A 72,089-nucleotide genomic window follows, 5' to 3' on the forward strand; every position below is an offset into this window, starting at 1 on the left:
ACAAGGTTGGTGGTGTCTGTAAGACACCGCCAGCCATATTACAATGGGCTGTGAGGCAATGCCGCCATGGAAAGGCAGGCGGTCTTCACTCTGGGGGGCCCCTGTGGGCCCCCAGAGTGAAGGACAGTAGGGGGGTGCACACAGGGGGTACCTGTGGTACCCCCCTGCATTTGCTTAATGAAAGCGTCAAGCACCGCGCGGTGCCTGCCGCTTGCATTATGCAAATGGGGAAAAGCATTTTCAGCATTTTTCTGCAATGCTGTAAATACAGGATGTGCCCGCCACTGTGGCGGGCACATCCTAATCTCACCCCCGAGACCCCCGCCCTTATGGTGGGCGGTCCTATTCCCCACTATGCTGACTGGCGAACAAGGTCCACCCGTCATCATAATGACCCCCTTAATATGAGAAACTGGTTTAAACTGATGGATAACCCTGTATTGTCAAATGTCATCCAATTATGATTACACAAGGGATCTTTTATTTGTCAATTATGGATATGCTGGAAAGGTCATATATGTTATGTTACAGGTGTACTTATCCAATCGTTGCATTTAAAACATGCAAATAAAAATATGTTTAAAAAAGAAAAAGGATGGCTGAAGAATATCTCAATTTCATTGTAAGGTCAAACATACCTGCATGTCTGTCTGTGGAGTAAATCATTGCTGCCACTAATGAGGACAAACACATGGCCATAGTCAAAGAACTCGTTAAGACACAATCATGGAGACGAAGAGGATCACTGACATAATATCGACAACCAAAATATTGTATGGACAAAATATCATCACCATAATATCGACTACAATAATATCAAATACCAATACTTATTTAAAAAAATTTAAAAATATTGAGTACACAATATCGTGTATAAAAAATGTCGTACACCACAATATCGAAATGTAAAATATTGTTAAAAAAATATCAATTAATTTAAAAACACATACAAAATTTCAAAAATGTAGAATACCAAAATATAGATATGAATATTAACGACTTTTTAACAATATCGACTATTAAAAGAAGGTACATTAAATATATATTTAGCACCACATATAAGTTGACATAATAAAACAATACAAAACACTTAAATAACATAAAATAATTGTTTACAAACACATCAACATGTAAAACGGAAACTTTTTTGAAAAATTACAATGATCATAATAAAATAAAAGCTTTAAAACAATAAAATACTTGCATTACATTACATTCAAAAACAATCTTTAATACATTTTAAAAAGAAAATCGCGAAAATAATCACTTTCTACTAACAACTTCTTAATGAGCGTTTCCCTTATATGAAACAAACAGCTAAAACAATAAAAACAATTTGCTGGAACAAATCAAATGTTCCCATTTTAAAATACACCAATGACATAAAACAACCAATTAAATAAACACTATGGGCCCATTAGGCAGCAAAGACTCCCCGCCATATTACTATCGCTGGGGGGTCCGCGGTGGATGGAAAGACCGCCCGCCGCTTTTCCGCCCGGTCGACAAGTCGACCGGGCGGAAAAGGTTTCAATTTGGTGGCGGTGTCTGTCAGACCACCAGCCATATTACAATGTGGACGGAATCATGCCTTTTCGTGGCAGCATTGCGGCCACGGAAAGGCATGCAGACTTTGCTTACGGGGGCCCGTTGCGGGACCCCAGTGACTCTATATATAAGCATGATTTGTTTGCATCTCTCAAACACTTCTAACCTACAATAAAGAAGAAGGTGAAACTCTGCCCGACTGTTTCCTGACTGAAAAAATTAATTACTGAAGAAATCTTTAAAACTGCACTAAGTAAGTAAATCTGTATTTAAAATATAACACGACTACTAGCCTTCAAACTAAGGGACAGATTAGCATGGTGAACGGACTTTGTCCGCCCTCCATAGAAATGGGACTGCCCGCAATGGATGCAGCGGTCTCGCACATACAATTAGGATTCACCACCCATCCTGGTGGGCGCATCCCGCATTTTTAACATTGCGGCCGGTGGTGCTGTAAGCACTGCCCGCTGCAATGCCAAAAATGCAAGATATGCATTTGAAGGTACAACAGGACAGGCACCGCGCTGTGCCTGCCACGTTGCACATGCAAATGCAGGGGGGTACCATAGGTACCCCCCATGTGGACCCCCAAAATGCCTGGGGAATCGTTATGGGCCCCCAATGCTTAGGACTGCATGTCTTTCCGTGGCGGCAAAACCCCGCATGTATCTAAATATAGATGGTGGTGTCTACCAGACACCGCCCCATATTAAAACCTTTTCTGCCTGGTTGACTCATCGAAACCGGAGGACGGTCTTTCTGTCTGCCGGGGTCCCCCCACCATAGTAATATGGTAGGGGAAAATTGGGTGGTGGGCGGTGGTTTATGGCAGGAGGATCGGCACCGCCATGCAGGCGGTGGCGATCTGCCCGACATTGTAATTGACCCCTTAGTCAGGGAAGGTGCTGGACACTAAACATTTTTAATTAACTATTCCCACTTCAGTTAGGATAAAGTCAGGGAAGGTGCTGGACATTAACCATATATAAATTATTATTCCTACTCCAGTTAGAATAAAGTCAGGGAAGGTGCTAGACACTAAACATTTTTCATTTGCTATTGCCTTTCCAGTTAGGATAAAGTCAGGGAAGGTGGTGGACAATAACCATAAATAATGTACTATTCCCACTCCAGTTAGGATAAAGTCAGGGAAGGTGCCGGACATTAACCACATATAATTTACTTATCCCACTCCAGTTAGGATTAAGTCAGGGAAGGTGCTGTATATTAACCATATATAATTTACTAGTCCCACTCCACTTAGGATAAAGTCAAGGAAGGTGCTGGACATTAACCATATATAACGTACTATTCCCACTCCAGTAAGGATTAGGTCAGGGAAGGTGCAGGACATTAACCGTGTATAATTTAATATTCCCACTCCAGTCAAAAATAATTTTTGTAAGTGTCTGACCAGTAAACATATATTAATAACTATTCAAATTCCAATAATCATGAATTCTGTAAAAATGCTGGACACTAAACATTTGTTATATAATATTTTAACTACCTCACAATTTTCCTGCAATAAAACATCATTCTAGAACTATGTATTTGGTTAATTTTATTTAATAATTATTACTGTTAATTATTTTTCAAATAAAATCACCACTCTTATCCCCTAATAACTCATCTTTATACTCCTAAATGAAAACATTAATTTTGTTTTTAAATTATAATTACATAATTTAAATGAACATATTATTTCACAAATTTATTTTTAGATGTTAATACATACTTTATTTTTATAAATCCCCACCCTTATCCCCTAATAATTCAACATCTTAATACTAAAAGAAATAAGATATAATTTTGAATTTAAATTTAAAAATCAAATTGTTTATTAATTTAAAATGTATTTCATTTATTAATTTAAAATTTATTTAATTTAATGTGTGATTTTATACTAATATTCTTAAAACACTCCCCACCCTTATCCCCTAATAACCAAACATCCCACTCCTAAAACCAAAATATAATTTCTAATTTAAAATTATTTTAAAATTTCAACATTTTAAATTAATTTCTAATTGTATAATAATATTTTTAAAACACTCCCCGCCCTTATCCCCTAATAACCCAACATCCCACTCCTAAAACAAAAGTATAATTTCTTAATTAAAAAGACATTTCTTATTTTAAATTCATTTAATTTTTCTAAATTTGTATTTAATTTGTAATATTGTACAAATATTTTTTTAACGCTCCCCCCCTTATTCCCTAATAACCCAACGTTCCGCTCCAAAAACAAAAATATAACTTCAAAATTGAATTTCAAATTCTAATTTCTAATTAATTTCAAATTTCACATTTTTAATTAAATGTGTGATTTTATACTAATATTTTTAAAATACTCCCCACCCTTACCCCTAATAACTCAACATCTCACTCCTAAACATATCTTACAAAAATGATTTTTATAAGGCTATTAATACAATTAAACTAATAATACATTAGTCAATAATCAATAAATAATATTTCGATATTTACAAAAACAATATTCTATACATGCTATATTTATTCGATATTTAATTTTGTACTTCGATATTTTTAAAACAAAAAAAAACAATATTTATTACATCGATATTATTAACTTCGATGTAATTGTAATGTCGATATAAAAACTTCGATATTAATGCAATTCGATATTTATAATTCGATATTATGTCCATTTACCAGACGTAGAACCCCGTATTTGGCCGCTAACACTGAATTCCAAATAATCAAAAATGTACAGGGTAAATTAGCAGTCACTCAAGCAGGAATAATACTGTGAGGCTTGAGAATCACCATACCTGAAAGCCTGAGACAATGGATCATAGAACTGGCAATGGAGGACTCGTGGTATTGTAGCCAAAAAAAGAGAACTACAAGAAAGGGTGTTGTCCCCTCTACTAGATGAGTCAGTAGAAAATGAGTTGAAGGCCAGCCATGTCCTGCAAGGTGACTCAGCATCCAGTGACAATGTCTGATATCCATGCCCATGCTTGAAAGAGAGTTGCTGTTGACTTCTTTGGACCATTAGGAGATGGAGAGCATCTCATGGTAGTTATAGACACATATTTGTGTTTCCTCTTGGTAGAGAGACATTTTTCAATGACTCATGACAACGTTATAGAAAGGCTTGATGACATCTTTGCATCCTGGGGGGTCCTAGAGATCCTCAAGTCAGACATCTGCCCACTATTCAATAGTGAAAATGTAAAGAGTTCCTTACACATCTTGACGTCAAACACCAAAAGAGTAGACATCTCTGGCTTCAAGCAAATGGTGTGGTCGAAAGATTTATGGGCACAATTAGAGGGGGAATTCAGAGAGCCTCCATGGAAGGGATCAACTAGAACCAAGCACTGTGCCAGCTCCTCTGTGCTTATCAATCAATCCCTCACTCCACAATGTTGAGAATCCAGTAACATCATTGTTTGAAGAGCAATCAGAAAAAAACTATTTCAATGAACCGCAGATCGGCCAGTGAACACTAACAAACTTCATGACATGGACGCTGCTCATGGGAGTAAAATGAAAGTGTATGCTGATCAGTGCTAACATGCCCAGTAAACATTCTTCGACAAAGGTGATTAAATACTGGTAAAAAAGAGACAAAAAAATGAAAGACTGACACCTCATTCACTACGGATCCTTTACAGGTGGTGGCGTGCAGAGGACACATGGTGACAGCACATCATCTAGGGAAATCCATCACTCAGGACATTTCGCCCATTAAACACCTACCACATTACTCACCAGCTCATGAAACTGACTCGAAAGTAAACACAACTTCATGTCCAGCTCCCTAGCCTGACCCTATGCCCCTTTTGCCCGATGAGGGTGGACTGCAGCTGCTCTGGATCAACCGAGCTGGCAGACCAGTGAGAATACCTCAGAGACTGATTGAGGAGATATGATTTAATTAATGCCTGCTGCTTTTTGTTTAACTATGGGGGAGGTGTAGCATATTGATACAATGCACACTAGGACCCTGGTGGTTCTATGCAGATTTTGAGATAGGAACTCCTTAAGATGTGGGGGAGGTGTTAGGGTGTGGTCTAGAAAGTATGACGTAATGATCAGAGTGTGATGAATGTCTAAGAATAAAGATAAGTTCTCAATTACAGCACCTGGGTGTGGCATACAACTACAGACCATGTATATGGAGACAGGCATGCATTCTCCAGATTGACTCAACCTGCATCTTCCAATTTTAGCTAACTAAACCAGATCTTAAATCTGCAGTCACATCTTAAACTGTGTGGTCCTGCAAACCAACAACTGGGATGTGCAACACCTAGGAATATTGCTGGCTTGTCATGTGCCTGGTGCGTTATGCATTGCATTGTCTCAATAGTTTAATACATAAACATGTGGCACCCTTTTTGTTAATTGCTGCACAAATTTCTATGAGTGTACTGTAGTTACCTAGTGTATGCCATCAAGGAAATGATAAGAACTTGTTCCTTAAATGCTACATAATTGCACCATAAATGTTCAACGATGATCACTTTGGACTCAACGGCCGAAAGTATTGGAACCACACAAAGGGGTCCATTAGGATGGCGGGCGGACTTTGTCCGCCCGCCACCCTAACGGAGATCGGGACCGCCCGCCATAAGGGCGGGGATCCCGTTGGGGGTATTAGGATGTGCTCTGCACCGCCCGCCACAATGTAAAACATAAGTTGACGCATTCACACATGCAAAGCGGCAGGCACCTCCCATGTGCCCCCCCGACAGTGGCGCCAACCTGGGGGCCCTGCAGGGGGCCCCTGCAGCAATCTCCGCATGCCTTTCCGTGGCGGCATTGCCGCCGCAGAAAGGCCCACACATTTTGCCATCGTAATATGGCTGGCGGTGTCGGACACCGCCACCATATTAATCTACCGCGGCGGTAAAGCGGCGGACGGTCTTTCTGTCCACCGCTGTCCCCTCCGCCATCCTAATCTGGCGGAGGGGAAAGCGAGAGTGGTTGTCGGGTGGATTGCCTCCGCCAGGGTGGCGGTGGCCACCGCCACCCTGGCGGAGGCCATCCGCTCGATATCCTAATGGACCCCAAAGTGTTAGGTTTTGGTCATTGGAAAGAATATCCTACGCCTTCTTTCAGAGTTCAGCTCCTTAACAAATGTCTGTTTTCAGTATTACAATATGGCCACCTAGGGCCCGAAGTAGGTTATAGGGAAATACCGATTCCTAAATACCGAATTTTAACGATTCGCTATTTAGAAATCGGTATTTCAGATGTAGATGAGAATTCGGTAAAAAATACTGAATTCCTAATATTCGTTATTACCGAATCGGTAATTGAGAGTCAGTAATAACGAATACCTACCCATTCATTTCTATGGGCTTGAAGGCCCATAGGAATGACTATGAAGACATTCGGTATTACCGAATAGGTAATACCGGGAGGTATTTCAAGGGTGCCAGGGTGTCCAAAGGACACCCTGTTGCACCCCTGAAATGTGCATGTGTGCACATGTGGCATATATGCATGCCCTAAGGGTATGGCTGTGTGCCACATGGCACATTTCAAAAAGCAAAAAAGTGCTTTTTGAAAGGAAATCGCTACTTACCACCAACTTGAAGTTGGTGGTAAATAGCGTTTACTTAAGGCTGAGGTGTACTGTTTTTAGTGTTACCTACATTGCATTTAAGGAATCAGTTTTACAGATTCCTTAAATGCAAGGCCAATAAGGAATTGGTATTAAGGAATCGGTATTTACCGATTCCTTATTACTGATTCCTTCCCTACATCCCACATGGCTAAATACCGGTCTGTAACAGTGAAATTTAATGAATTTCACTGTTACCGACCGGTATTTGCCCACCTACATCTGGCCCCTAATTCACCTAGAGGCATTTGCATCCAAATTGGGCCCCAAGAAATGGCTTTCTACTCAGCTATTGTAGTTTTTCAAGCACGATGGCAGCAGTGTTGCTGCTTTCCCCTGGCTACCTGTCCTGCAGCACACAAGCATCAGGGCTTCATGAAGGGTTATATAGGGGACTTGATTGAGCCCATAAATGCACTTGTTTCAGAGCACTCAGTGAAAGAGCAAAATGCAGTTACTCGCAGTGTGGAAGCCCCATGTCCAAAGTAGGCTGACCCCATTGTCCATGTTTTATGAATCAGTGGGTGGGAGCAAAAATGTGAATGGCACTTGAACAGCCAGTGGGTGAAGAGGGATGGCCCACAGATCCCATGTATGTATATATGTATGTATTTTTATATGTGTCTTTTTAGTACATAAGGCTCAAGAAACAGCTAAAGCTATTTCTTCACCAGACCTGAAAAGGCAGGATTTGAAAAATTGTGATTATACCACAAACCTCCAAAATAAATCTTGTCACCCCAACGTTTATTGATTTAAACAGGATTTCGCAGGTTTTTCTATTCTTCTTTGATGACGAATCAAAGAATGTCAGCATGTGGCTGAGACACACCATGCTGACATTTTAAATATTTATTTGTTTGTTTGTTTACTTAGGAAGTTTAATGTAGTGCACACATTACCCAAAGGTATTAGAGTGCCTTACTGGGGACGCTGCTATCCTTCTTTCCTTTTTTCCTTACCGGACTGGTGAAGCTTCCAGAAAGGGGAACGCTGTTAGCTTGTGGCCGCTGCTGCTCCCAAAGCCAAAGACGCCAACAACACTGAGGGGACTACAATACCCAGAAGCCCCTAGTGGTGCTGCCTGAGCACGTCACTACCGAGCGCCAGGAGGTGCTCAAAACTGAGGGAGGCCCCACGCTGCGCAGGCCGCTGCTATCCTTCTTTCCTTTTTTCCTTACCGGACAGCTGAAGCTGCCAGAAAGGGGAACGCTGTTAGCTTGTGGCCGCTGCTGTTCACAAAGCCAAAGACGCCAACAACACTGAGGGGACTACAATACCCAGAAGCCCCTAGTGGCGCAGCCGGAGGGCGTCACTACCGAGCGCCAGGAGGTGCTCAAAACAGAGGGAGGCCCCACGCAGCGTGGGACGCACGCGGGCGTGCCCAGGCCAAGGGCGGGCCTGTCCCACTCCCGTCAAAGCCAGGAGGAGGCAGGGCAGGGCCATCCCTCTTCCATTGGCAAATCGGAGTTGTCAAGGACTTGGTCAGTGAGAATACTAAAATTACGTTGGACTCTTTATTTTGGAGTAATTGTAATCATTGTTTTCTCTCTGTTTGTGCTATTTAAATTTAAAACAATTCAGCATGAGCAAAGGAAATCGTAAGAGGACAGGTGTTCCCGGGGTTGTGGGCACCTTAGACGCCTTTATCCTGCGGGCTAAGTCTGTTCTCAACCATGAAATACAGTTCACCCAAAGGAGTCTTTCCATGGAACCTCGTTTTGCTTTGATTGAAGATCCCTTAGTTGGCCCCCAGCCCCTTACTGATCCAACCTCTGATTGTTTATTGCATGTCTCCCCTAGGTCGCCACAATTGCAAGAAGACATCTCATTGCCCGCAGTCACTATTTCAAACACACCTATTACACCTACTCCCATCCCTCCTCCAGCAGGGCAGGTTCGCACACCCAAGCAACACTTAGTGCAGGAAAAAGGGAGGGAGGGTGTTACTCTAGCTACTAAGGCCAAAAAAGGAAAGTGGGCACTATACCTCTATCTTTACATCAAGCAAATAAAATAGCAAAAACAAGAGGAGTGGCTAGAGGGAAATAAACAGTTCCTTGATGGCAACAGAGGTAGGCTCCTCTGGTCCATTAGGAAATTGTGTTCAGGTACCTCCATGTCAGACAGTGACTGCTATTGAAGACTGTATTTTAGCAATACTGGTGGGAAAGATTGCGGCAATGCTCAAACCTGTACTAACTAAACTGACAGATATTGATGCAAGGCCGAATAAAATAGAGAAATATCTCTGTCCTTTGAAACCGAGCACAAGTAATGATAGCACTAGTGGCTCAAAGGAGCTTGGGTCAGTAACAGTGCAAGCTAAATTGACATCTTTTGCTGATGCTGTAGCTAGTACCAGCAAAATAGTGTGTGCCCCCCCTGAAAATATTCTTAACGCACAAGCCGCAACAGTTAGGGTGGGGACCCCTTTGGAGTTGACCGAGGGTAATAATTCAGGAAAGATTAGGGGTGATTTGCCCTATGCTAAGGACTTTCTTAAACTACCACCAGAATCTACGCCCTATACTGTTATATTCACCAATGTTCCACCACTTCACTCTATTTCTGAGGAACACTGGTCAGTGCTTAGAAATAAGGCCCTTCATTTATTAAATAGTAGAACAGGACTGGGTAGTCACCTCTTCCAGGAATTCAAAATGATCCGTAGAACTCCCTGAGTTGGGTCCTCCCCAAAAGTAGGCAGTGGCGATTGAGTGGTTTTGTATTTCAGGTCTCCGAAATTTGTAAAAACTATTTTAGAAAGGGCAGGTGCAACATATCGAAGTAGGGATGGCATTTGCATATTGCCACTTGTGTTCTTTTATCGCAATACAATTCCACATATTTCCAGAAGGGATTGCTGTAGGGATGGGCCTCAGCTGCAGAATCCCTATGAATACAAGTTTGGAGGAAATAGATTGACTGAGTTGTATACCACCAACTCTGGCGATGCCATCCAAACAACAAGTTTTATATTCCAGTATTCAGACTAATACTGCTTCTCGCAGATCGAATACCTTAGAGATTACTACAAATTCTAGCTCACATGTTTCACATACTGTACTGGATCACCATCCAGAGCTTCAGACCTTTGACCCAAATATAAGATTAGCAGATGTTGATTTGGCCCAGCATACTGTTATGGAGAATGGATTAGAAACCTCAGGGATTGAATCTGATGCTTTTTTGGGGCAGAATGTCTCAGATCGTAATCACCTAGACACAATGAATGAAGAAATATGGAATACTTTATTTTGGAATGTAGTGGGTCTGCGATAAAAATTTAGTAATGATATATGGTTCGCTTTTGTTGGTAAATTTCAGGTGCCCTGCTTACAAAAGAGATGGGCCACTACAACAATCCATATTGAGGGGGACAAGACTTATTTTTCCCCTGCCATTCCTTCGACCTTTGGTAGGGCTAAAGGAGGTTTGATAGTTTATATTTCGAACCTTTTGGGGTCTAAGCCAATAACTTTTACTAAATAAGATCTAAACAACCAAATTATAACTATTAACATGAATAAGCAAGAAAAGTTAGTTTTGATTAATTTCTATAACAATATGCATAAGGAACAGTTGATTTTAACCCTAAAAGAAATTTGCTTCACCCTTCTGGAGATTCAGAGTAGTTCTAATCCACCTTTTGTGATACGGGGGGGCGATTTTAATTTATCGCCACGTAACCAAAGCAGCAACCTAACATTTGGCTTATCTGATGAAAACAGTGTAAACTTAACTCATTTCCCGCACACTATAAGTGGTGAATGCCTAAATGAGACATTATTTTTACTGGAACTGGGATTTGCTAATGAATTAATCTCACCACCAATTCCTTTTTCGCAAACATTTAATGGCAGAGGCACTAGTACCGTTATAGATTTTATTTTTATAACGAGTAGGGCTGCCCCCGTCTGATGAATTTTAAGAAGACCCACAAAAATGCAACTAGTGACCACTTCCCAAATAGCATTTCAATCTCCTGTCCCCCTATTCCGGGCAGTAATAAATCGGAAAGAAAGTTAAGGCAGGAAAATCTGTCTATTGATAGAACAAACGGATATTCCCTCAGATGGGCTAAAGTTGACCCACAACAAACTACGAAAGCGGTAGTAGCAAATTCCTTTGACTCGATATTAAATGTTTAGATCCCTCATCTTTACATCAGGAGGTTCTAAGCAACTTCTTGGAAATTACTAAGGAGATAAATAAAACACTGATTGTTCAACAAAAAAACAATAAAGGTAAGAGCAAAGGTTGGTTCAATAAGACCTGCACAAAGGCATATCGCGAGCTAAAAACTGCTCTACACGCAGAGGAGAGGGATAGAAATAGCATTGTACAGCTAAGAAAAGCATACAATCAGGCTATAAAACTAAGAAAATCTGAGTTGAAAAAAGAACTCTGGGAAGAACTTCATAAAAGCTGTAGAAACAAGGACAGTGTTGCCTTCTGGAGAGTTCTTAAAACCCCATTTCTTTCCGAAGGTGGACAAGGGCCGACAGTTGAAATTGCGTTGATGAAAATCACTGGATAGAACATTTTTCCAAAATCTTTAGCTCAAATATGGATGTAAACTCTGTGACAGATGATAACTCTATGACAAGTTGACTTTCTAGTCCGGTATCTTTCCCTATAGATCTTGATATCAATTTATCGGATGTTGAACATGCTCTAAAGGCCAGTAAAGGGGGAAAGGCTCCGGGCCCTGATGGGGTTCCAGTGGATCTTTTCAAATTTATTATGGACTTATGGTCACCTATACTGACAAGAGTGTTACACGCTACTTGTTCAGTAGGGCCTATTGATTCATGGTCAAACTCAATCCTAGTCCCAATCTTTAAGAAGGGAGATCGACAGAACCCGGCCTGTTATCGTCCTATATCCTTATTGGATTCTTTGGTCAAGGTGGCAGGCCGTATCGTTCTTGAACGCCTACAGCAATGGGCAGAAGATAGCAAAGTATTGTCTGATCTCCAATTTGGGTTTAGGGAAGGCTTGGGCACTTTGGAACAAGGCCTTAATCTGTCACTTCTAATGGGAAAAATGTGAAAGTGAAGGGGGGAAGGCTATATATGGCCTACGTAGATCTGACCGCCGCCTTCGATTGTGTTAGTCACGCCAAACTTTGGAGTATTTTGGTAGAAATGGGTGTGGATATCTCCATAGTTAATTTTTTAGAATATCTTACACAAATGCTACAGCCAGGGTGCAGTTTGGTGCAGGCGGGGAGCTCACGGCACTGTTCAAAGTAGAGAGGGGGGTCAGGCAGGGTTGTGTCCTGGCTCCTTTCCTTTTTACACTCTATACTAATGGTCTTGAACAAGCTATGTTGGAGGGGAGTCAGGACCTGCCGCTGCAACGGAAGCCCCCAAAACCCGCCCTACTCTACGCGGACGATGCCGTGATTTTAGCACGAACTTCCCTAGAACTACAACGCGCCCTCAACAGGTACTATATATTTATGGCAAATTTAGAATTAAAAATCAACATAAAAAAGACATTTGTAATGAGCTGTGGGGTTGGGCGAAAAAAGCAGAAGGACATCTTTATAGAAAATGTGAAATTAGAATCAGCCGTTACATACCCTTACTTAGGTTTTTTAATTGACAACAAGGGTTCCTGGACACAAACAATAAATGCAAGGAAACTCCTCTTCGTGAGGGCAACCACGTCGTTGGTTAATTTCGCACAGAGGCTAGGCAAGAGGTCCCCGGTAGAAATGCTCCAGATATACCAAGCCAAATGCATGATTACGGCAACATATGGGGCTGGAATCTGGTGATTCTGTGGGGTAGATGCCATACAGAAAGTAGAAAATGCTTTTTGAGGTATTTGCTGGCAGTTCCCTGAGGCACATCAACGTATAATTGCCATGTGGAACTAGGAATACCTTATATTACTGATATAATAAAAGCACAACCAGTCCTATTATGGCATTGTATCTGGTCATCCCCAAAAACAGTATTTAATCGGGAGATATTTAAGGATTGCCTCGCCTTTGATAATGTTGATAAGATTGGGAGGCTCATGTATGTCAAAAAGTTTCTATCTGACCTGGGTCTCTTAACGTACTATCATAATCCAGCGTTGATAGCCAAGATCCCAAGGAAATCGTTTAAAAAACAGTGCATGTGCCATCTGGAGGGGCTCAGATTACTTACCGAAGTAAATAAGCATTCGGTACAGCATAACCTAATGATTCAAACCACTCTAAAGATACAACCTTACCGTACCTATACTTTCAATGGTTATGAGAGGTTAGTTCTAATACGGTTTGGGTTGAACACATCCCATCATCTGACAACCTTCCATAAAAATGAACGACTGGACAAAGGTTTTGTCATATTGCCCCTGCGAGGACGTATCTGTCCAGTCGACAATGCACGTGGTTTTGTTTTGTAAATTCTATAAAGAGTGGAGGGGAAGATGAATAAAACCAATTTTAAGAATCTTCGGTCTGAGATCATGCCGCCCAGCATTTGTTACCCTACAATGTCTGGATACAGAGTGTTTTGCGAAAAATATTGCACAATTCCTGAAAATCTGTATTAGGCATAGGAAAAACTTAGAATAGAAATTTACACCTTATATTCTGAATGTGATTAAGGTTATTTTTATATATCTTTAAATTAGCTGTCACATGCTCTCAATTACTGATTTCTTAACTCTGTTTTTATCTTCTTAATGTTATAATGTACTTCAATTCCTGAATGAGTAGACATTTTAAATTATTTATTGTAAATAGTGAATGAAGTGTAAATTTGAAATGTAATTTGTATTTTTGATTGTACTTTTATGGGTTTCTATATTTCATGAAAACCGAATAAAGGAATTGAATTGAGTGCCTTACACAAAAAATATACAATACATAAAAAAACAGAAATTACAATAGTCATAAATATTGAGTAATAGGATGTAAACAGGCTCAATAAAGTATTAAACGATATTGAAATACAGAGGTAAGCTTCCACGTAAGAGTGCTAAGAGAAGAGTAGAAGTGAAATTAATAAAACTGTTTTTCAAAAAGAAGGACTTTCAGTTCAGATTTAATAATTGTCAGCGAGGTAATGGTGCATAAGCGCAGAGGAAATTAATTCCAGAGTCTGGTAGCACTGCCTGAGAAGGATTGATCCTTTTTAAAGGTTTGGGATTCAAGAAGCAGAGATACAGTGTTTCCTGCTGGACTAGACACTCCACAACTATCCATCATTAAACTGGCAGTGGTGAACGGGATGAGGAGAAGAGGAGAAATTATGTTAGATTGATACAAATGTAAATGATGGGGAATGATCTATTTGTAAGCCATGGTTAGAGTGTTGGCAAGATGTGAAATATGTAATTTGGCCAAGAGACCTTTAGATAGAGTTGGTTATCATCAGCATAGTAATGATAAAGGATCCCTGAGTTCCTCTGTAAGACAGTAATGGGTTTGATGTACGAATTAGATTTTGACGTGGTTAGGATATATCCCTGAGGAAACCCTTGTGTAAGGTCAACTAGTTTTGAGAGATGTGAATCATTTTTAGCCACTGTGACGTGTCCATGAGCTATGATTTGTACTATTTGAGGACCGCTCCATCTAAGCCCATCTGATTTTTGAAACTATTAAGAAGCAAGCAGTGGTTTACTCTATTAAAGGCTGTCAATAGCTCAAGCAGGATCAAGAGGTAGGAGTTGCATCAGTCCAAGATGAGAAGCACTTTATCGACAATCAGGAGCAGTGCAAATTTGGTGCTGCAGCCTCAAATGAATTTTGACTATTCCTTTAAGAGGTCATTGGATTGCATGTGTTGGGTAAGTTGCCTTGCGACACAGCTTTTGACGCTTATGCTGGAACTAGAATATTATGAAGCAAGGTGAAAGTTGTGATTTGTCACATCTCCAGATGGTTGTTTGAGAAGTAGGGGCATTCATCGACTCTTAAGGCTACCAGAAATCAATCCTGGGCTGAGGGAGAGGTTCAATAGTCCTTAAAAAGTCTTCCGCAATATTGCTGTGAATTGGTTCTAAAAAAATGTTGGAGGGTTTGGTCTTAGTAAATAGTTTTGAGGAAATCATCCTACCCACTTATCTTAGAAAGATTCCATGTGTTTTTAAATTTGAAAGCAGTGATTCTATTGAGATGGTGATCAGGCCAGATTACTGGGATAAGCAGTCATAGAGCACACCTAAGCTCACTTAATAGACAATTGCAAACTGACAGCTCCATATGACATTGAATTGCACAAACTAATCACCGGTTGCCAAAGAGAGTCCTGAGTGTCAGTATCTATTTTACAGGAAGGGAACCTTTTTGACGTGCTGTAAACTATGGCAGCCAAAATCTTAGTTTTATGCTAAGGTTATTTTTTTCAAAGCATAGCATTCCAGAAGCATTAGGTCCCATTGCAGACCATTAGGGAGTGTCTGATCTTCCAAAACACATAATGGGCATAAATCAGAGAATCAATGCTCTTGTCACCCACCCTACCTCAGAGGGAATCTTTCACATTTCTCTTCAATAGCAAAAGACTTTTGGTTAACTTTAAACAGTAGGGGAGGAAGGCGCACAATCTTTTTCAACATCTAGATGACTAAAATTGGAATTGAGTGGAAACTGAAACTGAATCTGACATAGTAGATACGGTCTTTGTACATTTTCAGCACAGCTGGAGGAGGAAGCAGCTAAAAACTTGATGGAGCTTCACTGGCACACACCAAGACGAGGCACTGCAGTCATTTTTTCACCTATTGCGACAGCTAGAGCCACCATTTTGAGGTGAGTGCACACTCTTGCTTCCCTGAACCCCTGATGTAATTAAATAAGGATGCAGCGTGGATGCAGCATGGCTGCAGCGCGAACGCGGGCAGCGAGTGCGCCGCCGGTGCACCAAATGCGAGCCCATCTGCGCCTCTCAGAATCCCAGAAGCATCCAGCGCCAGCCACTATATTGGTCTGAATTCTAAAGGTACTCCACTCTATTCCTAAGGCTCCTCTCAACTTTGCGATCCTGCCCTAATTAAAACTTGTACACCTCTCTGTCTGGAAACATCAGTCTGTACAAAGAAAGATCAAGTGCACGCTAAGTGGTTTTCACACAAATTTAAGGGACCAAAAAGTCTTGAAACAGTGAGGGCAGGTCCCTAACTTCATGGCAGCTTTGATTAATTCACGGTCTTTTCCTATACATGCAGATAACGTCTACGACCTGCTCTATGAGGAGGACCTAGATGCTCTATTCATTACGGAAACATGGCTCACAACCTCCTCTGTCCCAGACGTTTGTTCAGCAGTCCACAATGGATTTAAAATTAGCAGGAAGGATTGGCATAAGGGCAGAGGAAGGGAGTAGCTATTATTTACAGGGACAATTTTTACCCTTGCCTCCCTCCCCATAACAGAGCTGAAAGGAGCACAGGCTATGGGTTTTTGACTCTCTCACAATCAATCGATATGTGGTGCATTAATATATAGACCTCCTGGTCCAACGGGAGGGTTTATATCCTCTCTATGCAAGGCTCTTGCTCCCTTATTTCTTAGATATGCCCACATTATCCTTAAAGGGGATTTTAACTTTCACATGGAGCTTGCCAAAGAGAAAAAAATAGCTGCCCTTTAGGAGAATATGGTGACAATAGACTTGACCCAGACAATATTCTCTCCCACACACCTAGCTGGAAACACATTAGACTAGATCTTCTCTAATCTACCTCTTGAAGCAAATGTTCTTATCCCCATAGTCTGGTCATACCGCTACATGATAAGATTCAGATGGGCTATGGTAATGAGATCCTCTACCAATATAGGCTACTTATCCACAATGGTAAGAGCCTTCCACAATGTCCAATCTGAGGCCCTTTGATAGGAGGTTAGAGAAGGAAAAGCCCTCTTTTACCGGTGAGGTTGACCAGGATGTCAGTCTTATAGATAGTTGGAATAAGTCCTCCAACTGAGCCTTAGCCCCAGAATGGAAACAACAACTATGCTACATTAAGGCACCCAGTCCATGGTATGCCCACTCCCTCAAAAAGAACAAACTAGAGTGCAAGCACTGGGAGAGACAATGGAGGGTGGCATACTGCCCTATCATCAAAACTGAATATAAAGCTGCAATAAGAAAATATTACAAAGAAATTAAGATGGCAAAGTAAACTTTATTTTGAGTCAGAATTTTAAATGCCAGAAATCAATCTAAAGAGAACCTCAAAATTGTCAAATAATTCACCGCCCCTGAAGCCTGTACAGACCAAAAACTACCAACAATGGAATGGTGTGAAAAATTGGCTCTCTTCTTTCATGAGAGAATTGCTACAATTCAAGCCAGTCTATCCCTCCCCAGTGGGGAGGGCAAAGACTCGGGCACTAGTAGGGCTGTGACAATTCCTGACAGCAGTAGGGAAGGGGACAATCCTGTAACAATTCAGTAAGACACTCATACCTATGACAAGACTACTTCTTTAGAGACAGTTCCTCCAACCCCTCTGGAGAACTCTCTATTAGCTTTAGGGAGATTTAAATCAGGCGCACCATCTGATCTGCGCCCTGCTAACCTTCTACCCCGGGCTGCAGAGGCCATCAACCCGCTCGTAAACCAACTTTCAATACCTCCCTCTCATTGACAACTGTTCCCAACATATGGAAACAGGATAAAATTGTGCAACTTCTAAAGGCCAACCCCACAGGCCCAGTCAGTTATAGACCCATCTTGCTACTTCTGGTTCTTTCAAAGGTCCTCAAAAAACACGAAAACAAGCAGCTTTCCTCATATCTTGAAACAACAACCTGTTACACACTAGTTAATCCAGGTTTTGCCCCAACTGCAGCACTGAGACAGCTTTGTTAGAGGTGGTTGATTTAATCTGATTTAGCCTTGATGCAGGAGGCGGGCACTACTGGTCATGTTGGATCTATCTGCAGCGTTCAATGCGGTACCACATCACATCCTACTGACACATCTTAGGTCGGTCGGAATTAAAGGACAGGCCTGAAATTGGCTAGCATCCTTTCTCAATGAGAGAGGATAAGAGGTCTGGTGTCCTCCCTTCTTGTTGAACCCCGAAAGCTCTGCCTTGAGCCCTACACTGTTTAATGGGTATCTTATTTTTCTGGCAGGTATGGCAAAATCACTTGGGGTCCAGGTTGTGTCATACGCCAATGACACCCAATTACTGTTTTCCTGGAAGAGAAATTAGGCATTTCCAGTTGAGAAAAATAGAAACTATCTTACTATAGTTTTCCATTGGCTCTCTACCAATCAACTGAAATGCAATGCCGGGGAGACTGAGCTCCTCTTCTTTGCCTAGGAGCAGACAAAACGTGGAAGACCTTTTGGCCAAAAGATGACCCTCTACCACTTACCCATGCTACGTCAGTCAAAAACTTAGGAATCAAGTTTGATGGACAATTATTATTTTGATCAGAAGTCAATGAAGTGGTGGGAACCTGTTTTGCCTTACTGCATATGCTGAAAAAGTTCCTGTATCTCCTGTCTCTGCCGGCAAGATAACAGATGGTCCAGGCTCTGATTAAAACAAGACTGGATATACTGTAATTCACTGTATCCGGGCCTGTGTGACTACCTGATCGATAAGCTGCAGATGGTTCAGAACACAGCCACTCTTACAATATTCTGTCTGCTAGTAATACTCACGTAACTCGACTTCTTGGTGATCTGCATTGGCTTCTGATCAGGAAGAGTATAATTTTCAAGATCCTACTCCTCATTCATAAAGCCTTAAATGTGACAGGCCCTGGTTACCAATGAGCAAGAATTGGGATCTACACACCCCTAGTAATTTTACTCAGCAAACCTCTGTCTTGCCACAATTCTGCAGCTCAATAAGGGAAGGACCAGGGGCAGATCCTTTTCCTTCCTAGACCCCTTTCTATGGAATAACCTTCCCCTGGAACTTAGACACATCAAAGCTACATTTCTATTCTGGAAAACAGCTAATAACATGGCTTTTCCCATAAAAACAAACCTAATTTCCCTATTCCCCCTCGCTAGTCCTTTTCTACATTAGCGCCAGGACAATCCATAGAGTAGCAGTTTGCGCTTTAGAAAAATGTTCACATTGCTGCTTGTTCAGTGTTCTCAAGCAACCACTGGTGTTGGGAGATTTAGAGTTCTTGAGGCCCAGAAATATCAATTGCTCTCGTGCTGAAAAGACATTTTCTAATACAGAACACCATATTCTTCACACAGTTTGTTAATATTAGGTTGACTAGTGTTTTTACCACACTTTTACACAAATAATGCTATGTCATTAGGATTTAAGCTAAGTGCTCCTTTGAGTACGACAAACAATTGCAAATTGATCTGAAGTATTTTACTATGTAGGTGATTTGCATGGCTTGTCCTTCAACTCTGCTTTCCCTATTTGTCTCCATTTTACATACAATCCACCATGTCACATGGGGCTTATTTGTAGAATTCTGCGAGCAGTAACCGAGTAGTTCAAATATGTGTCATACAAATTTTCATGAGGTTGTGAATTATGCACAATTTAAATGTTTGAGAATTAAGGCATTTTCCATTAGTCAGGCAAGTTCTTCTGCACCTGTGTGACTGGAGAATGGTTGGGCAATCTTTGTGAAAATTATTTTAGCTGACAATGGCAACTCTGGCACCTGGCACTACCATGAGGTCATCGGCTAGCCCCTCATCTTAATGATTTGATGTTCAATTGTTAGCGAACTCGAACAGACAAGTCTCCCTCTTGTATGGTAGATGTGGGAGTAGAATACTTAGGTCAGCTGTCTCATGTATCTTTCACAAAAAATATATTAACTGAGTGGTATTGTTCTTTTAAAAAAAGACATACAACTTCATGTACTGTTAGGTACCTCGTGGGCACAGGCCTACCCCTGGATCCCCAGACAATAATGGACGCACACACGGAGTGAGGTAGTGTGGGTGAAATATGCCAAGTTGTCTCTCCCTGTTTATTTATCTCCTCGGGCGAGTCAGCCCTTAGGAATGCTAAAACTGCCACAAAGTACAGAAGAGCATGGATGGCTCTCTACATCTCTCCTTTTCTTTAGCAGCTACCAGTCACATTGATATCATTATCGAGGTAGGGCACACAAAGTCTCTGAGCCAATGGCTGGGTGCAGGGTTCGGCTGGAGACCGTACTTCTGGCTCTGGGAGCTGGAGTTGGACCCTGCTTCGACTGGGCTGCAGGTCAAAGGCACACTCATGACACATGGGCATGGTGAAACAGTCTCCTGGGTTGCTCCTTCAGCTCTTGCAAACCCTTGGCTTCTTCTGGGTGTTTGTGGGGGCAGTACACAGTCTGCCAGGGTGTCTGCTTCCTCTTTAGGGTCAGTGTCTCCACCCTGGTTGGGGTGAGGTCCGGGCACCTATTTGAACCCGAATATGTTTCTGGTCACGATTCTCGTGCCCCTTTGCACAGAGACCATGATCCCCTGATGTTGATGACTATCCACACCTCAGGTTCATAGGGTGTCGGGAACTTCTACCCCGGGGGCCTGTTTTTTACCACCACATCGTCGCCCATATATAGGGATGGTGACTCTGCGCCTCGGGTAAGGCTCGCCATCCAGTTGCTGTTTTCCCTCCGGGCCTGCACAGCTGTGCTGTCCTTTCTGCGGGGTGCAAAGAGGAGACTGTCGAGATGCTCTCCTGCATGGCGCGCCTGAAAAGTTAATGGGACGGAGAGCATTGGGTGGTGCTGTGTGGGGTCTGTCAGTATGTGTCTAGGAATTGGTGGAGTGATCTCTCTGCATTCTCTCCTCTTTCTACTCCAATTCGCAATGCCCAGTTGAGTGTCCTCATAAAGCTTTCGACCTCTCCATTCGTCTTAGGTCATTGTGGCATGATTTTCCTGTGTCGAATTGCTTTTCTGGCCAGGTACTCCTGAAATTCCCGGCCCTGTAACCGAGGTTCATTGTCTGACTTGACTTCATCTGGGAGGCCCATCATTGCAAAAAGTTTTGTCAAGGGCAGCTTGGACCTGCGGGACTGCAGTGGAGGAGATCACTCCAACAAAGGGAAATTTGAAGTGTGAGTCCATCAGAAACAGAGTGCTGCAGCCATCGGGGAAGCTTCCGAAGTCGATGCCCACTTTGGACCAGGGTGTTTCAATGGGCTCCACTGTGATGACTGGGACTGATTCCCCCCAGGGATTGTGCATGAATGGCAATTTCGGATTTTCTCCATCTGGGAACCACACCTTGCTGCATAGGGGTGCTCTATTTTTTGCCATTCCTTGGTGTCCGACATGTGTCAAGTCACCGACTTGAGCCTGCAGTTTCTTCAGGACTACAATGGCGTGGCTGCGCAGTATGATTCCTTGTTCACCTTCTCTGAGTTCACTGAGGACCCTCCATAGTTGCTGTCTTGCATGGTGATTCAGGGAGTTAGCCCCCTCCAAAGAGTGTTTACATCCTCTTGCGAGCAGGGGTTCCTTGACTCTTGTTAGGTTTTCATCCAGAGTCATTGCTATTGCGATTTCCTCCAGTGTCAGTGCCTCAGGGCATGCCTCTTAGGTTATCATCCTGATGAGTGCTTCTGTGTGTTCCCCCCCTGCCTATGGCTGTCGCATGTCAGTCATGATGGAGTGAAGCGACAGGTAGTCAGCCTATTGTTGGCCCCAGGGCAAAACGTGACCTTGAACTGGAATGCTTGTAGCTGTACCACACACTGTTCTATCATGGGTGGAGCCAAACTTGATGATCCTGCAAGCAGGAGAATCATCATCTTGTGGTCTGTCATCACCCAAAACTTGTGCCCATAGAGGTACAAATGGAAGTGCTGGCATGCCCATTTGATGGCGAGGCCTTCCCTCTCGAGGTGGGCGTATCTCGTCTTGGTGTCTGACAGGGCCCGACTGGCATATGCAATGGGGACCCACTCTTTGCTGTTGATCTCCTGGAGGAGCACAGCCCCCAGGTCGACTGGACTTGCATCAATGACTAGTTTGGTGCACCTCCCAGGGTGAAAAGACACCATGACTGTTTTGTCCAGCAGGGCAGCCTTGATGGCCTGGAAATCTGCATTTGCTTTCGGGGTCCACTCCCAGGCTGCACCACTGCATGTGATGGCTCGGAGCGGTTCTGACAGGGAGGCAGGGTTGGTATAAACCAGTCACAGTACGTGGCCATCCCTAAGAATCTGTGGACCTCCTTCGACGTGGTGAGAGTTGGGGCTGTTTGGATGGCTGTAGCTTTCTTCAGATCTACCTTTAGCCCTTCCCTCAAGAAGATGTACCCGAAGAAGTCGACCGATTCTGATAGAAACATAATTTTGCCTTTTGTAGGGTCAGGCAACTGGTCATCAACCACTGGAGAGTGTCTCACAGGTGTGTGTGTGATGCTCTTCCAGAGCATTTGAGGACACTAAGATGTCGTCACTAAGGTTGATGACTCCATGCAGACCAGATAAAATCTCTCGGACGGCATTCTGGAATACCTCAGTGGCCGATCAGTTGGGGTGCGAGCTCCAACTGATCATATCCAGCATTTAGGTTGAGCTTGAAGAACCACTTCACCCCGTTAAGGTCAGCCATGATTTCATCCAAGGTGAGCGTTAGCTGTCGTTCCCTCTTTACAGCCTGATTGGGGAGGCACCTGTCGACACACAACCGGATGGCCTCGGGAATGCTTGGGCTTTGGCACAATGACTATAGGCGACTCCCTCAAGGTGGGGCCAGATAAACGCTCGATGATGCCCAGCTCTTCGAGTTTTCTCAACTCTTCTTCCACCTGCAGATGCAAGTTGAAGAGTGCTCTCCTGTGTCTCAATGCCGTTGGCCTTATTGAGGAGTTGATGTGAAGTTTGAACTGCTTGCCCTTGAGTTTGGCCAGTTTTGCAATGTGTTAGGCGTTCATATTGCTCTGAGTCTATGACATTTACTGATGCCCCAATGTCAATCAGTGCTTGTATTGTGGAGCTGTTCACTTGAATGGCGCTCATGGGCAGTGGTTGCCATCGCTTTTCTGCACTGCCTGTGAAGGATGTGATAAACACGTTGGATAACAATATTTGAGTCATTATGATCGCTATACATGACTTTTATGAATAAATATATGATGAACTGATTTGATTCCCTGAACTTGATTACAAACGACTAAACCAGAGGCTATTTGCCTCCACAGGAGCTTCCACAGGATCCAGTGTGGGAACCTCCCACACTCGCCCGACATTTATAAACACGTTGTTGTCATCTTCCTGCGTGTCGAACCCAGCCCTGGGTGGTGTATCTTCTCCTTGGGTGAGGTGAGCGTCAATCAAGAGCGGTCTGATGTAGGGTGTGAGACCACGGGGTCGTGAGAAGGCCGAGTGTGACTTTCCGCTCCTGCACGCAATCGGGAAGTGATTCTGCTTTCCACGCCAGGAGCAGACCTTTCCTTTTGCCTAGCAAGGACCCGTTGTAGGGTGTTTGGCTCTACAGTTCCCACAGGGCCCACCTGTCTGGGCTCTTATTTCTTCCCTTTGATCCGAAAGTGTGCACATGGTCGCTAATTGCCTCATTTGGGCAGAGAACATGTTGATTGACTCTGTGTCGGATTGTTTGGCCAGCCACAACTTGAAATGTTCAAAGTCTGGGTTAAATTGGGGATCGCATTGTTGGTCTAGAGCTGCCACAGCAGCCTTGAAGTCCTTGTCATCCCCTGTGTCTGGAAGTGTATGGAAGAGGTTGAAGAGTTCTCCACCCCCATAGTGCATGAGCAGTGATTGCTGGACTGCCCTGTCCGTCTCCCTTGTACCCCCAAAGCAGTGGTTGAGGTGCCCTATCCAGGACATCCAGTGGGGGTAGGCCCTTGCGGGGTCCACAAGCTCGCTGAATAGAGAAAGCGGTGTCATCGCAGCATAACTGTGGTGTTGGGGGTGGGGTGGCAGGACCTGCTTGAGGGCGATCTGCACCTGCTTGAGGTGGCATGCACATCTTAGCTGGCTATTGCGTGATGATCTGCTTTCCTCCCTTTTGTGCTTGGCCTGTCTTGCCTTTCTGACTTTTGTACAGCCCGTCCAGGCGCCTCTACTTCCGCCGGGCTTCGTGAAAGATCGCCTTTTTTTCGCAGGGTGCTTGACATTGGTGGGCATTTCTAAGATGAGTGGTAGCTCTCTGGTACCTAGATTCCTAGATATATGGCAGACACCTCTCTTATGTGACTGTCTCTATGAGTTATAAGGGATTGTGATAACTTTTTTTTGTTTGTTTCTTCACTTGCTTTGCAAATGCTGTGTGAGGCTGGCACCTTCCTGTTTGCTGTCACTCTGTGTTATTTATGCGGCAGCGCTTGCCTGCAGGCAGTCTCCCCTCCTAGGGCCATGTGGGGCCCAGCGCGCTCACCACCTGTGCCAGCGAAGATATTCAGTGCTGCTGTGCCTTGCTCTATAGGCCTCTCGCGGCCCGCTCTGTGCACGCGGCAGGCAGGGCATGGCCAGCGCTCGCCAACAAAGGACCAGCAGCGCGGTGTTGAGAAAACTGCAGGCGGTCCCTGCATGGGTCAGCATGCGACACGGTCATCGCAGCAGGCAGGGACTCATGGCCATTGAGGCAACAGGAACACGGCAGCCCAGGAAGCGTCCCACCTCACAGCATTGCAGACCTGTGGGGGGTTCAACAGCAGGTGAGCGGTGAGGCGCAGGTTCGTTACTGGCCAGTGGAGAGGGCACACCTCATGGGCACAGGCCTACCCCAGGCTCCCCAGGCAATAATAAACATACACACTGAGGGGCATATTACCAAGCTATAGCGATAATTATCGCCTGGACGCCTCAGGGCAATTGTTGCACTTTATAAATATTATTTTCATTTCATTTCATTTCATAAGCTTGATTAGCGGGCAAAATCATAACGCCGCGCTCCGACGATTTTTATCGCTTAGGAGCCTTGATATTATCAAGGTTTATCTCCTAAGCGACAAAAATCGGCCGAAATGCATGAATATCGCTGAAAAGTCCGCGATATTCATGCATTAGCGAGGAAATGCTCTTAGCCATGTTATCCACCTACCATTGGATAACATGGCTAAGAACTGCTCTGGGCAGGCGTTAGCTTTTGGAGATAATCGCGCTTAGGGGGATTATTTCCAAAAGTTGGTAATAGGGGATCGCGATGTTAGCGACTGTTTTCAGTCGCTAACATCTTGGCACGCCCACTTTGCATGTCATTAGCGATAATTATCACTGACATGCAAAGTGGGCCCCTAAATGCCCGCTATCGCCTATTAGCTGTCGCTAACTGGTGTTAGCGACAGCTAGGTAATAGGGCGATTAAATTATCGCTGCTTTAGCGGGAAAAATTCCCACTAAAGCGGCGATAAGGCCCTTGGTAATATGCCCCTGAGTGAGGTAGTGTGAGTGAAAGACCCCGAGTTGTCTTTCCCCGTTTAATTATCTCCTTGGGTGAGCCCGATCTGAGGAGTGCTATAACTGTAACAAAGTATAGAAAAGGTTTGGAGGGCTCTCTACATTAAGGAGGCGCAATTGATGACGGACATTTCCTGTGCGCTCGATGAACACACTTATGCAAAGAGACACACTGGCCTCTCGCGGAGAGCTGTGGACTGTCACAGTTGCTATTAGCTTCAATATAATGAGCACGGATACACCTGAGTGTCCCACAGGGAGTTGCATTTGTGGTTGGCAGTGAACGTCGACCTCCGGTTATGGAACTCATGATTCTGAAGCTCATCACAAAACCGCTTACGAGTACTGAATGAAGGAAAAGCAGATTTTCCATATGTTGGGCAGTCTACCTTCTCTGTTCTTTCATGATGTAATACATTAGTCTTTCTTCAGACCCGATGGTACACTCCTTTCTCATCCAAGGAAGCCAGACAAGATTCTGCCTCAGGTCTGATTGGGAATGATAGGGTGGTGGAATAGAGGTGTCACGTCCTTGCAATTCTCACTGGCATGGGTTATTTCCAAATATTGTCCTATGGAGCTAGGATGAGCCACATTCGCGGAGAGTGTTTGGAATGCTATGTTTTAAAGTGTATCTAGAATGGTTATTGTGATGTTACTTGGAATGGATATTGTTATGTTAAGGCCTCCGCACAAAGAATTGTAGATTCGGTTTTTACTAATTTGCATGAAAAATAAATTTTGAGTTGTAAATATTTCATATTATCTGGCTTTACGTATCTTTAGTGTTGAATGAAAGAGCCACTGGAATTTGTTTTAGAGGATATGATGAATAGTATAGATTCTACTTACTTACTTAAAAGTTAAAAGTAAGGTAACATGTACAAAGATTTAATTCAATGGACGTGAGCAGGTATTCTCGAACATGTTATCCTAGGTTGGATAAGTTATTTTTATAAATATGCCTATCATTGTCTAATACATTTCAAATCACAATTGAACAGCATCATTTCCATGTTCTGGCTTTTTCACATTTTTAATATTTTTTTCCTTTTTATATTCATAATTCTTTACATAGAGAAACAAATTGTTTCCTTTTGAATAACAGTGTCCATTTCTTTTTTATTTCATGTACCTCCGTTTTATTTTATGTCCAGAAAATTGCTTTTTTCAAGAGAAAAAATGAATTCGGTAAAATGCATCTGCCCTTTTCTAAGTTGTAATGCCTTTAAGTAATTCCCAGAATCACATATGCTTTAATGAGCAATTCATGTTTAACTTCGTGTACCACAGTGTTCTTTCACTCGAGGAAAATATATATGTTTTTCCGATTTAATTTTAGCCCTTGGAAATTGCAAGGCGCTTTTCCAAGTTTAAGTACCTTTAGAAACCAACACATTGCACTCTAGGCGCGGTAACCTATGAGCTTTCCCAAGGTCGATCCTTCTCCCTTCGTTCTCTTTTGATCAGCAAATGTATAATACAAATCATTCAGTTTCCTTATGTTCTCATCGAGGTCGATTTCCACGGCAGTTGGTAAACTGACAGAATGACCTGTTTGTAACGTAAGTAAACTGTTTGTTTGTTACATGGTCATTGGCAGGCCTTGAATGTACTAATTTACGAATCCAGGCATTGTAGATTTTGGATGAAATCGCTCCCCTCGCCTTCTTCACTATGGCAGCTAATGTGGTAAGTGTCAACGGAGACAAACAGTAGGACTTTTGCTTTCTTTTAACTGATTTCTGTTGCAGCTATAAGAAACTGAACACTAAAGATGAAGTAGCACTAGTGAAGAAACAGTGGAACACAACACAGAGCCATACCCGCTGGCCTGCTGCTACTAGTACCCCATGCACCAGTGCACAAACAGATTGACTTTTATCATGCAAATCCTTGCACCTCGGCACAAACAGAATGTGCTCAGTCCAGCATGGCACGTTTATTCAAAGCATACCTCTCCAGCAGGGGCGGCTGGTGTCATTTGACAGTGGTGAGCCGTAAGCTAATTTGCCATTACAACGCAGCGCGATGCCAACTTTCGAACGGGCAGGAAAGAAAGAGGAATAACATAACGCATACTTGGAAGTGCTGTACCAGAGCAAATCATGGTATTAATTGATATGGGTGAAACTGCACTTTTAAAGTTATCTTGTAGAGCACGATGATGTGTTCCATTCCTGCCGGCACCGCCTCTCATCAGAGGTAGAGGCTGACTTTTCATCGACCGACTGGGTACACTCAGATCTTTGCGGCAGGCACTCAGCCCACTGATTCAGCCCACAGAATTGCCAACAGAAAAAGGAAAATAATAACGTACGATTATGTTGAACATTTGCTTCAACTATAGGGTTCCAATGTCCTGCAGAACACGGTATGCTCTCAAGTAAGCAGACGTAGTGTTTCTGCATTGAACCCTGTCTTGTATGTTCTAACGAATAACTCAAAGAAAAAAAGAAGGACAAGGTGGTGCACTGCTAGCGTAATCTCTTGTCTGTATGGGTAAAAGGTGTGGGTGCACTCCAGGGTAGCGTTACCGTCAACGCTTTAACAAATCCGAACTAGTAGTGTCTGCATGGAACATGCAGGAACATCCCCTGATGAGGCACTCCAAAAAAGGATCAAATGAATGATTCCAAAGTTTCTTAGAAGGTTTGTAAAGTTTTAATGTTCAAAAAGTAATGTGGTCGCGGTTTCTCAATGATATCAAGTCATATCAATGGTAGTAGTTAGATGCATACATATCGATATCGTTTGGACACGAACTCCAATGCATTTCGGGCGTTAACGCCCTTTGTCAAGGAGAGCTGGAAGAATGAAAACGAGCCCGGATTAGGGGAAGGAAAAACGAATAAGCTAAAATGATAAATAGAACACAAGTGAGGGGGGTGATTAAAAAACGAGTGATTAAAAAACGAGTGTGCTAGGGTAACACAGTGCGGAAATGAATGTGAAATAAAATTAAGTGGTTATATGTGAGTCGGATTATAAGTGCAAGACTAAAGGAAGTGCAGCGTAAATAAAAGTAGAGGTGCGGGAGGTGGAAGACGTTAACTACCGTGTCGTGACGGGCAGGTGCGAGCATGAGTAAAAATAGCGTGATGCATGCACGCTAGATCAAACGAAATAAAATTCAGTGCGGTCGTGCAGCAGAAAATTAGCGGAATGGTAGGTGAAGGGAGTGTGAGGCATTGGCTGCCGCATCGTGGCAAGCAGGTACTAGAGACGCGTTAACGAAGCGTGGTGCTCAAAACGCTAAACAGGCAAGACTTACTGCAGCGGAGTCGCGAGGGCGCTCGCTGTTCCAATCTGTCGTTCTGAAGTTGTCAAAGGGAATACACCCTTGTGATTAAACGCGTGAGTGACATAAACGGAGTGAAAAGGAGGGTAAACATAAAGAAAGGTACAGCGTAATTAGGTCTACAGGGGCGGCATAGAAAGAGGACTATTTACAGGGTGAAAAAGATCTGAAGGTGGGAAAAGTGTGGAGGACATCTTGAAGAGGTGAAATGCCACAATGACATAAAGAAAGGACTGCTGAGGGAGAGTTAAGAAAAAGGGGGACATGTTGGAACGGTGAAATGAAGGATAAAAGAAAAAAGTAAAAAAGAGATTTAAGAAAAGAGCAAAGAGTTGGCAGTTGCGCAATTAACAACATATACATAACAGTTATTTATAGGTAACAGCTGTATTCAAACGATCGTTTAACCCATGTGGCTTCAGAGTCTGTAAGCGGTAAATCCATTCAAGTTCCCTTTTGAGGAGAAACTTGCGATTGTCTATGCCTTCTTTGTTGTTGATAAGTTCAAGTACTATGAATCTGAGTTGTGCAACGGTATGATGACACTCGTGAAAATGCATAGCTACCCTACCCTTGCAGACTACACACATTACTCGGGCCAGCATAACATCTGGACGAGAATAGATTTTTGGCTGATTTCCCCAGATGTTTCTGGCTGGTTCAGCTCACTGGAGACACTCCCTTGGACATACTCCGATCACTCCCTGGTCCTGCTACACCTGAAAGTCCACTGCCTCGAGGGATTTGAACGACAGTGACGCTTCCCGAGCCGCGTCCTTAATGATGACCTGTTTAAGGCGGAAATACGCGAGGGTATTGAGGACTACTTTGCCATTAACACCGGCTTTGTAGACTCATGGGCAGTCCTATGGGAGGGTTTTAAAGCAGTTAACAGAGGAGCTTGTATTACCAAACATGCCGGGTACTCAAAGAACTCTGAAACACGTTACTGTGCATTGAACGCAAACTTGCGGTCATAGATTGGGCTTCTGGCTGAATACAGGGAAACAGCAGATTGGGAAATATTGTACCTGGGCAAATACCAGACAGCTCAGCAATACGGGGAAGGTGAAAGGCCTGGTAGAGTACTGGCGCAGATGAGGCCACCGTACAACAAGGCCTACATAACCGAGGTGCACTCAGTTGTTAATCATACTATCACCTCTATATCGGAAATTCAAAAGGAATTCCTGGACTATTTCTCAGTGCTATACACTACTAAATTAGGGAGCGACCACGCGGCACAGGAAGACAACCTGGCCGAGATCGCACTAGTATACCTCGAAAAACACATGTAAGTTTTTTTTAGCAGAACCCATTTCAGTCGCAGACGCGCTTGGAACCATCGACACCCCACGTGGCTCTTCCACCCCTGGGTTAGATGGCTTCACGGGAGACTTTTATAAGGAGTACGAGGAGCTGCTCGCACCGCGGCTGATCGAGGAATATGCGGAGGCCCTAGAGAAACAACCGCTTCTCCCTATACTTCAAGAGGCTGATATAATCCTAATCCACAAACCTGGTACGGATCTCATGTTGTGTGGCTCGTACAGACCTCTGTCTCTCCTAAATCTGGACTACAAAATCTTAGCCAAGATCATCGCCAATTGCCTGTCCCAATTAATGGAGTTTATTATATCCCCAGCCCAGTCTGGATTGGCCCCGCAGCGGTTCACCTCGCTTAATCTTAGGACACTCTTTGCAGTATTACATAGGATTAATCCTGATGTCCCAGCAGCGGCAATCCTTCTAGAAGTGGAGAAGGCATTTGACTCCTTGGAGTGGCCCTTCTTTATTTCAGTAATGCGCCGAATGGGCATGCCTATGGGATATATTGCTACTACCGCATTGTTATACTGCAAGCCCACGGTAAGACTTCCCTTTGAATGGCACACAACCCCGGCCTTTTCGCCCCCCCATGGCACCTTCCAGGGATGCCCCCTGTCCCCTCTATTGCTCATTCTTGCCATGGATCCGATCCGCTTATACACCATTTTCGGGAGCGACACTTGCAGCGGGGGCTACAATTCAATATCAGCCCTCTCCTGGTCTCGCTTTACGCGGATTACACAATCCTGTTTGTTAGGGAACCCCAGGTAAATTTAGAACCATTAATCAGAAAAATTCTCAGATTCGGGTGATCCTCTTGCCTCGGCATTAAAAGGCATGATTCAGTAATATTTCCTTTAACCTCGAGCACAAAGCCATGGGAGTGTGAATTCCCTCTGGAATGGTGCGCTGACTCGGTCAAGTATCTGGGGATCCATATATACCTAGACGCTGCACAGATCATCCGCTTAAATTATGGGCAGGCTATTGGCACACTAGCAGCTCAGGTGGGAAAGTGGCTGTCATTGCCTTTATTGCTTGCGGGCCGAGTGGAGATCCTGAAGTTGGTGGTACTTCCCAAATTATTATACCTTTTTAACAATATCCCCATACCCCTCACTAACAATTTCTTTCGGACATTACGCACACTCCTTACACTTCTGGTCTGGGGAGGGAAACAGGCACGTGTATGGTGGTCGGTGCTCACACTACCATATGACAGAGGGTTGTACGGTGTCCCAGATCTACAAGTGTACTATTTAGTGGCCCAATGCTGTTACGCTCATGCCTGGTTTCATCCAGATGCCAGGACACAGTATCTCTGACCTGAAGCAGTCTTTGTTCATCCTGAGAGGCTCTCCACTGTCCTACCCAAGGGCATCCCTAGGAACCACCATGACATCCAAACCGTCTCAACTACTAGTGGGTGTGGGATAAACTGAGACTATTGACCGGCGCCACAAGGTTATACTCATCTGCCTTACCCATCCCAAACGCTCGCTGGTTACCGATCTCAGGTGAACGTGTGGTGCAGCACACTCTGACAACATTAGAAATCTCCACGGTGGGCGAGTTATATCCCGGGCGTCACATCTTCTCACATGGGGACGATGCCAGCTTCCAAGACCGTGGTTTTATGGATTTGTCCTAGGCCGCATCCTGTCTGCCTTACACGCGACTCTGCCTAACTTCCCGATTGAACCTGAATTGTTCCCCCCTCGCACAATGATAATAGAGAGGACAAATTATATAAAACATGTGCATTTGTTATTCCTTCTCTTGCTGGTCAGTGGAGGTTGCTGAAGGGGACCGCTGTTTGTTCGTGACTGCTGTCGGTGTCTGAGCCCATATCGCCACGCACAACGACCAAAAACTACATTACCCAGAAGCCCGTGGCCTGTGGCGCCACCTTACCGCGTCACTACTGAGAGCCAGGAGGTGCTTAAATTCGAGGAAAGCCCCATGCAGCGCGGGACGTGCGCGGGCATGCCCTGCTACGCCCGGGCGAAGGGCGGGCCCTTCCGCGCCTATCTGCGGCTGGCTGAGGCTGGGCTGGGCCTAATCTCTTGGTTTTGCTGTCGAGAATGGGACAACATTGGGGCGTGGCTTGGACGCGAGGCGGAATGGCTGCTTGAAACCGCAGCTCCGCCGACCGAGCCCATAAATCCGATATAAATCCGACAAACTGATGCGCTGACCCGACCGACTTTCCCCTACGGTGAACGGCAGCCTGCTGGAGAAGTTTGCTGGCGTACAAAATCTGCCCAGACGGAAAGTTCGCCATTAATCGGCGGCGGCCTGGCTGAGGGCGGAGCCGCGGCCTGGAGGCGAGACAGACGCCGGGACCTCGCGTGAGTCCGGGCCCGGGAGAGGGCTGCGAGCCGCGCGGAAACAACAACGTGCTGGGCGCCGGAGGTCGGAGCGGGAGCTCTGAGTTCGCCGCCCGGAATAAGAGAGGAGCGGAGGACCGGCGCTGGATGCTACGCTGCTGCGGTGAGGAGATTCGGAGCGGACTGGGGCGAAAGGAGTGCCGCATAGCGAAGGTGAGCGGCCGCGGAAGAGCCCCCGACAGCCCACTGAGCAGCCTGCTCGACGTGTCCCACTGCGGGACGGCCCGGGGGAGACTCGGGAGCCCACTGAGCCCATGGGACAGCGCAGGCTGCGCGACCTGAGTGCGAGGCCCGTCTCACTGGCGACCGACATCACTGCCTGGCCCTCACATTCTTAAAGACCCTTCCACTGGCCCTGTGGGGACGCGGATCGCCCGAGGCGGCGGATATCCTACAGGTACCACGACCTGGCCCTGAACGCTACGTGCGGATTGGTGGGTCGGGCCACTGCGAGGTGGAGCAGGACGCCATTTTGAGCTACGAAGGCCCGGGCCTGGTGCCCCGTGATCCCTGCCTGCCCACGAGTGCTTCAACTTGGAACACTGCTACACTTCACTGCAGAAGGCACTGACGCCACCTGGAGGGGCCACCTTACGGCGAGGAGGACGACGGCTGGCCTGAAGTGAATCCCTGCCTACTGCCCTTCCGACGGTGGTGACCTGCACTAACACCTGCGCCTGCACCGTCGTGATTGCTAGACACGATGGGCAAGCCTGACACGCGGCAACCGAAGATAACATTCGATAAGACAAAGCAGAAGGCGGCGAGCCAGGAGCAATCGGAGGAGGAGGCCGCGGGGGGCGATTCTGGAGCCGCGCAGGCGAGCGAAATAAAATCCATGTTTCAAGAACTTAAAACGAGTCTACAAGGGATCGACCAGAAGATGGATGACTTGGCGGCTCGCATGGACAGCCTGACCAGGCGGATGGGCAAACAGGATGGTCGGGTGGATGTGCTCGAGACGCGTGTGACTGAAACTGAGGAGGGTCACACCGCCATGGACAAGAAACTACGCGGCATGGACAAGATCCTATCGCTGATCCAGCAAAAGAACGAGGATTTGGAGGCCCGCTCCAGACGTAACAACGTCCGCATCACGGGAGTGGCGGAAACGACCAACGTTGGGAAAATGGAGGTGTATGTGGAGACCATGATGTCGGAACTTTTTGGGACGGGACTCTCTCAAATGTTCCTAGTAGAAAGAGCGCACAGGACACTGGGCCCCCAGCCCCAGCCGGGAGCCCCGCCAAGAGCAATAATAGCACGCATCCTGAACTACAGGGACCGGGATACTATTCTCCGCATGGCGAGAGAGGTAAAGGACCTTCAATATCAGGGCAATCACATTTCCATTTTCCCGGATTTCACCATGCAAGTTCAGGCTGCGCGGCGAGAATTTGTCCCGGCTAAGAAGATTTTCCAGCAAATTGGAACCAAATATTCACTCATCTACCCTGCCAAGCTGAGGGTTCAGGGCCCAGGCAAACCTTCCTTTTTCGTGGAGGCTAAGGCAGCGCTGAAATATGCGAAGCAGTTATCTCGGGACCAGAAGAATCAGACACCGCCGGATGCCCCGGAGGTGCAAGCTGCGCTGAGTGACATTGAATGATGGCGTGTCGAAATTGGTATGTACTGAGTAGTTCACATAGACGTGGCAGCCAGAGGGACTAGTTGCTGAACTGAGGCGCTGCTGAACCGCCCTACACAGTTAAGTTGACCTATGGGTTCGCAGCTGATATTCGGGGGGAGGCTCTGGGGGGGGCATCGACGGGCTGGTGCTGGGTCGCCCTGGCAGCAGCGCAAGATTGGTGTGCATGCAACCTTGTTCCCCCGAGAGTGGATTCCCATTAGACTGGTTCCATTGAGATGCTTTCAGGGGCGTCTGGACATCGAACCGCCATTGATATCGCTTCACGAGGCGAAGGTTGGAAGGGCCTACCGATAGCGTGGGTCACTGCTACTTCTCCTGATTGAGATAACTTGGCCTTTTATTACTATGAATAGAAGGTGGGGGATAGTCCACACGGGAGCGCTGTCAGGCTGGCGCTCGGTCGCCCTGGCAAAAGTACAGGGTAAGAGTGTGTACGACCCGCGTTCCCCGAGGGATGATTCCCATGTACTTCGAACTGTTGCGATGCTCTACGGGGTGTTTGATTGTTGGGCGGGAAGGGAGGGACAGAATAGCACGACCTGATTGGGGGGTTGGAGCGGGTGGGGGTTGGGTGGGTTTGGGACTGCAAAGCACAGTTGCTTATTGTTTACTTGAGAGACCACTGTCACAGGCAATGTATACACACATGGCTGAACGAGATGGGCCCCAGAGTCCAACTGACATCCAAAGCTGCATGGTTACCACTCATGGTAGGCTATGCTATGCCCTGATGCGAACGCTGCAGCGGGGCACCACTACGCACTCACTAATTAGACCATGACACATATTAAACTGTTAACCTGGAATGTGCGTGGCTTGAATGATAGGCGCAAGGCCCGGCTGGTACAGGCCTACTTGCAGCGGAAAGATGTGGACATATGTTTTCTGCAGGAGACCCACCTAACCGCCAATGCCACTACACTGCTTCGCAGCCACAGATGGGGTGAAACTTTGCATGCTCAGTACTCTAACTACTCCCGGGGGGTAGCAGTACTGATTAGGAGGGGCCTTCACTGGACAACGTCAGAGGTGACCCTGGATACGGAGGGGAGGTACATAATAGTGGTGGGGAATCTGTGTGGAATGAGGTTGATTCTGGTGAATGTGTATGGTCCCAATGATGACAACCCTGAGTTCTATAATGACCTTTGGTACAAGGTGCAGGCTCGCGGGCAAGCAGCGATTTTATGGGGGGGTGATTACAATGTGGTGATCTCAGACACAATGGACAGGCAGGGTATGGCTAGAGAGCACCACCCCAAGGCGGCTGCCGCACTCGGAGATATCATAACTGAGGCTCGATTAATAGACTCCTGGAGGGTACTGCACCCGGGAGCCCGAGAAGGCACGTGTCTAACAATGCACAGGGCTGCATGGTCAAGGCTGGACTACTGGCTGCTGTCTGGGGATGTTCATACACTTGCGACTGACGTAACACACCTACCACGCTCACTATCTGACCATGCACCAGTCTGCCTTACACTGGCCACCCCGGCGCCATACATCCAGCCATTCAGCTGGAGGTTCCCTTCCAGGGCGCTCAGAGACCAGGTATTTAGCCAAGAACTGCGGGACAAACTGGGGGACTATTTTGAGCTAAACGAGGGGTCGGTGGATTCACCGGGTACGCTGTGTGAGGCATGTAAGGCGGTGATAAGGGGATGCTGCATGTCACTGAAGACAGGGATACTCCGCTCCATCAGAGGCACCCTGCAGACGCTAGAAACTGAACTGGCAGCCCTTGAGGCACAGCTTCGAGAAGCACCCACAGACAGTGCGAGGGCTGCTTTTCGTACGAAACTCACGCAATACCAGGAAGAGGCAGACATGGAGGTGTCATTCCTTGCGAAAGACGGGCAGGCCCGACGATACGGGGAGGGGGACAGGGCGGGCAGGACACTGGCCAATATGCTACGGGCTCCCAGAGCTGCGTCCTATGTACTGGAGATCAGAGACGAGGGGGGAGACGTGGTGAGGGACCCCAAGGCCATCCTCGAGGTCATGACTGACTACTACCGCACACTGTACACGTCAAGGATTACTCCAGACGACCAAACTATCACTGACTATCTGGACACGATAGCCCTGGCCTGGTTTAACAACGGGGCCAGACAGTACATGGATTTGCCTTTCTCGCAGGAAGACATACGGGCAATAATAATGAGCTTGCCGCCTGGCAAGGCACCGGGACCAGACGGTCTAACGTCTGAATTTTATAAGGAGTATTCGGACATTCTGGTACCCAAACTATACAGAGTCTTCGAGGAAGCGGTTGAATCAGGGATACTACCGCAGTCAATGCGAGAGGCGCTGATCGTCACACTACTAAAACCCGGTAAAGACCCTCTAGAGCCTGAATCTTACCGCCCCCTCTCACTCATTAATATCGACGCTAAGATCTATGCGAAACTGCTGGCTGAGAGACTTAAATACATGCTACCACAAATTGCCCTGTCCGACCAGTCAGGATTCGTCATGGAAAGGTCCACATCTCACAACCTGAGAGTTCTGTTTGGGTTACTCCACTATCTGGACCCCAAGTCGAAGGCTGCGGCCGCGCTCCTCGATGCGACCAAGGCGTTCGACTCCCTAGAGTGGAAATTTCTTCACTCACTCTTCAAGAGAATGGGTTTCAGCCCGCTGTTTGCCAGACGCATTGGCGTGCTGTATAACCACCCGACGGCAAGGGTACGTGTGAATGGGCAGACCTCGGACTCGATACAGATCACGAGAGGGACGAGGCAGGGATGCCCGCTCTCACCCTTGTTGTTTGCCATAGCCACAGAGCCGCTAGCCGCACGTATGCGACAACACCACACTCAGAGGAGCATTGGCTTCACGTCGCGCGGCCTGCTCATCTCCCTCTACGCGGACGACATTACGATCTACATGATGGACCCCGAATCCAATTTCGATCCGCTGATGCGCGAGATGATCAGATATAGCGGCCTCACCGGGATCAATATCAATTGGGCAAAGTCGACCATGCTGCCACTAACGGATAGCACGGTGAAGTGTCACACTGAATATCAGATCGACTGGGCTGAGGAGGAAGTTAAGTACTTGGGCATTCAAGTGAGTCGCACAGTTCAGGACATCTGGCTCTCCAATTTTGGAGTGGCAATGGAATGGCTGGAGGGTAAAGTTAAGAAGTGGAAGTCGCTCCCGTTATCACTGATGGGACGCATTGCCCTTGCAAAAATGGTGGTGGTTCCCAAATTCCTGTATTTATTCATAAACGTACCTCTGCCGTTAACAAAAGCATTTTTTAGCAGGCTCAAATCTGCGGCAATTGAATTAGTCTGGGCGGGTCGGCAACCGAGAGTGGCCTGGAACCTCCTCACTCTCCCGTTCCGACAGGGTGGACTGGCTGCGCCAGATTTTGAGCTATATGCGTACAGTGCACAAGCTCAGTACCTTTACTACTGGCACCACCCGATCCCGTACCAACCTCACGTAGCTATAGAAATGGATGTTGCGTCCCCATGCCCCGTCAAGACGGCGGTGTACAAAAAGTATAAGAGATCGCATGAGGACATTAACACGGTGGAGATGGTGCGTTGGGCGTGGGCGGGCATAGCCAAACGGGCGGGCGTGGGTGACATGTACGCCCCAAGCATGCCGCTGGACGGTAACCCTCTGCTGGAGCCACTCTCGGATGCTGCAGTGGTACGCAGAGCGAGCGAGAGAGGCCTGAAGGTGGCCGGGGACCTGTACCCGGACGACAACTTTATAGAACTACAGGACATGACTAACTCTACGACCCCTACGGCCTCGGAGCTCTTATTGTATTACCAGCTGCGAGCTGCGTGCAAGAGTAGATACCCGGGCTTCCCGGAGGCACCGCCGACACTAGCGGCATTGGAGGATGTTCTCTCAAATGCCTCCTCCCACAAATTAATTACGAGGATCTATCGAGCCACACAGAACTCAACTCCACTCCCACACACTGACTCGAGGATGGCCTGGGTGAGGGAGGCGGATATACAAATATCAGACAAACAATGGACGTTTTGTTGCATGCAACTAGAACACCTTTCCCCGAATTACAGACTAAGGCTCATACACTTCAACTATCTCCACAGAACGTACCGTACACCCTTGCAGCTTGTGAGAATGGGACTGGCGGCTGACGCCTCCTGCTGGAGACGTGGCGAGAGGGAGGCTACTTTTTACCATTTGTCCTGGACGTGTGGTCCGGTGGGAGCATACTGGGAAAACGTATTTCACACTATAGGTCTGATGATCAACGCACACTTGAGTCCTGACCCACTGTTGGGCCTTCTGGGATTTGTACTGCCGGTACCGAGCGCATCCAGAAAACTAGTGGCGATGCTGCTCCTGCTCGCCAAGCGACAGATAGCACTAAAATGGAAACAAAAGGCCCCACCAACGACATCAGGTTGGCTAAAATCTGCTTTGTACTGCAAAGACCAGTTGACGGCGTACTGGGAAATGATGCCACTCCGCTCTCGGCCTGCCGATATTTGGCAACCAATGGTGGACTAGCTGGCCCGCTCGGGGGGGAGGAGAGTGACTGAGTGCAGCGTAGTGTTGGTCTACTGTGGGGGAGCGGGGAGGAAGAGGGAAACGGCTTCATGCAGACTATCAGGGACGGCTGGTGGCGAGCATCTTGTTCCAATTCTTGACATTGATTTAGTTGACCTGTGACATTCTCTCAAGTGTGTTTCTGTTAGAAGTTCTATGTACATAATATACCATCTCACTGCACACTGTACACTTAATGCTACTTTGCTATGTGAAAGACAAACATATGCTGCCTGCCTCCGGGTTGTTGGCTGAATAGCGGTGTACAGATCATGAATACAAATAAAGGTTTTTGAAAAATCAAAAAAAAAAAAAGAGAATGGGACAACATTTGCAATCAGTAAGAGCTTAATCGTTTTTTTTTGTCTTCTTGGTATTTTGTTGGATTGTCTTGTGACTGTGGACTAATTAGCCAATTCGAACCAGTGGCTTCGTTCATTCTATCAGATTGGATTGTTTCAACTAAGCTCTCCTCTTGTGTTCCATAAAGTTGGTAATCTTTAAGGGCAATGGGGAAAAGGAAAATGTTGAGCCCGATGGCTTCTTTGGGTAAAAAAAGTATACCGGCCTCACAACAATCTTTACTAAGTTATCTTACGGGGCTATGGGGGCCTTAAATAACCAGATCATCTCAGTAGAAGAATCTATAGAGGCAGGTTCTTCTAGTTTATCAACTGAATTAGAGCAATTAGACGAAAATGTGTCTCTAAGACAAAATAGTGCGCCTAAAAATCACACGAATGGTTGTATCCAAAACATCTCCGATGACATAATAATAAGTGAGCCTGATTCATTTTCACAGCCCCCACAGAAAAAGCATAAAACCCCATCCTGCTCTGATAGCACTCGTATTGTAAGGGGCCCTATCACGAAGGATAAGAGCACCTCAGATGCAACCACAATTACTATAACGAAACCCATTTATCACGGGAAAAAAAAGACAACAGTGAGGAAAGGTTCCAATAGAGGGAAAGAGGACTCTTTAAAGAGGTTGGATGCGCTAACTAGCGATCTAAAGAGACTATTTACCTTGGTGGAACGCCTGGATCTTTATTTAAGAGTGAGTCTGGACCAAGTTTGGGCTAGACTGACGCTTATCGAGGATCATGTGTCCCCAGATAAAGGAAAACTTGTTGATCCTGTATTAGATGCCCAAGAGTCAAGGGAGGATAAATAGGGAAATTCCACTCAGACTAGTAACAACCGATTTCCACGGAAAGTCCACTCCAATCCGAAGGATAGTGAGCCCCTTTTAAAAGATCTACCTATGAAAATAGTTAGCACCAAAAATCCTGCATTGGTATATACTCACAAGAACTCTTTAATGACCCCATTTATTGACGATAGGCATGGGGCATAGCTTGCTACCCAAAACACACAGGCCATACATCTTTAGCATCCTCACTGCAGGCTAATCAACAAGCACCACAGCTCCCATCGGCCAAAACTGGCTTCACTCGGCGCCAGATTCAGTACTTGATCTTCCACCATATGCGACACCCTATGTAATCGTGTTAGAAAATGTGCCACCTGAGGGACAAGAAGAGAGCGAATCCTGGGAATCATTAAGGAACAAAGCCTTGTATTGGTTGGGCAAGAAGATGGGTCTAGAAGCCCAATTGTTTGCAGAATTCAAGATGGCAAGAAGGGTTCAGTGGGTGGGCAGTACCAGGAAATCACTGTTGGGTGACTGCATAGTACTCACATGCAGATCTCCCATGCTGGTCAAGAACATTCTTTGGGGGGTTGAGAATAATACTTTAGCGGCAGGCTTGATTAATATCCTCCCACTAGGTTTTTTTTTACCCCCCATGTTCTAACCATTGTAACCTGCCGGTGACTAGATATACTGCTCCAACTCCAATCGATTATTACGGCATCCCAACCTGTAACCGATTTAATTTGCTATCTGGGCTGGAAGGTAATGATTGACTGGACAAACGCAACCTTATAAAGTTAGGTTCACAGGATCTTGGGACAGCCCCATATAAAAAGAACAATTTCAACCACCCTCCCTCCACTAATTTTGTCATTCAAAATGAGGCAAGTAAGAGTAAGGGTAATAAGAAGAATTCATCCCATACCCCCATTGCTGGAACACTAAGTTTGTTACTACCTGTCCCTAGTACTATGAACAATGAAGGGATCAAATTCACCGCAAATTCTGGTCAGTATGAAGGACCCATTAAGCAAAGTCTCGGGCAACCTTCACTTATGCCTGACTTAGAGCTAAAAATTGTTTTCTGGAACGTAGCTGGACTACGTTCAAAATTAACTAATGATATCTGGCTGAAATTTGCAGATCTTTTTAACGTCCTTTGCCTCCAGGAGACTTGGGCTACGGCCCCCTTACATATAGAGGGCTAAAAAACTTTTTTTCCAGCGTGCTCCCCTCTGCCTCCAGGAGAGCTAAAGGCGGTCTGTCAATTTTCATTTCAAACCTTTTAGTAATTAAGAAAACTGTGTCCTATAAAATCGAACCTAATTTTCAAATTATAACATTAGACTTACATCACCATGATATTTATGTTCTGGTTAACTTCTATAATAACCTTCACCAGACTGATCTAATAGTCATTTTAAAAGAAATAACGTTCTACCTGCAGGATTTAAAAAACAAATCCGACAAAAATTTTATTATCATTTGGGGGGGCGATTTTAATCAGACACTATGTCCTCAAAATAACAACTGTAATTGCGGTCTTCTAGATGAAAATGGAATCTCAATAACACATTTCCCTCACACAAACACTGGAGAGCAATTAAATGAGGTATTATGTGCTCTGGATCTGGGGTTGGCAAATGACCTGATGGCTCCTTCAGTCCCCCTAACCAAAACCTATAGTGGGAGGGGAGCATCTAGTATCATAGATTTTATATTTGTCTCGGTCACTGCAGCACCCCGCATTGTTGATTTTAGTATTCATGACAATTCTACCAGTGACCACTTCCTAATCAGCGTAACAGTAATATTCCCAACTAATCAACATAAGCGGAACTCCCAGAAAATTTATGGACAAAGAACTTTATGCATGGAAAGAGCGAATGGATACTCACTTAAATGGGAAAAGATTGACCCCCTAGTAATAACTACTGAAGTAGTAAGAAATTCCCTACAATCAATAAATAACTGTTTGGACCTTAACACCACCGATGCTGAGATCCTAAAGAGCTTCGCTAATATAATATCGACAGTAAATGTAGCCCTTCATAGGGAAATAAATGAAAGGCCGGCAAAACGTAGAGGATGGTTTAATAAAACTTGTACCAAAGCTCACTCCAATTTAAAACTGGCCTTACATAAAGTGCCGAGGGATAAGCACAAATTGCCCACTGCAAAAGGGAATATAATAAGGCTATAAAAACCAGGAAAACAGAATTTAAAAAAGATCTCTGGACCCAATTGCACAGTAGCTGTATCTCTAAAAATAACACTGCTTTCTGGAAAGTTATTAGATCACCATTTCTTTCAGATAATTCCAACAATGACACCATAGACATAGCTATTGACGAGTCAGCATGGGTCCATCATTTTCTGGGAATATTTGGCCTTTCACTACAGACCCAGTCATCTCTTATTAATAAAGAGAATGTAACTCTGCCTCCATCCCACCCTGTCTTTCCTATCCCCTTGGGAATATCTATATGGGAAGTAGAAACAGCCCTTTTAGCGAGTAAAGGTGGAAAGGCCTCAGGACCGGATGGAGTTCCAGTGGACCTTTACAAGTACAACATGGACCTGTGGACCCTGATACTGACAAGTGTCTTGGAGGCATCCTGTGCCGTGGGCCCCCCAGACTCTTGGTCAGATTCAATCCTGGTGGCAATTTTTAAAAAGCGAGACCGTAATCTCCCATCCTGCTATAGACCGATATCTCTCCTAGATTCCCTGGGGAAGCTGGCAGGCCGTGTCATTCTCAATCGTCTGCAGACATGGGCTACAGATAATAGAAAACCCTCTAATCTACAATTTGGATTCAGAGAAGGACTCGGCACTATAGACCAAGTGCTCAATCTATCCCTCCTAGTGGGCAAGTACGTAACGGCCAAATGTGGGAATCTTTACATGGCGTATGTTGATCTGAATGCAGCCTTTGACTGCGTCAGTCACTCCAAGTTGTGGGACATGTTAGCAGACATGGAGGTTGAGCCCCCGCTAATAAACTTCTTACGGGAATTATACACCAACGCCACTGCTAGGGTCAGGTTCGGCAATAAGGGGGAACTCACGGCCTCATTCGGTGTGCAGAGGGGAGTCAGGCAAGGCTTTACACGAATTGGTTGGAACTTGCCATGCTACAGGGGTGCCGGAGCCTACCCTTAATTAAAGGATGATCAGTACCGGCCCTACTGTACGCCGACAACGCCGTGATCCTAGCACGCACACCTATAGAACTTCAACGTGCTGTGATAAGATACCATCAATTTATGGCCGACCTTGACCTTAAACTAAACATTAAAAAAACGTTTATTATGTCCACAGGTAACAGGTGTAAGAAAGTTAGGGATATTTTTGTTGAAAATATAAAACTTGAGATGACAAAAACTTATCCCTACTTAGGTGAGCTAATAGACGATAAATGTTCATGGAGACAGGCTATAGAGACAAGAAAGCTGCTTTTTATGAGGGCCACAACAGATTTGGTTAATTTTACTCAGAGGCTAGGTAGAAGACCCCCGATGGAACTGATTCAAATCTTTCGGGCAAAATGTATCAGTGTAGCAACTTACGGAGCAGCTCTGTGGGGATATGGAAAAATTAAAGCCCTACAAAAAGTTGAGAAATGTTTTTTAAGATTTTTACTTGCCGGCTCTTGGAGCTCTTCAATCTATAACTGCAACTTAGAGCTTGGCCTTACTTATATAACTAATATAGTCAAGCTCCAACCGATGCTTCTGTGGTACCGCATTTGGACTTCTGATACTGCAGCTTTGAGTCGAGGGCTTTTAGAGGACTGCCTCTCTCTTGAAAATTGGTGTAAAATTAAATGGCTTAAGTACATTAAAAATTTTCTGTATGACTTAGGACTGGAATAATACTACCAGTCCCCAATAACAATAACTGAAATATCCAGGAAAGAATTCAAGAAACTATGTTTGACCCACTTGGAGCAACTCAGGCTCGCTAATGAGACAAGTAAATCCTCTGTCCAACATATGTTATCAATACAAATTACTGTGGCCATTCAGCCTTATTTAACGTTTGAGCTAAATGCTTACGAAAGATTCCTGCTGACCCGCTTTAGGTGGAATATGTTCCACCACTTGGTCTCCTTTAGAGATGTGAATACTTGGGCAAAACATCCAACAATTTGCCCTTGTGACGAAACTTCTACACAATCTACCTTGTGTAGTGTAGTTCCTATATTCCCAATAGGCTCTGCGCATTGGAATAACATTAACAATAGTTTAGACGTAGGACTGATGTCGACTAGGGGGTAGATGTATTAAGGCCTTAGCGAATTTCGGCCTCTGCGTATCGCAAAAGGCTTTTTTGCATTTTTTGGAATGTATTAAAAAATCGCAAAATAAGGAATCGCAAATTTTGCAATTCCTTAAATGCGATGCATGTGGGATTTTTGAAATTGCGAATTTGGGTTAAGAAATCGCAAATTATTATTTTTTGTATGTGCGCCATATGCACACACATGTAAATTTCAGGGGTGCAGCAGGGTGTCTTTGAGACACCCTTGCACCCTTGAAATTATTCTCAATTTACGAATTCGCAAACTGCGATTCGCAAATTAAGAAATATTTCAGAATCATTCCTATGGGCCTCCTGGCCCATAGGAATGCATGGGAAATTATTCCTTATTTGCGAATTCGCAAAGTGCAAATTCGCAAATAAGGAAGACTAAGAAATCGCTAAAAAACAGCGATTTTTTACATACATTCCATTTTGCGAATTCTAAATAGCGATTCCATAAAAATCGCTATTTAGAAATCGCAAAATGGAATTTTGATACATCTACCCCTAGGTCTCTATTGAATATGTTAGACTTAATTATGAACGCCAGCTAGCTCAGAGGTCACTAGAAACTTTCTCGAGTAAACAAAAAGGTGTTAACTTTCCTGAATAGACAAGAAGGGATTAGTTTCTGACAACCGCATAAACATGACAACTTTGCTCCCTCCAGAATAAGGAGTATACCTCCAGAGCATTTATATGGTTTCTAAGCCATAAGATACTTAAAACGGATAAAATACATGCAATGATAAAACTTGACTAAACGTACTCAACTGGTGTTTCTAAAATACGCCTACCCCGGTGTACCTAACCTAAGCCTAGTACGTGGGAAGGAGTAAGTGAGATATAGTTTGAGTTAAGATAGTTTTTGCCAAGAATCTGAATCAAGAATTCTCTAAGAGTCTAATCAGCTCCGTACCTTGGTTATGGAATGGAGGAGGTCTTGTATCTCTCTCAGGAATCGATCTCCCAGCAACCCGCAAAGGTGACTGAAAACACTGGAGCCGGATTTCTCGGCTGCAGAAAAGACAGCGTCTCTCTCAGTGCGTCAATGGGAGGGTCGGCTTCCTTCAGCACTCGTTTCAGCAGGGCGTCGGGTAAGTAGATAGCCGATCTGCTCCAAACCACTGTGTGTTTGCTAGGGCAGCTGTTGGTATATTTATACCTGGAAGGTGCCGAGTTTGACGTAAGGTTGGACATAAGATGTCACTAAGAACTCGCAGTTCTTTCAGGACTCCAGGAGTTCTTGGAAAAATCAAAACAGAAGCAGGGGGAATTCCCGGGCTGCTGGAGGCATGGTTTGTTTTAAGAACGTGTTGTACATTCTAGGAGTCTATGGGAGTAGCCTTGCCGTATTTGGACTGCATTTGCTATGACTAAATATGGATATGATTCTTATGCCTTTATAAGGATATGATTTGTTATAACCACATAAGGGCATACATCGGGAATATTTAAATAGGGTCCTAGATACGTTCACAACACCCACTCCAAGTATAATGTCCATCATTACTAAATACTAAGCAATACTAAACATAGAACGATGCATGTGTTTTCCAACCCACCCCAAAATACATAAAATGCATTTGAAATGGTATATACATGAAACATTAGTATTATACTGTACGTTTTCAAGCAGTGGTATCATTCAGATAATGCATACATAGTACGTTAAAATTTTTGCTGAATGAATTTGCGAAAATTACATTTATGAAATGGCTCCTAATACAGAAGAGAAGGTCGAGACCATTTCATCACATATTTATACAAGACTGTACATGTGCTAGAGGCTAAGTCAAAATATTGTCTCTAGAGATTTTGTTTATCAAAAACTGAAGGCCGAATTAAAAGTTCACGGAACGCTGTGTGCTCATGTTTTATTTTAAAAGTTATTCTCTTTGTTAGGGGGGAACATAAGTTCAGATAGGCTGGCAAAGAATTCGTCTACAACAGTAGGTGAAAGTTGGACCAAGTCCGAAAAAGTAGAAATAGTGCAAATGTTAGAGGCAATGTGAGAGGCATTGCCGTCATCGATGTCTAGATCAGCAATGTTCACAGAAGGTTGTACCTGTGTGCCACTTTCATCTCGTACCTCACCCCCACCTAATCGTAATGGTGAGGTCTCAACGAATGCCGTCATCAGAATAGGTAGCCGCTGGGGACAACACGTTGCATGATCCGTTACCGAACCAAGCAAAGTATCGATATCCATAGGTACTGCTGATGGTAGTGTAAGACAGATGTCCAACACTCATTCTTCTCTGCATAGCAGGCATCGTAGAACAGGTAAGATGCATTCTTGCCAGATTGGTCTGAATGAAAGAAACCAGGTAGTATTCAGATCTTTTAGCCGAGCCAAGCCGAGGACCTTAGTAATCCGTTCTCGGTATCGCATTGCTAAGATCGTGTCTTCCATTGTTGCCTGGGTTTTGTCTATGACTTGGCTTGCCATATCGGAGCAGAAGGAACAAAAATAAAATTCCTGCTACGAGTCCTAAGAGGAGAGGCAGGCCGCCGAACACAGAGTGCACAAAATTTGGGAAGATGCTCAGGACTGCTTCAAAGGGTGCTAATAGTCCCAAAAAATTGTCTTAAATACATGTGCGATGCCACTGGTATCTGACATGTTTAAGATTTGGCTTAACATTTCTACGAAATGCACGGGGCAATTTGTCGATAATAATGTATGTATCTCTGCCGCTGTCCTTGCAACTTGCAGATCATACGTTTCTCTAGACGAGGTTAAAGGCACAGTTGTCTGTAAAAGAATATACTTCATTCTGCTTAAAGTATCAATTCGAATAGAAGAGATATTCAGAGAAGGCCATATTGCTGCCTCCTTGTCTGGTTTGCTGTTTGGATACAATACTTGCATACAGCAAATGACCCTAGAAGTAACGTTCATGAGATAGGCCGTTCCTGGCACCATGCCACAACAGCTGTGGTCACTTATTATAACGTAGCTGCCGTTGGAAAGCTGTCTGAAAAAAGCCTCTATCTGTGTTGCAGGGGTGCCGTGCAGGTGACATGAAAGGTTGCTTGATGTACCTTCGCAGGCTCCATGCAAGTTAATACCTTGACACAGAAGTGTACCGCTTAGTGAATTTTTACAGTTGTTTCCACTAAGAAATACCTCTTTTTTCCATTCACTATAATATCTATGTGTATAAGGTAAATCCCAGGTTGACTTGATGTATCATTTACCCAACCTTTCATACAGGCCTGCTGGTATATATTTTTGGCAATATTGAAACTGAAAAGTCGTTATCGGAATTGTAATTGTACCATGTATTATCCATTCAATGACAGGTCGTTCTGACATTGTCAATGGTAATTTTTCTAGTTTTTCAATGCTCAGCACCCTATAGTCTGCTCCTTGTTGTGCCAAAGAGATTTGTTTATCTGTAAGGTTAAAGATAGAAAATAATGACGTTGTGTTGATTAGACGCCATGGCACGTAGCCTGAACGCAGATTTTGTAACGTCCAGCCTAACTGTACAATAGAACGAAATTTGGACTGATCATGTTGTAACATTAGCATATCCTGTTCTATTATATCAATAGCAGATGATACAATGCTGTCCGGTGAATAAATTCTGGAGGACAGAGTCTTTAACCCATTGTCCACTACAGACAGTGATTTTTCCAAATTACTACGATCAATTTCTCGTATTTTTTCAGCAGTTTCAATTTGCATTACTTTCCAAGCTTTGTTGTAAGCCGCGTATATACCGGCGTATATGAAACGTTTTTGACGCTGTTTGCGAGGTCCCAATATGAAATTTCGCAAGTCAGCACCTTCTTTAAGTAAAGTCAAGTGTTGCTTAATTTCAGGTAGTGTGGAATTCTGTAGCCACTCGAGGCATAGTTTTCCTACACTGTATGTTGTTATTATCCCTGGATGTTGTCTCTGGGAATATCTTGGGTCTGGCCTGTTCTCTTTGAACCCCTGTGTTTTCTTCAGGAATCTATCTTGACAGTTATTAGTGTCCGTAGGCCAGATCAACCATTTTTTCCAATCAGGATTAGTTCTGTTGTGGTGTAAAATATGGGATATGTGTATTTCCACATCTGTAGTGCTATTACTATCAGGTATGGGCTTTGGAATAGACGATTTGTTTAAGTCTTTTATCTTGGCTAGGACAGGTTGTTTGTTGAACGGTGTCATTCAGGAATATTATCTGTTCTCGGATCATGCAGGCTCTGAATAATGATTCTAGACCTTGTACCTGCCAGTCTTTTGTACCCCAGATGGTTTTTGTCTCAATATTGTTTTTCCAAAATTTAAAACCAAATGTAGACATTTTTTCATAAAAGTTTGTGGAATATATCAATTTAGTATTTGTCAACATGTTTTTCATTCCTGTCTTATTTATAATTTTAAAATAAAACCTTTCAGGATCTGAGTTATTAAACCCTGAGAAGTACGGGAATTTCTCATAAAATGTTTACGAACTGCATTTTGGCGGTGTTGGACAATGCTCCCATTTATTATAAGTAAAAACATTTCTAGGATTAGCAGATTTATGCAAATAGTGATGCCCATAATTATTAAAGCAATGCATTTCTTCATAATTTGATGAACCTTGTAAATAATCATGTTCTGCTGACATTTCTAAATCTGACATCATAATAATAATATTTTCAAAGTCCCAGTCATCAGAGAAAGTACTAGGTGATACAAAGTCACTTAAAGAAACCTTGAACTGATGTGGATATTTCAAGAGCTCAATCGGGCCATAGATTTCGTAATCCGTTGTGTCCCATGCTCCACCACCTGGTATAGGATTGACTGTGAGGTTCACTGATGACAGTTCTCTTTTTTCGATGTTAGAAGATCTGTGAGGTTTTAGGACCAAGTTGATGTTCTGACTTTCTGTGTCCATTGTACTATATTTTCCATCAATAAATGTACCCAAACTTAAAACCAAGATGAGTCACAGAAGCAGGAAAAGTACACCTAACACAATCCATAATTCAATCCATGGTGAAATCAGATATGTTTCTTTGAGTTGATGAAGGAGTTCAGTCATTTTTTCTTTGTAAGTTTTAGTTGCTGGCGTTTCTTCATGTTCACTTGGATCATCAGAAAAGTCATCGAAATTGATGAAGTAGCCAGATGCAGTTCTGTCAATTGTTGGAATTGCTTCCGGATTTTCATTAATTTTTGGATATGTATGTTCAGAGGCTACATCATTGTAGATTGGTGTATATTGACGAACTGTTGTAATTTGGGTTTCAAGAGGCACAAGTTCCATGGCTTTGTTGCCTAGTCCTTTTTTATTCACTGCACGTTTATCAAATGTGATTAGTCTCTCAGTTTGAACCTCTTGAATTGTAGCAAGGTTTGGTCTTCTGCTACTTCTCGGGAGTCCACTTGGCCTTCTACTTATTATTGACCACATGATTGTGGTTTTACCAGGTCGATTGATACAACTCTGTTCTCCTTTTTACCAGCAAGGGGCGGTAGTACTACTGATCTTGTTCCGCTGACAGCTAAGACAGGTACTGCTTTTCTGTAAGAAGCCCCAAATTCCTTCTTCACCGCAATCTTTTCTCTGACCAGATCCCCAATCTTTGGAATCCAGACAGGTCTTGCTGGGACAGGTTGTTTTTCTTTAGTGGCCGTTGGCTTTAGGTTTGTGTTACTTAGACTTCTTCTTGTTTCATTTAAGTCCTGTAAAACAGCCAAACGATCTTTGATATCAAAAGTTTTTTGTTTCACCACTGAAGTCTGACAATCGAGGTCATGAATGATCATTCTAGTACCAAACAAAAGTTCGTAGGGCGTGATACCTCCTAGAGAATTTCTTGGCAGATTATTAAGACTACGTTGGACACTTATTAGATGCTTGACCCACCGGTCACCCGAACCTAATACCCTTGCTGTTATAGATTGCTTTATGTCACGTTTTTTTCTCTCCACTACCATATTTCCCTCGGGATGGAATGGACTAGAGTACCAGAATGCAATGCCCATGCTGGTCATGGCCTCCTTGTAAGCTCGAGAGCTAAACGCAGGACCCTGGTCAGAATGTAGCATGCCAATTGCGTATGTGCTGATAAAGACTCGCAAATCTTTAATAACAGTTTTGGCTTCAGCCTAGCGCTGGGGCCACATCCAAATGAATCTGGTGCAGGAATCCACTGCGACCATGATATATTTATAGTTGCCATCCCTTTGTAAGGGACCACAGTGGTCCAGGTAAACGCATGCTAATGGTTTATCCGATATTAGAAGGGGCGTCTGTGCTGGTCGTTTCACTGTTGATACTTTCATTCTTTGGAATATTTCACATTCTAGAACATAGTTTCTAGTCTGTTTTCTCATGCGTGGCCACCAATATCTCTGTTTTAATAATGATATTGTGGCGGAAACACCAGCGTGTGCAGAAGCGAGCCCTTCATGTGCCGCTAAAATTAGTCCTAACCTGTGTTCCATGTTTGGAATTGCTCTATCCCCCACTCCAGGGATTACAGCAAAAGGAACATTATTTGCATCAGTTTTGTATGAGTACTTTACTGGAAAGCCTTTCGGGAGTGTCTTACCACTGTCTTTTACTGAAGCACTGACAGCTTGCATCATCTCGCTGTCTATTTTTGTTTTTGACCGGGAAATGGCAGCTACGGAAGCCGTTTGCACAGCTGCCTTCGTGACCTCATCAGCCAATGAATCCCCTGCAACGTGAACGCCATCACGTTGATGACTCAGTGTATGTATCACGTTAGTCTTTTGTAGTTCTTTTTGTAAAAGAACTACTTGTTCCCAAAGCATTTTATGCTTGATTGTGCCACCTTTTGCATCTTTGAAGCCGTTTTGAACCCAGTTCTGCAAGTATTCATTGTAAGACTGAACGCAGTTATATGAATCGCACACTATTAGTGTGGGGAATTTGCAATCGGTATTTTCAAGCGCCATCTTAAAAGCCTGTAGTTCAGCTCGCTGAGCTGTACAGTGATTGTGTTTTTGTGACCAGTGGTCTAAATTTTCCTTCGTGCCAATGATCTTTAACAATCACGCACGCAGCACTATATGCTTGTTTACCCCCAACTGCGGGTTGTGCTGAACCGTCTGTATATATTATACAGCCGTAATGTTCGAGAGGCAGGATTTATGTCGGCAGAGGACATTCATATTCGTATTGGAGGAATTATTGTGTTTTTAAGTTAGGATCAAATTCGTCTACTATGTCTGATGCAGCAAGAGAATTAACCCATAGTAGCCATCTCGGATGTAAAGCTTTAGCATTCGGAATGCTTGCTCTTGTTACCGCTTCTAGGGCAGGTACCTGTGAAACGATTATTATACGTTTACCTTGTGCGAGGGCTCTTTCTTTTGCTACAGCAGTTTGAACCGCAGTCAGAATTTTTTCAGTAGAACTGAATTTCATTTCAGCTTGTGTGTACAGGTGTGATTTATAAGCTATTGGTACCGTTTCTCCCTTATTAGAGGTCAGGTACGTGAATCTGCATCTTCCTAGGATGACTCGGATTACAAGGTTGCGTTCGTTTGCCCTTGTTTGCAGTTTTGTTTTAGTTAACATGTCTGTTTGTAATGAACGTTTGTGCGTTTCTGAGTCCAATTAATTGGTTTGAAATCAGGTTTTATTAATTCGTAGAGAGGTTTAACCCTCTCTGCAGAATTTAGAATATAAGTTCTTCCGAAATTCAGGAAACCTAGAATTGATCGTAAGTTCTTCAGCGTTCTTGGAGCTTGGAGTACTGCACACTTCTCTAAGAAGTTGTCTGCTAGGCTTTTGCCTTCATTTGATAATTCATATCCTAAAAATAGGACAGTGAGGTGGGCAATTTGTGACTTTTTAGAGTTGAATTTGTACCCTTCAGCTGCGAACCCAAGTATTATGGTGTTCACTCTTTTCAAGTGTGTCTCCAGGTCATCGTCTGTAAGATAGATGTCATCTACATAAGATAATGCCTCATCATCATACATCTGTAGTAACTCTGTTACCCTAGCTGAAAATAATCCTGGCCTATTCTTGAATACCTGTGGGAGACGACAAAATTGCACTGGGCCCCCATGCTGGAAAAGCAGTCCAATACCTGCTTTCTGGTGCAATGTTTTGACAGAAGAAACCATTTGAAATATCTAATGTTGTTTTACATTTTTTGCGCACGATGTTATTCATTAGTGCTGCACTGTGTGAGTTTTGTACTGCAAATGTTTTGCAACAAGAGTTTAGGTTTCTTTAATCCAAAACTAGACAATATGAATTGTCTGGTTTGGAGACAGGAAACAAAGGATTGTTCATTTGTGAGGTGCATGTTTCAATCACCCCCTGATATTCAAGTTGATCTAAGATCTCCTTGACTTGTTTTTTAGCTTCTTGCTTAACAGGATACTGCCTTTGTGCAGTAGGTCAATTTTTTAACTGAATTTTATGGTGAGGAGAATCCTCATCCCATCCTACATGATTTTTATATATTGCAGGGGCTTGGGCCACTGCCCATTTTCTAGCATATGTGTGTTTTTTATGAATTGGAATGTGATTTGAGAAGGTAGGCATAATCATTTCTTCGCCATGTGGGCACTCCCTGACAAACTCTGGTGGCCAGTCTTTCTCTGCTAGCAGGATATCATAGCCTTTAGATAGGTTATCCCAAAAGAGACCCCTTATTTTCCTACTTTTGTCCCCCTCTATACGTAATGTTATTTCATGTAATTTATGGGGCACGCTAACTCTGGTGTCTGCAGTTTCCACTTGAATGTATTCATTCGTGTCCACTGTCTCCAGAAGATTCATCAGGATCTTGCGAGCTATGGTCACTTCTGCTGCGCTGTCTAGCATTGTCTGGGCCCATTCTCCGTTTTTCAGTTGTGTCCTTAGAATCCTCGGCATGTTTTATTTTAATACTAGCTACCTTCTTTTTTGGAAATTGTAATTTTTTACTTTGATGAGCAGGTTCCTTGTCTTTGGACTTGACGTGCTCTTCTTTGTGTTCTGACCGTCCTCTTTTTTCCGATTTCTGTGAGGAATTCTGAAAAGATCGAGAGGGAGGTGTATCAATATCTTGATATCTGTCAGGTTTTCTTAAATTGTCCCTATTTCTAAGGTCATATCTTTTTTCAGAGGGCTCCCTGTGTGGAGACTTGCCTCCTCGTTCTGGAGATCTATCTCTCCGTTGAGGAGACCTTCCTCTGGACTGAAATTTGTTTTTCTCTAGGAGTGGTTTGTTTATTACCCTCCCACCTCTTTTTTGGAGTATTGAGATTATTCTTAATAAAGGTTTTTTCTGGATTTTCAGTTAGTTGTGGTTTTAGTGGTTTCCCACCCAAACTATTTCTACCTAATTCTTCATAGGATTTTTCAATTATTCTGGTAAGTTCAAAAGGTGGTTCTGCTATATCTGTTTCTTTCAATTTTTGGCGGATCGCTACACCGTCAATTGTCAATTGAACTAATTCTCTATATGCTTTTGTTAATTCTTTTAGTTTTACTAAAAGTTCTCGGTCTGACATTTTTTCAATGTCGGGATCTTGTATATAGCTGGTTAGAACTGGCCATGTGGCTCCTGGTCTACCTAGTGGACCGATCCTGGTGAAGTGATTTTGATGTTTTAGGGCGCCATTAAACCAGAGTTGATGCTCTTGGTATGTTATCGGAATTTCAATGTCCTCGAAGGGGACGTATTCTTCTGGAGATTCATCTATTTTGTAATAGTGAAACTCGCGTCTCACAGCATGTGCTGCTGAAAAGTGTATCCAGGAATAGAATACCTCTGTCTGCCGATATTCATGGGCCTCTACCACAAATATGGCTGTACCATCTCTTGATGATACTTCATTATTTATAAGTTTGTAAGTTACACTCTTCATTACATTGACTGGGATGATTATAGCCTCCGGGTCATCTTGCCAGAGACTTGTGTCTTCCGCTAAAAGTTGAGTTGCTAATCTAGCTCTCTCCCTTTCATCCTCACTTTCCAACATTTTTCTGACAGAAAGTTTGCAGAGCAAGTTTCAAGGAAGCAAAGATGAGGTGAACAATATTTTGGAACACTGTATCCTTCAATGTTGACTAAACCAAAAACTAATACATAGGATTCTCATCGTACTAAGTTCTTGCGGATATTAACCTTTTACCCACTCCAGACGTCTATTGGAGTTTTTACGGGAAAAAGGGGTCTGTGTGAAAAGCACGACTGAGTTACTCTAGTATCTAGCGTTAAATTAACGCCTTACCAAACGTTTGGCGCCATGTAGTGTAGTTCCTATATTCCCAATAGGCTCTGCGCATTGGAATAACATAAACGATAGTTCAGACGTAGGATTGAGGTCAACTAGGTATCTATTGAATATGTTAGACGTAATTATGAATGCCAGCTAGCTCAGAGGTCACTAGAAACTTTCACGAGTAAACAAGAAGGTGTTAACTTTCCTGAATAGACAAGAAGGGATTAGTTTCTGACAACCGCATAAACATGACAACTTTGCTCCCTCCAGAATAAGGAGTATACCTCCAGAGTCGCGGAAACAATAGACAGCTATTTCACTCAGTAAATCGTGCATGCTTAGTTTCACCAGGAGTGCAGAGAAATAGAGAGAAGGCCGTTTTCAATAAAATTGGTTATTTATTGAGCAGTCTTCTTTCTCATGCAAGAGAAGTGATTTGCCACAATTGCAATACTTGTCATAAAGTAAAGTGCGTAGAGTAAAAGGAGTATTATGAAATAATACTGTAAAAGCATTTATATGATTTCTAAGCCATAAGATACCTAAAACAGATAAAATACATACAATGATAAAAGTTGACTAAATATACTCAACTGGTGTTTCTAAAATACGCCTACCCCGGTGTACCTAACCTAAGCCTAGTTCGTGTGGAGGAGTAAGTGAGATATAGTTTGAGTTAAGATAGTTTTTGCCAAGAATCTGAATCAAGAATTCTCTAAGGGTCTAATCAGCTCCGTACCTTGGTTATAGAATGGAGGAGGTCTTGTATCACTCTCTCAGGACTCGATCTCCCAGCAACCCGCAAGGGTTACTGGAAACACTGGAGCTGGATTTCTCGGCTGGAGAAAAGACAGCGTCTCTCTCAGTGCGTCAATGGGAGGGTCGGCTTCCTTCAGCACTCGTTTCAGCAGAGCATCGGGTAAGTAGATAACCGATCTGCTCCAAACCACCGTGTGTTTGCTAGGGCAGCCGTTGGTATATTTATACCTGGAAGGTGCCGAGTTTGACGTAAGGTTGGACATAAGACGTCACTAAGAACTAGCAGTTCTTTCAGGACTCCAGGAGTTCTTGGACAAATCAAAACAGAAGCAGGGGGAATTCCCGGGCTGCTGGAGGCTTGGTTTGTTTTAAGAACGCGTTGTACTTTCTAGGAGTCTATGGGAGTAGCCTTGCCGTATTTGGACTGCATTGGCTATGACTAAATATGGATATGATTCTTATGCCTTTATAAGGAAATGATTTGTTATAACCACATAAGGGCATACATCGGGAATATTTAAATAGGGTCCTAGATACGTTCACAACACTTGCATACATTCCTATTTTGTACATTTTATAAGGAGCCTAGGACTTGTTGGTTGATCCCGTTATTAAAACATCTGGGATTAAAGAGATGTCGTCCTGCCTACCTTGCCTTACTATTACTGAAGACAACATTTATCGCTGAAAACATCGCCAGAAAGTTTTGTGTTAAACACAGGGCAAATTTATGTTCGCGAAATGAATTGTATAGTATTACTTTTAAATTAAGGAATTTGAAATATTGTAAATCATATTTAATGTCCATAATGATATATACTTTTGCACTTTATTAACTGGAGAGTGTATCATAACTTTTAATTGTTATCCTTCCTGATTTTTATATTTTTAACGCTTCGTTTTCAACGATTTTATTATGACATTGTACTTTTATGGATTTTCTAATGTTGAAAACCGAATAAAGAAGTTTTGATTTTATGTGCTAATATGAGGCCCGTAATGACGACAACGTCCGCAACGACTGGGAGATAGACTTGAGCCCTCTGATAACCGATGATCAGTGGGCCAAATGTCACGCAGTTACAATAAATGTCTCACTCAACAGCAAACACAAGCTCCTGCAGTTAACATTTTTACTCCACATTTATTTCCTCCCTGCTAATGTGCACAGAATAGATCCATCCAGGCCACATAACTGTCAGAAATGCGTGGCACCTCATGCTGATTATGCACATCTTACCTGGACATGTCCTAAGCTACAGTCCTACTGGAAACACATACACAAGACTCTAGGGAAAATGATAAATCTGCCCCCTATTCCAACTCCGGAAGTGGCCCTACTGGGATACACGGTCAACTTCCCCAAAAAGGTCAGACGGTTCGCATCACTGTGTCTGTTATTGGACAAGCGGGAAATAACAGTACATTGGGGCTGCAAATCAGTACCTACAGTACTGACCTGGTTGAGCAGCTTGGCCTACTGTAACATTAATAGCAAAAACTATGCTAGCGTACTGCCCAGTTCTTCCCGTCCTAAAGACATATGGGGCCCATATCACACATATGTGGAGTCTGAGGCAAGCTTCCAGCTTTCAGCTAGAGCATGGTATTGTCCCGGAGGGAGTGGGGTCGCAAGAATCACTGTGTATGACCCCCCTAGAATCAGTTACCCATAGACGGACAAGACAAGCACAGAAAATATGGCCTATAATTCTGAAAAAGCTGTGAGACTGCGAGACTGAGGGGCAGTGGTGGTGGTGGGAGGGGGAACCATTCTAGAAGACCATAATATAGTATTCCAGCCATGATAGACTCATCAATATTGCAATTCTTCCACATTGTGTTTGCTAATTGTGACAATGGTATTGTAATTAACAGTGAATGGATTTGCATGTATGTATCCTTTAAAATAAAGCAAACTGAAAAAAAAAGTTTTAAAAAAAAGAGTTTTAGTAGGTCTAGCCCTAAGCACCATGATGGCAGTCCCCTGTGCTAGAATCATTACACTATTAGAAGCAGAGATCTCCCCAGTTCCTTCACTGAGATCTATGATTCCTTGGACTTTCATATTGTTCAATGTATAAGGCTTTGTTAATGGTTAGCGGATATATTCACTGTGATGGTGAACTGTGGTCTTGTTGGAGTCTGCAAGCCTACCAATGCCTTATAGGTTGTTAGGGTGCTGTGGCCAAAGTCTACCTGAAAGCTTAGAAGGTGGTCGGGCACTTTTGCCAAAGCCTACAGGATTGGTTAATGCTCTAACCTGGATGAAGCGCCTAATTGGTGCAATCAGTTTGCTTGAGAGCACCCAACCCCAGCTTTACGAGTAAAGGTGTGAAGTCACCATCCTTTGCCCTTTTGTTGTTTTTTGCTTTCTTGGTGATGAAAACTTGGTGATGCAGGACCTTTCGGATCAGCAGTTTTGGCAGTCGAGAGCTCGGATTAGGATTTAGTGCCAGATGTATCAAAGGGTTTTACCCATTCAGTGTCTATGGGAAAATGTGTTCGTACGTATGGCCCTTGGAATTTCGGAGTATTTGGCTGAGAATAGTCACAGTGATGAATGAGAACTGAAGCCAAGCAAACTACATGGAAATAGATACAGTTTACACACAATCACAGCCAATATTGCCACAGGTCTCACAGGATCTCAAAGTCCAAAGATTCACCTACGAGTTACAGGAGCTACACAAGTTGCAAGTGGTGAGGTCCGGAGGGAGCAATTATTTTCCACACCTTAACTGGCTTCAGGGTGGTGCTGGGGTCAATGGTGTTACACAGGGTGGTACCGTGCCTGAGTGGGACTGAAAAATCCAGAATGAGTCCGAAATATTGGTCATTTGAGGGTCTTAGGGGCATATTATCAAGGGGGTTTATCTCCGCTTTTTTGGCTTTAAAAGCCAAGAAAGCGGAGATAAAATTATCTCCCTATTACCTAGCTGTCGCTAACACCAGTTAGCGACAGCTAGTAGGAGATAGCGACCATCTTGGGCCCCACTTTGCATGTCAGTGATATTTATCACTAATGATATGCAAAGTGGGCGTGCCAAGATGTTAGCGACTGGAAAGAGTCGCTAACATCGCTATCTCCTATTACCAACTTTTGGAGATATTCGCGCTATGCGCGAATATCTCCAAAAGTTAACACCTGCCCTGAGCAGTTCTTAGCCATGTTATCCAATGGGAGGTGGATAACATGGCTAAGAGCATTCGCTCGGTAATGCATGAATATCGCGGACTTTTCAGCGATATTCATGCATTGCGGCCGTTTTTTATCGCATTTGCGATAAACCTTGGTAATACCAAGGTTTATCTGCGATAAAAATCGCCGCAGCTCAGCGGTAAATTTTTGTCTCTAACCAAGCAATAGCGATAATTATCGCTATTGCTTGGTAATATGCCCCTTAATTTGTACTTTTAAGCTTACTTTTTTACCTCTGTATCTGGATTTGAAGCTTGTTGTCAGTTCCCCAGCAAGAAACCAGAAGACCTTTTTTAAATACTGTTTTTATTTGTTGAGTGTCCTCAATACTCTTTTTCACTATCCCAAATACAAATCTCAGATAACACTGGTAAGACAACATTCTCTGTACATGTTACTGGCTTTATACCATCGTAACTTATGGCAAAAGTGTACACTCGTCTATTGATACAGTCCCAATAGTCTCCTAAATTTCCAATTTTTGAGTTTCTATTTTTTTCAGCTCATAGGGTTCCGATGATACTTCATTCAAATTTCTGGCCACTGACAAAAGATGACGAACTAAGAGAGTCAGAGACAGTTCACAATCTGAGGGTCATCTTTGACAATAAGCTATCCATGGAGAGCCATGTTACCAAAGTTGCTGCTGCCTGGTTTGCACTCCTGCTATTGCTGCCCACCCAAGCTAAAATGTTGTTTGAACGAAATGTTATTTTAAGCATTCTTGACTGTTGCAACACATTGCTGTTTTGAATACCTGTATACCTGGTAAATAGATTGTTCCGAGTCAAGCCCCAGCTGCAAAATTACTATTAAACAGACCTAGAATATCCCCTTCGTCCAGTAATTTTAAGAAACTCCATTGACTCCAAGTAAAACAAAAGATAGGCCTGAAATCTCTTTGCATAATTTTTAAAGTGCTCCAGGGCAAAATAGATAACTTTATTTGTGTGATTACTAAAAAACCATTGCAATAAAATGTTACAAACAAATTTGTATGTTTTTCTTAAAAAGAAAGTAAAAAAACTGAAAAAATTGATTATATACAAAAATACATAATTCAGTAGTGTAAAGGTCAATAATCAACGCACGAAACGGGGGGGGGGCAGCAGCATACATTATTGTTCTCTAGTGGCCATAGTATAATAAGTCTTTGGGATCAGATCCAAATAGTTCCCGATATTCAAAGTGATGAATCCGAGCATAGCTGTAACAACATCAGACTGAAGGGGCCCAGATGGTGTGGAGGAGAGGTTTTCAGCAGTGCAAAAGATGCATTTTATCAAAGAAAGGGCTATGCAGTACAATGGGGGGGGTTTGAAATACATAGAGAATGCGGCCTAATTGTTTGTTGTCGGCAGAGCTTTGTTTCTCTGGGAAACCTTTTGGTTGCAGTGCGAGAAATTACTAGCTACTTGTTTTTAGGATTTTTCCCCCCACTGTCTCCATGAATCGTACAAAGAGGCAAATCAGCTGAACATCTCCACCTCCAAAGCATACTTTCACTGCTTGCCTGCAGGATATTATCCCCTTGGTTTTAAAAATAGACTTTAATAGCAATTGTGGGGAGGGCTTAGTGTAGCTCTGCAGGACAAACTATCCATGGGCTCTTTCTTTGAGCACTGCCTTATCTTCCACCATGGACACCCTTTTCACTGTCTTGTTTACAAGATGTATGAAGCTATTGTGTGTCACTGAGGCCTGACAAAGTTCCATCAGGCCCAACCGATCTATCAAAGCTGACAAATAGGTCACGGCTGCACATTCTTTTTTTGAGTGTATTTCCTTCCATAAGTGGCCATTAAGCGATCCAGGCTCAGCCCTTTTGATGTTGTGCTAGCACTTGACATTGGCACCTTTGAGGGTGATTTTTTTGGACCGGCAGACCAAATTCCAGTCTGATTTGCACAAGCGAGGCCGATTTAGGTAGATCAAGGGGTCTATTACGATCCACCCGCCACCGCAATGGCCAAAGAGACCGCCCGCCATATGTGCGGCGGTCCCGTGATGCTGATTAGGATGCGCCCATCACACAGGCAAGCGCATCCAGCATTATTTACATTGAGGCGGGCGGTGCTTTCAGCAGCACCCGCCGCAATGTAAAAAAGGCAGTTGTGCATTTGCATGCACAACTTGGCAGGCAGCGCGCGTTACCTGCAATGCTGTGCAGGCAAATGCAGGTGGGTCTCATAGGTACAACCCATATGCACCCCAACCCCCCAACACCCTGGGGGGCCGCAACGGGCCCCCACGTTCAGGCACCGCATGCCTTTCCATGGCGGCAATGCCGCCATGGAAAGGCCCATCCCCGCCTGCATTATAATATGGATGGCGGTGTATATTATACCCCTTTTCCGCCCTGGTCTCCTGTTTGACCTGCGAAAAACCAGTGGACGGTCTTTGCGTCCGCCGGCGTCCCCCCTGCCATCGTAATATAGCGGGGGAAATGGAATGCGGGCGGTGGAATATATCGGGCTGATTGCTACCGCCATTCGGGTGGTGGTGATCCACCCAACGTACTAATAGACTCCTAAATATCATTCTTACTGATCTTAAGACTATGCTGTCTAGGATTCCCCTTGTCTCCTTCCCTCAGACACTAGGTCCCGTAAGTGATAGTTCGGATGAGATTTGCTTGTAGCACTTGTAGCAATGGCGTGAGACTTGGACCAACGGTTTTATATTTGATGGTTTTTAATGCAACCCTGATTGAGTTTCCTCTTCTCCTGATGGCTTCTTTTTGTACCTTGATCATGCCTTTGTTATCTATCATCACCCCCAGGAACTTATATTCCTAGACTACTTCTATTGTTTGACCATCCAAATGCCAGCAGTCATTAGATGCGTTCTTTTTTGGGTTTAGTCGCATCACTTTGAATTTATCTAAGTTAATGCTTAGACCCTTGTTAACCGTGTAGCTTTCGGTAGTGTCTAGTAGATGTTGAAGTCCAATCGGACTTCTGCTGATCAGTACAAGGTCGTCAGCGTACAGTAAGTTGGAAGGTGAAAGCCTGACCATCCTTGGGGCGTGTGATTTACATTTATCCAGTAAGTTCCATTGATAAATCAGCCATAAACAGATTGAGCAGTGTCAGAGCCAGCACACATCCGTGTTTCAAACCCTTTGTAGCTGGTATTTTTTTGGACAGGGAGTTTCCATCTCTGAGCTTCACTTGGACCCAGGTGTCAGTCTGTAAAAGAATCAGCCGGTTTAAGAGAGCAGGTGGTATATGTATTTTGTTGAGTTTAGTCCAGAGTTTATTCCTGTCTGTGTTGTCGAAAGCCGATGAGTAGTCCATGAAACACATGTAAAATGGTAAGTTTGCAGCTTTAACAGCGTCTGTAGTAGAGAAAGGGCAAGTATGTTCTGATAGTTCCCATGCCCTTACAGAAGTCCGTCCGGTTGATGGGGATGACTGATTTTTCAGTTGCCCAATCTATGAGATCATCCAGCAGAAGGCCAGCGTAGTATTTGGCACTGTTATCAATTACCTGTAGCTTTTTGGTTCATTCTTATTGCCTCTCTTGCATTTTGGGGATATGATGGACCACCTCCAAGAATCCGGTAGGCTTTCTCCTCCCAAGATATGTTCAAACAGTGGTAATAATGCAACCGCCCAGTAGTCTGGGTCTTTTTTACACAGGATCTGCGGAATTCCGTTGGGACCTGCCATGCCCTACTGCCTGCCTTCCACTATCCTTTTCTTAATCTGATTGATTGAAAATGATAGAGAATCAGTTGCCTATGGATTAGCTTGATATGGCAATGTACCTACTGAAATGTAGCTGGGTCTAGGATTCTCATTCCTAAATCCTTCTGGTTCTGAGTTAAAATGTTGCAGAAGGTGGGTTGCCCAGGCTTCTTCCGTTGGATGTGAATTGACTTTTTGTACATGTGAATTCTGTAAGTTGTTTATTGTGCAGCAGAATCTTGCACTATTGTTAGTCTTTGAGTCATATAATAGTTTGGCCCACAGCTTTTTATCCCCTTCCCTTTTTGCTTGCAAGATTACCTTTTTCTTGTTGATTTTTAGTTGTATTAGCTCATTCTGAACACTGGGATCTGGGCCTGTACGTCAGAGCCTCCGTAATGTTCTATTTATTGCTTTCTTGAGCTCCCGTAGGTTTGAGTTCTGTGGGATGGAATGGTGGTTTCCCTAGATGATGAAAAGGGCCCTTCCCTTGCTGAAAATATTTCCCCTAACTTTTTAGTAAAAAGTCCTCAGCGTGTTAACACATTTTTACCTGCAGCTTCCAGGTTATCCAAAAGTGACTTAGCTGAAGCCAGCAATTATAGTTCATTGTGTCAATAGAGCTTGGATCCTCCACTGGCTAGTGCTATGAATTAAATGTGTTTATAGGAATTTATTGTGGTCGATGGTCACTTTGATCTTGTGTACCTATCTGAAAGCCTGCAATCTTACTGATAAACGGTAGGGCTACAAAGTTGTAATCTATTAACATGCTGACTGCTGCATTGTGAAAAGTTGCCAAATTGAGTTGGACAAAGCTCAAATGTTCCATATCCCTTATGAAATTCTTAGCTAATCAGTATTGATTACTCCAGTAACTCGCTTCCTGTCAGGGGATGTTCTCGGCCATGAATTGTTCCTCCAGTAGTTCATCCCTTTCTCGAGGCCCCAAAAGTTGCACATTAAAATCACCTGCTACCAGAAGTTTAGACGCTGGTTCTTCTGAGAGCAGACGTGTTATTTTAGATCCCAATAATTTGGCTCCTATTATTTTATTGCGTGGATAGAGGTATATATTTAACACTATTAACTGTTGTTTATTAATGTCGTCACCTATGTCTACTCTGAGTACTTTTATTGCATTTGTTGAAGGTATCTTAGTCTCTACATTTTTGGTTGCCTTAATGCGCTTGATTGATGAGTAGATTGTTAATCCGCGCTTCAGGTGCCAAAATATGGCACTTTTAATGCTGGTAAATGATGAGTTTTGAAACCATGTAAATGAAAAGGTTCGTCTAACCATGTTTCTTGAAAGAAAATAAGGTCGAAGTCTTGGAAATAAAACAGGAGCTCTCTGTCCGCTGTTTTGCTTCCCAGCCCTTTTATATTTCAGGAACAGAGTCATAGCTGGTGGTTGCCTAGTGAAAGTTGTTTTGTTCTGAGTCAAGTATTCTTACCATGCAGATTTATTGACCTGGCTAGCCAGGTCCAGTCTTCCCATCTTGTGGCTGGATTCTGATCTTTTGAATCTGTCTGCAATGCATCCGTGCTACATGCCCCTTTGAGCAAGGATTGAGTATGTATGCCAGAAGATGAGGTGCATGGGGTTGCTTGCTCGTGTCTAGTTGGTAACAGGGGATCTGGATAGCCCTGTTTTTGATAGAGCATTATTTTGATTGCCCAGGCCTTTATCTGGTCCTCTTCTTCCAAGACTCTCCTCGGTATTTTATCTAAAGTGCAAGTTTCCTTTGTTACGGCGTGATCTGGGAGTTGTTTGAAGACCTTGCACTCAATTGTTTCCAGGAATCTCCGACAAAATATCGAAGGTCCCAATATCGACCTACAAAAAAACCTCACAAAAAAATATTAGATAGCGAGGAAATAAAATTGCTATTCCCACTCCAGTGAGTGCAATAGTAAGGAAAGTGTAGGAGAGCGTAGGGGTTATATTAACATACTTAGAAATTAAATATTTTTTTATAAAATAAATAACATATTAATAATTATTTAACAAACAAATTATTCATGAATACCCATTAAATTCAATTAATATTTACTTAAATAACATCAAATGACTCCCCACCCTATTCCATATAAACACACAATGCACTACACATAAAAGATAACACAATTAATGTCATTATCAATTAATAAATTACTGACAATTAATTACCAATTAATAATTAATTAACAATAATGTATTTAAGAATAACAAACAATACAAATTAATAATAAATTAATTATAAATAATATAATTTAAAATTAAACAATTATTAAAACTAATTGTCAATTATTAATTAATTGACAATAAATTAATGTTCAATAACAATAATTGAAAACATAATAATTAATTATTTATATTTAAATTACTTCCCACCCGATTCCCCTATAAACCCACAACCCGCAAAACATTAAAAATAACATAAGTAATTTAATTATTAATTATTAAAAAATAATTACCAATTATTAATTAATTTACAATGAATTAATCAACAGTAATAAACAATTAATATAAATTAATTATAATTAATATAATGATAAATTAACCAATTAATACAAATGAATTACCAATTAATAATTAATTAACAATAAATTAACAATCAATAACAATAAATAAAAACATATTAATTTATTATAATTAGATTACTTACTACCCTATTCTCCTCAAATCCATAACACGCTCTGACACTAAAACGCAAAATGTATTTATAAAAAATTACTATTTTCTAAACATTTAATACATATATTTAAAATTAATGAAAAAACATTTAAAAACTGTTAAACATACATATAAAATACATACTAAAACACATAACACTAAAAAAATCGATAATAGTTACAACAATATTTTTTCTAACGATATTATTTACTTTGATATTATTTACTTCAATATTAAAAAAATGATATTACTTACCCTGCAGTCAATATTCTAGTCACCGATATTCTTGACTTCGATATTCTGTCCCTACGATATTAAAAATTCGAAATTAGTGTAGGTCAATATTAAAATTTCAATATTTTGACTGCTCACATGTTTCCAGGTCGTGTGAGCTTATGTCTGCCAGGCTGCTGGTTGATTTCATTAAACGTAGAATATTCCCTCTCTTGAGGATATCCCCCTGGCCTCTGGACTCGGGAATGAGCTGAATAGTGCAGCTTTTGGGTTGTGGCTGGTTGGTAATTGAAGAATTAGCTTGGACGGCCTGCCCCTCCTGGAAATAAGAACTTAGAGAGTTGCCATGAACTGCCTGGCCTTCCATAACGGTAGGAATTATTTTTGTTGTAAAAAACTGGATATGCATTACTAGCATTAGTTGAAATGGCAGGGATGCTTCTACTTACAGTCTTTGGATTGCCATCTGTTGATTAAAGGGAAGTTTGTACAAATCACTTTAACCCCTTTCTGCTTGGATTCTGTGCCCCCTGTAGTCATTGTGTTTAGTTGACTAAGATTGTGGTCCACTTTTAGAGGCAATGGTCTGCACATTTCCCTGTGTGCTCGACTTTTTATGCTTGGTCTTTCAATACCTGTTTGAAACTAAGCTGGTATGTCCTTCTTCCTCTTTCTTCCTTTCCTCTTCTGTTTCTGACTATGTTTTAATTCCCCTTTACCTACGTCATTAGGCGACTTGAGTAGGTGTGTTTAATTTTTTATTGGTTGCCCTTACACATATTACTGCAGGCGATCTGTGTTCCCTAGACCTCTGATGTGTTCACTGACCTTATAGTGTTCATTCTATCCTAATCCCTCCTTCTGCAATGGCCCTTTCATCTTGAAGATTTTCACTTAGGTAAGCTATGTTTGTCATTCTGGTGTTGGAATGGGAAGGTGTCAATATTTCTTTGGGTGGATCCTTTAAGGGCCCTTTCCCTTGACCCTTGTTAGTTTATACTTCTGTGATACCAGTTGATCCCTCTGTGCTGCCATTATCTTGGTCATCTCAATTTGGTGTCCTTGCTTTATTCGTTACTTTTTTTATGACTGCTAAGAAGTCCCTCATTTCAGCTGGGAGTGTTGAGAGCTTATCCACCATGGTGACGCAGGTGCAATGTGTTTGTATTCATTGCGTTTCTGTGTGAGCCCTTTCAAGCAAGGTATTTATATTCGATAATCTTTTGTTGATGTTTGAGACATCAGTGGCCAAGGAGTTAAGGATAGATAGTTGAATGTGCATCTTGTCGGAGTGGAACTGCATTGATTTTATTGATAATTGCACAATATTTAATAAGGATGACCAGATCTTTTTTATGCCCGTTTGATTCATTTCATTAATTTGATTTTGGTAAGAATTGTTTGCGTCCGCATGAGCGGAACCTGGAGTGTGTGAAGCTTCCAGCTGTTCCTGTTCTTGTGTTGTGGGGAAAAAAGTATTGATTGCTTTGCCATTGCTATCCTGTATACTTCCCTGTTCTTGATTGCAGGGCGGTTTGTAAATTTATGAGGTGTTATACCCCAGATGCCTGAGCTAGGGCAGGTGACTGTGCCTGGCTTATCGCATTGTCTGAGGACAAAAGTCCTTCTTCGTCCATTCATTTCCTCAGTGAACCCACTAGAATGCTTAGTGCCCTAGGGCTCAGCCTTAAGCTGGCTACTTTTTAAACATTTACATGACTCCCCTGATAGCTCTCATTGCTGGGACAGGTGTTAAGGTGATCTCATATGCAGACAACACCCAGCTGATGTTTTCCTTCATTGATCACTCTGCTGCCGCGTTTGACTCATTCAAAGACTGTCTACAAGGCATAGCAAGCTGGAAGAACGAAAACTGATTAAAGCTAAATACTGACAAGACGGAGGTCTTATTTTTTTAATCAAGCCCACCCCCCCATCTTCAGGACTATGGTGGACTGAGGAATTTGGCTCCCCACCTGCACCGAAGGTTAGTCAGGCAAGTCTTGGCAGCCTTCTTCAGGAAGATAAGAGCCATCAGAAAATCTTTGGGCTTCTAGCCAAGAGAAAGCAGACAGACCACTGTTAATGCCCTCCAGAATTCTCATATTGACTATGCGAATGGCCTCTACCTGGCCCTTCCTGGATTCTTGATTAAGAGGCTCCAACTTTTACAAAGCACTGCAGCCAGGCTAATCTGCAAGGTCCCTCTGAGACAGCACATTTCCCCGCACCTCCAACAACTCCACTGGCTCCCTATAGCCAAGAGGATTGAATACAAGGCCCTAAAAATGGCTTGCCACACCTACCGTGGCTTGGGCCCCAGCTACTTGAGGAAAAGACTCCGGGCGTACCCCCAAGTGCAGACCTTAAGATCAATTCTCTCTCTCCCAGATCTCATATTGTTACTCCCCTAAGGTTTGTGACTCATTGTGCACTTAAATAAATTATTGATTGCTTGCTGTTGACTTTTTGCTTGCTTTCTTGCTTGGGGCTATGCTGAGCTGCACCTCTGCTGTGCCACTATCGATATAATGAATCAGCCTGATCTGGTTGGCTGGTCCGCAGTTTTTTTTGCGCTATTCTTGGTGTTCCTGGTATTCCGTGATTCAATCTCTGCCCCTTGTTATGTGTGCTTAAAGCTTTCTTTTAGTTTCCGTGCTTGGGCAGTAGGAGTTGAGTAGTGAGAGTTGAGGGTAGAATTCAAAAGGTGTCTCACAACCTCCCTTCTCTCACCAGAGGTACACGCCTGGGGCAAATGGCTAATAACCAATGACTAATTGTTACACACCTGGAAGTTGGCAGGTTTGTCCCCAGCCGCCACTGGTGTCGTGGTCTTGCAGTCCCAGTGGTCTCTGCTTTCAGTCTGTGCTTCCCCACTTCTGGTGGTATTGCCTGGTAGCCTCAGTGCCATGGTTTGTCCTAATTTGTCCTGCTGTGTGCACAAGAAGCTCAAGAAACCCCTCAAAGCTTTTTCTCCAGTGTCCCAGTTGCCTAGACAAGTCAGGTGCTGGCTGAGCTAAGCTTATTCAGGTCACCTCCACCTCCTCCGCCGGGCCGCCTGCAGCACTCTCCCAGCCATCCCCAGAGAAGAAGGCGGCTGTGAGCCTTAGCCCTGCAGATCCACACAGATCTCATGCGCAATCCTTGGTCATATCAGGCAGGAGCAGAGGAGCTCAGCCACGAGTGGGCACAATTGAGCAGACCGCAGGCCACATCTGGTCCTAGCCAGGTGGCTTCCACGGATCGCCGGGTCTCACCATCTGTGAGGGCAGAGTACGGCTCTCGCGTGGTGTGCAGCAAGGGATGCCTTTGATCTTTTGGCTACCTTTCTTTACTCCCTTATTGTCAGAATCTATTTTAATTATGTCTAAGACAATACTAATTTCCTTACGAGTAAACAGCTCTTTTACTCTTGGACCAGTCCGTTTCCACCACTAGTTTGTTAAACTGGGCTAAATAGGCCACTAAGTCTCGATTTCCTTGTCGTAGATCTAGCAATTCATTATCGACCGCTTGAGAGATTCTTCGTCGATCAAATACCCGAAGAAATTCCTGTTTAAACTCTTCATAGTTGCGTAAAAGAGGATCATCTCTGGCGACTAATGGCATGGACCAGGACAGGTATGATAGAACAAAGGACACTCTAGACTGCGCATCTGGGAAAATGGAAGGGCGACACATAAAATGTAGGGAGCATTGTGTGATGAATATTTGTGCCTTTTGTGGATCCCCACTAAAGCGTTCAGGCGGGGCTAAGGGAATCACTCGGGATAAGGAATGTATTACTTGTGTGGTCATTCTATTTGTGCCCTCCAAGGAGGGATCTAAGGTTTCTCATCCCAAACCAAATGGTTGTCTCAATCTCTGAGCTAGTTCTGCAGTTTCTTTTCTGGAATTTACTACTTCTTGCCTAAGGCTCTGATTTTCCTCTCTAACAGCCACTAACTCTTTTTGTATAGTATCTAAGACTGTTCCTAAGGTTTGTAAATTTATTCCTTCAACCATCTCGGTCCGGGTGCAAGTATGCAACATGGGCACTTCACTCTATCAGAATCTATTCTAATTATGTCTAAGACAATACTAATTTCCTTACCAGTAAAACTTGCTCTGGAACAGAGATGCTAATTCCCAAATCCCTCCCGAAGACAGCTCGGAGGTCAGAGTAAATCTAACCTCCAACGTACCCTCTGGGGCGAAGGGGGAGACGATAAAATAATAAACAAGAAGAGACTGTGTTGTAATAGTTCTCCTGTTCTTCCTTCTTTTCTTCTAGCCCGACCAGCAGACTTCTTTTGGAGACCCTTCAAGGTAAACACAGGGTTAAATTAACTAATCTATTCTTACTACTCTATTATACTTACTATTTAAATTCTAACTTGTTATTCTTTTACACCTACCCTAAGCTTCCAAGATTTGTGCTCCTCTTCTGCTTTTCTTATGTGATTCTACTAATTGTTGTAGTTCTGTTGGTGAGCCCTAAACACAAAGTACTCAATTAGCTCTTAATTCTTCTCTAACTCCTTCTTCTTAAATTATATCTCTAGTAGAATGTTCACTTACTTCTTCTATTGTGTATTTTCCTATTTATTGATATCTCTTGTTTTCTTCTTTTGTCTTATTGTATTCCTGATTTTCGGATTCTTCTTTCCTAAACACAAAACCTTTACTTTTATTTGTTCTATCTTTCAAACAAGGACTATTCAATTTAATCTTAATGTGTACTTCACTTACTTCTTATTATCGTAGGATGTCTTATCTGATTATCTCTCTGTTGTAATTGTACCTTCTATTGTGCTGTTCGTGCTTCCTACAGCCTGTACTTTAACTACTTTTTCTTTTAAACTCTTTCAGGTTTTTCCTGTGACGATTTGACCTTCAACAGTCTATGGGTAAGTATTTATAGTTTCCGTTCTCAATATCTTAAGCCTTTAAACATATTTACATTTAATTACATATCATGACTTAGCTCAATTTTGGTCTTTTCTTTTCCAGGTCTGCAATCCTCGACTCGATGAAGCGCCGCACTGCTCGCTCCTCGACTCTTGAAGCAGTACAGCAATTCTCTTCAGATACGCTCCCAAAAACTCTTTTCGAGATTTCTATCTCGGAGCACGGCAAAACGAGACTCTCTGGCTTTTTTCCGAAAACTGATATCAGCGTTTAACTATTAACCCGACGAATATTTGTCCTCTCAAAATTCTAGAGACGGAGATTCTTCAAAGGCTACTCTACTCGGCGAATTCCTTGGTTAAGTGCGCAGTTCCTCTGAACTACAATGCTAACCTGTTTTGTCCGAAATCGGTCGCCATCTTGGAAAATCGATCGCGGACAAAATCCTTCCAGTTGTTTGCCTCTGGCATCTTTTTGTTCAGAAAAGCGCGCCCATAGTTTATCACTGCCAACATTTGTTTTGGGGTTCTGACACTTATTGGGTACACCGAAGCCTGGGAAGAAAGGGGCAGACATGTGCGATTTGTCCTGTCCCTCTGGGGTCCTGCTTTTCCTGCAAGTCAGGAGAGGATGCAACTGAAAGCAACAACCTCAGCGCCGGCTCCACGCCACTGCTGCACTATACAGTTTGCAGCACACACTGACTCAGGCTTGCTCCTAGACAGAGACAGACTCAGCCAATCAACTGAATACAGGGCAAAGGACCTTTGTCCTAGCAAAAAGCTAAAAAAAGATATGTGCCAATAGAGGATTCATTGCAAAACTTTGGAAAACAAGACAAAGTGGTTGAGTGTTTATGGTCAGAGTGGCTCAGCTATGGAATAAGTTACCAGTCACTTTAAGATCTGCAGTTGATCTACTGTACTAATCTTGTCTCTTTCCTGTGCTTTTAGCATTTACCGATCTGGCTCTGTCCTTGGTCTAAATGAGGCTCCAGCGCCCAGATACTTATGTGGTGATAGTACGCTCTATAAATAGTATAAATAAATAAATCACTTAATTTGTTCACAAAACACAAAATAATGGATGTATACCAACAAGATGGCCCAAAAATAAAAAAGAAAGATAAGAACAAAGGGAAATGTTAAAAATAAATATAATAAAACTGGGAGCCCAATGCATTAATTCATTTTAACTAATGTTACCTTTGTCGAAGTTCTAGCCCTTTTCAAATGTACTATTAGGCAACTAAATGTCTCTGAGAGGGTGATTCATTTGTTTTCACTATCTCTAGCCAGAAACACAAATATGTAAGGTTGGGATGAGATGAGGACTAGCTGTTTGAGCTGCCACATTTGCAATCTTGAAACACAATTTCAGATCCCGGCCTCAGTGCGAGAATCAATATTGTGTGATTCTAAGCAAATCACTTAGGGCCATATATATCAATAGAGTTGTGCGATTCTCAAGTTGCGATTTTTAGCGAATCGCAATTAGAGAATAACAAAATGCAATGTATGTAGGTTTTGCAATCAATTTTGCGAATCCTACATATTCCTTATTTGCTAATCGCAAATTGAGATTCGCAAATAAGGAATACCTTCCCATTCATTCCTATGGACTAGGAGGCCCATAGAAATTAATTGGAAGAGATTCTCAATTTGCGATTACCAATTAGAGAATCGCAAATTGAGAATGCAATTTCAAGGTTGCAAGGGTGCCAAAAGGACACCCTGATGCACCACAGAAATATGCATGTGTGCACATTGTGTGCACATACATGCCCTAAGGGCATGGATGTGCAACATATGGTACTGTTAAAAAATCCCAAAAGTTTTTTTTTAAAGAAAATCGTAAATTACCACCAACTTGAAGTTGGTGGTAATTTGCAAATAGCACATTTCTGGTGCCTCCATAATTGCATGTAAGGAATCACAATTTGCAATTCCTTAATTGCATTCGCAAAATAGAGAATGACAAATTTTGCAATACTGTATTTTGCGATGGCCTTTTGAGATGATGCATCCCAAAAGGCTTTTTCCAATTTGCAAACGGGCCAATTCTGAGAATCTGACCGTTTGCAAACTGGAAAAAGTATTGATATAGATGGCCCTTAATCATTCTGTGTGTAAGATGTACCTGTGTACTCTCCACTTGATGTACTGTACACCATTTTTTGGATTGTCTTGAAGCCCACAGTGATCAAGTTTAAGTGTTTTTTATGTTACATAACTCCAAAGAGATCCACGTAAAAACATTTATAAAAAAATACATATTCTCATAATGCAT

This window comes from Lissotriton helveticus, chromosome 2_1 (assembly GCF_964261635.1).
Source record: "Lissotriton helveticus chromosome 2_1, aLisHel1.1, whole genome shotgun sequence".
Lineage (NCBI taxonomy): Eukaryota > Metazoa > Chordata > Amphibia > Caudata > Salamandridae > Lissotriton > Lissotriton helveticus.